At 46.0% G+C, this 72,089-nt stretch overlaps 1 pseudogene; it reads right to left on the bottom strand.

The window, feature by feature from the left end:
• Positions 1 to 7,513: 7,513 nt before the first annotated feature.
• LOC138293958 (activity-dependent neuroprotector homeobox protein pseudogene) lies at positions 7,514 to 33,159 on the bottom strand (annotated as a pseudogene).
• Positions 33,160 to 72,089: the final 38,930 nt, after the last annotated feature.

A 72,089-nucleotide genomic window follows, 5' to 3' on the forward strand; every position in this document is an offset into this window, starting at 1 on the left:
GTGGAGAAGGGATCAAAAACTAATTGATTTCAACTTAATTAGTGCCCGTCCTCTGCTCCCGACATGATCGAGGTGGTATTTTATCCTAACTTCCAGTGCCCTGGAAACAGAAGGCTTGTGACTGATAAAAACATGCCCAGCAGGACAAACAAAATTGCAAAGTTTATTTTTTTAAGCTAACTTTTTATTTTGTTAAGTTGTCTTTTCTCAGTTTCAACTCATATTTTATTTTTGTTTTTGCTTGTTGGCACTGTTGTCAAAACATGACAATTGGTTTGAAATATGTATTACAGATGCTTGTAATACATATGTCACCCCTAAGGTAGGCCTTAGATAGCCCCAATGCCAGAGTGCAGTTCATTTAAAAAGCTGGACATGTGTTCTTACGTTTTACTTGTCCTTCTAGTGAAAAACTCTCACAGTTGTTTTTCACTACTGCAAGGCTTATCTCTCCCATAGGATAACATTGGAGTTGCCTTATTCCATTTCTAACTGACTAATTTCCAAATTAGAAGAGATAACTGGTTCATGCTTCGTATCTCTGGAACTCTAATTTAAAATCCTAACTTATGGTGAAGTTGAATTGCAAATCTGAAAATGAATCTTTTAGATGGTTTGCATTTTCTTTCCTTAGCCATTTGGTGCCTGCTGCTTTTCTCTTGTAACATGATTGGGTGTAGTTAGCAGTTGGGTTTTGTGTTTTCCTCCTAGACAGCCACACACAAGGGGAGCTTAAATGTGACTGGATGGGCCCTCACTGGTAGGATGGGATGGAGGAGTTGGACCCAGCCTCACTTACACCCAAATAGGCTGTGTCCTATCTCCATACGAAGGGCCTAACAACCTTGCATTGTCATTTCACCCATTATGGAGTCAGGTCAGGGGAAGTAGGGAACTCCTTACACTTCAAAGCCATTGTCTTGAAGCATCTGCCACCTTCCATAACCAGGGCACCAGGGAGTGAAAGATGGACCTCAAACATCACCACTTTAGTATACTTCTGGACCTGTGAATATTCTGTCAGGAAAAAGGTTTACTGTGCTGCTATATGAACTACCACTCTGCTGGACTGCTACTCGTAAGGAGCTGCTGCTTTGTTCTGCTGATCTGCTCCCCTCTTGCCAGGGGAGAAAGAACATAGACATGCAACCCATCTTGAATCCAGGATCCGATAGTGACTCAAAGGGCTAGTCTGCCGGCATCTTAATCTGAGCATCAGGTAGATAACAGACTCCCAAACAGCTCCCGAACCCTCAGTGAGTTTTTAACCCCCAAGATGTGCCGCTCGGGTCCTGGATCCTTGATGTGGCTCTTGAGATCTTAAATTCAAGTTTTTTGGCTCTTCGAGACTGCAAATGGGCCTATTCAAACCAGAACAGCGCAGCTCACACAAGCCCGTCTCTTTGCCCAGCAAGCATCAATTGCTGGAGGAGAAATGCTAAGTGAAGTTCCAGCCTGCCCGTCTGCAACACCCAGCTTGCTCCTCGCACCACACTGACCATCGCCAGTGTTGTTCTCTTGCTCCCAGACACTTATTTTCAATGTGAACAGGACTCTTGGCACAAATCTCGAAATAGTACACCTTCAGTGGGGCTAATCTGGGACTGTATTCAACCAACACTCCATGGAGGTCGGCTTGAACCTTTGACTTATACCCGTTTCAGTGTGACAACATAGCCGGGGTTGGTGCTTTATGCTTTTAAGGTGCTATATTGCAGTTTATTCTTTAAAAATTCATAACTCCAGTTCTACTGATTGGATTTTTGTTGTCTTTGCCTTGTTTTATTTCTGACATTTTGCTTTATTTGTCTAACTATTTTATTGTTTAAAGTGTTGCACAAATACTTTATAAATTGCCTCTAAGCTAAGCCTGACCGCTCTGTGCCAAGCTACCAGGGGGTTCATCATAGGTTAATTTGGAGTTGCTTGTGCCTTACCATAGCTAGAATTGTGATTGCTGCTTGACCAGGGGTCACACCCCTGTCAACCAGTAACCTAATCTCTAACATCTAGGATGAAGGGAGCAGGTGTAATCTTTCATCTCAGAAAGGAAAGAAGTCTTCAAGCAGCAGATGGTCCTCTTGTATCAATAGGGCAGTTTTCTGGCGGCAGGGCAGTCCTTCTTCTATAATGTCCCCAGGTCCAGGAGTTTACTGATGAGTGGCTCAGTCGGTCCTATATTTATATCTGGTGCCAGCCTTTGTGTGAGGAACTCTCTGTCCTACAACCATATCTGGTTCTAGAAATTTCTTCCCCTTCCCCTATCAAGGTTCCAAAATTTCTATGGTGGCAACACACAGGGCAAGCCTGGTAGCACATTTCTATGTGTGTGCAGGAGGCACAGCCTCTTTGAAATTAAAGCTGGGTTACAGCTCCTCCTAGTCATTATACCAGGAAGCTCCATCCAGTCCACATCTAAGCCCCCTTTTCTGCTACAGTCTGTAAACAATACGCAAACCCCAACAGCAGAGCCATTAACTGTCATGCGACTCAGGCACTGGCAAAAGGCACAAATGGTTAGGACAAGAAAATGCCAATTTTCTAAAAGTGGCATTTTTCAGAAGTGTGACTTAAAATACGACTACGCTATTAAAGAGATTTTAATTTACAATGTAACATATTTACACCTGCTCCTAATCCAAAGTTAGCACTTATTAAATGTAATAAGGTAACACAGTGTTAGTCATTGGGAAAGATAGACCTTACAACAGTGAAAATTAATGTATATTTATTTTACTACTAGGACATGTAAAACTTACTCCCACATGTCCTACTTTTTATTTGCAATGAACTCTGCTCTCTGAGCCTTAAGGGCTTATCTAAGGGGTGAATTCTAAGTATTAAAAGAGAAGGTTTAGTCCTAGCAAAGGGTTTATTTTGCTAGGTCAAAATGGCAGCTTGAAACTGCCCTACAAGCTGCAATGGCAGACCTGAAACATGTGTTAAAGTGCTCTTTTATGGGGTGACACAATGAGTGCTAGGGACGTAAATGTAAATTAAATGTACCAATCAGGTGTAGGCCAATTCTACAATATTTTAAGGAGAGAGCACTTTAGCACTGGTTAACAGTGGTAAATTGTGGAGAGTCAAAAGCCAGCAAAAAAGAAGACAGTAGAATGGGATGATTGAAGGCAAAAGGTTAGGGGTGAACTACGCCAAGGATGCCAGACCATCAAATAACCCCCCTCCAGCTGAAATTGAGGAGAACTACCCTACCTCCTGGGAGTTCTCATCACTGAGGTGGAAAAAACTGAAAAGACGATCAGTCTTGGTGTTGTCTATTACAGGATGGTGTTCCACCATAAAGTCCACTCTTCCTTGTAGGGAGATGGACCATCTAAACAGTTTGAGATTAACAGCCCTCATCTTCATTAGCCATCTAAGGGGTGTGTAGTCTGTCTGAACATGGAAATGAGCACCAAACAGGTAATGGTCTCAAATTCATTAGTGCCCAGACCGCTGTAAAAGCTTTCCTTTCTATTGCACTCTACCTTTGTTCTTTGGGAAGTACCCTACTGCTAATGAAGATTATAGTTTGATCCAGGCCCTCTTCATTTAGCTGTGAGAGCACAGTCCTTATGCAATCCTCTGAGGTGTCTGTCTGCACAATGAATTCCCTGGAGAAGTCAGGGGCCTTGAGCACAGGTGCTGTGCACATGGCCATCTTCAGGGTGTCAAAAGCGTTCTGGCACGCCATCGTCCAGATCACCTGTCAGGGCTGTTTTTTGGGGGTCAGACCTTTGACAAATCTCTTGTAGTACCTGGTGAGGCCCAGGAAAGCCCTTACCTAGGTCTGGGTTTTGGGGGGTTCCCAAACCAGAATGGTTTTGATTGTGGCCTTGAGGGGCTGCACCTTCCCTCCTCCCACTTGATGTCCCAAGTAGACCACTGAACTAGGCCATATTTGGCATTTACTGGCCTTGATAGTCAGGCCTGCTCTCTGCTGTGGCACAAGTGTCCCTCCCAGCTAGAACTGAAGACCGCAATGTCAGCTAGGTAGCGGACACTGAAGTCCTCCAATCCACTTAGGGCCGGGTTGATCAACCTCTGGGAGGAGTCAGGGGCGTTCTTCAGCTTGGAACCGGAAGAGGCCTTCTGGAGTACAGAACACAGACCTCTCCCTGGCCACTCAGTTAGGGCAATCTGCGAGTACCCAGATATAAGTCAAACGTGCTGAGAAACTAAGTAGCTCCCAACAATCTATGAGCACATCAGCTCGAGGGATGGGATGTGCATCAGTCTTGGTGACTGCATTGAGCCCCTGGTAATCCATACAGAACCTATGTTCATGGGCAGTACATGGAGGGGCTGCCTTTGGGGACCAACACAACTGTGCTGGACCAAGGACTGTTTGAGGGCTCAAAGGCCCCTAGTTCCAGCATTGTGGAGACTTCCTCCCTTATGCTGGCTCTTACTTATTTTGTCATATAGCCTGAAGATTTTACTCTTTACAGGCATACTGCCCCCAGTATCCATAACAAGGGTCCACATGTAGCGAATCTTGGGGTAAAGGAGAAAAGTGAGGCAAACTGCCCCAACAATTTGCAGCAATACCACTTTGGCTGTAGGGTCAGGGCAGGGAAATAGGTGACAGCCTCCACTGACTCATCCATCTCTTCGGAAGAAAGGAGGCCAGGGAAAGGTTCACTTCCCTCCTCCACTCCATCATTTGTGACCAGGTCATGGTTACTCAGACCTCTCAAAGTGGGGCCTGAGGTGATTGGCATGCAAAACCCTTAATGGTTCCTCAGGTCTTGATGTCCACCAAGGTAGATCTCACTCTCGTGTATGTTCAACTCATAAGGCCAAACTAGTGCTCTTGTAGGGTCCTAGTCTCCACAAACTCCATCAACCACACTTGTTGGTGAGGCTGAAACTTGAGTGGCCTTCTGGGTGTACCACCCTTTCATGACTTCCACACTGGCTTCTAGATTCTCCTTGGGCTTCCTTCAGAAATACTTCATTTGGGTACGGAGTGCCAGCTTGTAGCTGACCACATCCGGGGTGGCCTTTCTGGGAGCTTGCACCAGGTCCTTCTTCACCAGGCTACGAGGCCCTCACACATAATGCCTGCACAGAAGTTCAAAGGGACTGAATCCAACCCACTTTTGTGGTACCTCCCTGTATGCAAACATCCTGCATGGCAAGAGGACATCAAACGTCTGGCTAAAGGGTTCCAATAGGCCTATCATCATGCCCTTTAGGGTCTTGCTGAACTTCTCGACTAGACTGTTAGTTTGGGGATGGTAGCATGTGGAAAACATATAGGTTACCCCAAAATCCTTCCACATGATTTAATGTATGCAGACATTAAATCAATGCCCTGGTCAGATACTACTTCCTTGAGCAATCCCACTCAAGTAAATATCCCCATCAGTGTCCTGGCCACTGCAGGGGTAGCCACTGTCCTCAGAGTTATAGCCTTCATGTACTGGGTGGCATAGTCTACCAAGACTAGGATGAACCTGTTGTCTAGGGCTGCCTGTGGGTTCAGAGGTCCAATAATGTCAATGCCCACCGTTTTGAATGGAGAGCCTTGCACTTGCCTCCTGACCTAAATTTGGCCTGGTAGATTGGGCATGCCATGCAAAACGCATCTGAGGTCATCTACATCCGGGTCCAAAAGGAGTTGTTTGCAAGCCTTTCAAAGGTCTTCTCCTGTCCTAGGTGACCTGCCATTAGAAGATTATGAGCTTACTCCAGTAGGAAAGTTCCTGTAGCACTGAGGGACCACCAATACATAGGCTACACCGGTCTTAAAGACATTAGGCCTGCTATACAGGAGACCATTCCCCCCCCTTTTGGGACTCCCTTCCTTCTGCCAATGGGTCAGATCTGGTAGGTTTTCCAGGGTGGCAATGTCCTTCCCTTTAGGTTCAGGGTGTTGCCCTCAGGCTCAGCCTTCTACCAGACTGTGGGAGTTTGAGGAGCTGGTTTTCCATGCACCTTGCACTTTCTCTTTTTGGCAGGCACCTGGGGCATTCCAGATGGTGTGCTCTAGGTCATTGACAAGCAGACAATCCCAAGGCATGGATGTACACACAGCCACCCGTAAGGACCTTGAGACCCCTCCACTCAAAGGGAACCACAGCCACTACATAGTGACTCTGATTTGATTGTCTAGGGCCAGTAACACATCCCTCCCATCACTATGGGTATGCTCCCAGAGGCTAGCCGCCCAATCCTCCTCAGGGATCCTATATATCTGCAAAGCTACCTCATAATCTTCAAACCATTTGTCAATGTCGTCCCCCATAACAAAGGCAACAGACCTTTTGAAATGTGGACTCTCCTGTCTCCAGAGGGCAAAGTAGGTACTCTGCCACCAACATTGTTGAATTCTGCCCGCCTAGCTCTTATTTCCAGCCCCCTGAAGCTCCCCTTGTGAGGTGTTTTCCTCTCCTCCAACGCCATGGCAAATTTATTTTCCTCCAAGAAAGGCCTGTTTATTTTTTTCTGTCTCCATTCTCAGTTTCTTTTACTATGACTCCATGACCAGTTACTTTTCTTACATTTTTTAACTGGGCCATCTGCAGCCTAAACACCCTTCACCGTTCAGCTTTCTTGTCTGCCAGCTCCTCTGTGGACAGTCCTTGAGAAGACAAATTGCTCTCTGCGTTGGCAGGTAGCTCCAGGTCAGAAAACAAGTCATCCCCCTTAGCTGACTGCACATTTCAGAACCCACCCTCATCTGGGCCCTGCTTTGGCCACTCCACATTATTCTCTCCATCCTGGTCATCTGTTGTGACTGGTGACTGGTGCGTCTCAGCCATGCCCTCAGGGCCTTTTTTGGAGCTCCACCTTCCTGATACTCCTTTTGATGGGAAGCCCCCTTGCCTTACAAAATTCCTTGAGCTCAGCAACAATGGACCCCTTCAGATCCACACCGAGGATGCAAGGACTAACACCACTCAACATATCTAAAATCTCATTGAATTTGGGAAATGGATGTGAATCCACCCAAATCTCACAATTAACACTTCTGAGGTCAACACAGACTCTCAGTTCCCAAGAACATCTGCAAGACACTAGGAGCAACAGCCGAAGTGAGTACTTTGTAGGCTCAATAATACCTAGTTTGCATAACATCTTCAAATGTTCCTCTAGATCGTTTCTTATGCTCAGAGGCACCCTCTTTTTATTTTTTGTTTAATTGGGCTAGCACCACCTTGATTTTGATTTTGTGTTTAAAACTGAAATCTGCCTCAGAAGATCAGCAAACACAATGTCAAACCTAATAAGAACACCTTCAAAAGCCCCACAATCTTGTACAACTAGTACTTTAGTTCCAGGCTTTAACACCATACCAAGCAATCCCTGATGACACCATCCAAGGATATTCAAGCCCTTAACTGTTACATTTACCTTCCCTGTAATCTGCTTACCTCTGAATATAATAACATCTCCAAAGAACCCCAGTTACCCAATTATCTTTCTTTCATAAGATACTGGAGCTCTTTTCAGTGGTTCAAGTTTTCCTCACATCATGTCTCCTGAAACTATTATTTGGTTATCATGGTGATTCTCTCTCCTGAATCAGCAACAAATGCAACATCTTATCACAAACTCCAGTGTCCACATATGGATCCACATACTCTTTCACCACAGCATGCTCTTGAACCAACAGCACACCATCCTGAAGTTCACTTTCAATTAGGTCAACAGACATTGTTGAGTAAGGTCTATCATCTATGACATTAACTAATTCAACAGATTTCTTCTTGCTCAGACACCTTTTTGCATAGTGTCCCACTGTTACCTAACTGCATGTGATATTATGCACTGGACATGCTTTGCCCACTTTACATTGGACAAGCTATCAACATCTAAACTAAACATCACTGGTATCTTTGCAGTTTTTCTCTTCCTTGATCTGCACTGCGCCAACCACTTCAACACTTCTTTCCTCATCAAGATCTTTTACTGAAGTATGAGAAGTCTGGCTTACCCTCTATCCTTGAAACTCAGAGTACAGGTCAGGTCTAAATCTCAACATACCTATGGTCCTGTGAGGAGGCTGGTAAACAAGAACCCAATGGAATCATATACTTACCTATTGGCCCCTCGGCAGCCTGTGTAGGGTCCACTCGGTCTTTCCTAGACAGAAGGGAAAACAAGGAACAATGTTAGGGAAAACCAAAAGACAAATGCTGAGACAAGGAAAAAATTCAAAAATAGAAACTGACTCAGATTTTTTCCACTGTAAGAAGAACATAGAAAAGCCAGATGGAATTCTATGTCAGGACCAGAAGTGTGGATTATGCATTTCTTTCCCCACTGTATTAATCGCAGCAGGCTTCAAACAATGTATAAGTAAAAAAGAAAAACAACAAGACTGAATATCCCATGAATGATAAGGGGATGACTGTCCATGACAACAAGCATATAACAGCCCGATGTATATTATTGTGTGATGTCCCTTCCTGTTCCACTTTCTTCACTGCTCATCAGTTAAGTCACTGCCTTGTCAATTACTCTTATTTAACGTTCTAATAATCTGTGTTGCGATTTTATTGATTACATTGCTGCCACGCTCATATTGTTGTTGAACTGAGTATTGTTTCTGTAATGTGTATTTACTGCTGAGCAGTAGGCTTAGAGCTCAGCGCTGTCCACAGTTCCGCATGGGTCCAGTAGAAGGCTCTGTTCCACAACAACTGAGGATCTGTCAGGCAGGTAGAGGCCTGTCAGAACAGCTTGATAGCACTCTCACCACCTCGTACTTGCGCTGGGAAAGCCTTGCTGAGGTTCTCCCCTCTCGGATTCCCTAAGGATTCTCCTGCTAACCGTCACTCCAAGACACCGCAACGTAGTCTGTTTCCCCTGATTTTCTTAAGGCTGGATGGCTGGTTACACCACCTGTTGATGCTTGGCATATTTGGCTGTGCAGTATTACATTTGGGCATATATCTATTTAAAGTTGTGTTCTCACCCTCACACTGAATTGAATCCTCTAGGGACCATGCATATTCCTCCTTTCAGGAGGCTGAAGAAGAATGGCCACCCCAGTGCCTTCCTGCAGGGGTGGACAAAGTGCTGTCCCAGGTGATCTCTAGAGAACTAGCCCCTCTCCAGGACAAGGTGGATAAATTGGCCTAGCGCATTCCAAGGGTTTTTAGCAATCCTACTTCCTTAAGCACAGGACCACGCAGACTTACTTCTGGGAGAAAGAAGGCCTCTAAGTGTGATTTGGGGCACCTGGAAGGTTTCAAAGAACTATGGGAGACCTTCTGTAAGAGTGTACACACGTTGAAACATGCACCCTCCTGGGAGAAAGACGAACTCAGAGAAAACAGTGACCTAGTTGCACCACATTCAGACTCTGACACCAGGGCTCCCTATAAAGGGGAGGGTGAATCTGAGGGGGGCATCTCCTTCATTAAGGACAGAGACTCCGGCAGACCATGGCACCTAGGGATCCACAGCCTCTGACTCCCTGGATGGGGATTCGGGGCATTCCGACATGTTCAAACCAGATGGTATATACCAGGACCTTAAAGCAGCTGAGTGATTGGCAAACAAGATGTGTCCGAATTTGGAGAAGGAGGTTATGGCATGCGTCAGAGTGGAGTGCCCTACACCGTAGATAAGCAGCAAGGTAGTGACTACGGCAGTGATTGACACAAAAATGTGTACTTTGTTTAGCAAATACATGAGGGACCCTAAGAAGGGCACCAAACGTTCCTGGAGAGCATGCCAGGACAAACTTCTGGACCTTGTGAGACCTCTCACAAAGAATATTGAAATGGCAGAACAATCCAAACACTTGGGAGTTCTTACATCCACAGAAATAGTAGCAGGCTAAGCACAGATGGCCATCTGCCTACTTGGAAACGCAAACTGCGCGTTGGCCGACGAGAGTAGGAGATTTCACCTTATGAAGATCAACTTCAATCTGGGGGAACTCGCAACTTCAGAAGCAGGGGCCTTAGCTCAAGGAAATCTACTCTGCTAACCCTTTGTCAAGGAGTTGGGAAAATTCTGCCCTTGTCAAGGCACAATCTTCTATTAAGAAGATCTTCCCCAGGAAGATTTTTGCAGGGGCCTGTCAGGGCAGGGGCCACTCCTTCAGCCGATTGTACCAACAAGGCCCCCCTAAAGGCCAGTTCAAGAGACATAGCGACTGGAACAATGGTTGACAAGGACCCTTCTTCCCAGACAGTGGCCCATGCCGGGGAAAGAGAAAACGAACTGGCATAGGAGGTGCAAATGTGCCAGGAGGACATATGGTCAGCAATATTCTTTCTTCCCTTCTAAATCTAGGGTGAGACACCTGTTGTATGCTCTCAATTGGGAGAAGATTACTGTGAACCAATAGGGACTTCAACAGACCGGGGCCACCATATAGAGTTCTACAGATCTCCCTTTCAGGTGGTACGCCAAGTATCTCCGGTCTTTTCGACTGAAGAAACAAATCGGATATTTTCAGAAGTAGCAGAATTACTGTCAAAAGGAGCAATTTGTATGTCAGTGCTACACACATATGGGTTCTTGAACAACTTATTTCTTGTAGAAAAGACAAAGGCTCACACCAGTCATCAATTTGAAGAAGTTCAATGAGTGGCTGGTGTATCTCCACTTCAAGATGGAGCGCATCCATCTTCTATGGGATACGATTCTGACAGGGGACTGAATGGTCAGATTAGACATCAAGGCTGGCTACGTCTCGGTGCCCATTTATCCACCTCATTGTAGATTTTTCCAATTCGCCTGGCAGAATTAGTTCTACGCGTTTCAAGCACTCCCTTTGGATCTCTCAACGGCTCTGTGGTGCTTCACCAAACTACTACAACCCATGGTGGAAATCCTTCACACGAAGGGAGTAAGGATAATCATCTATCTAGATGACCTGCTTCTAATGGATCAATCTTGATCAGAACTCATTCTCAATCTGAACATGACTATTGCGCTCCTCCAAGTGCTATGCTTTGTAGTCAAAAATTGGAAATCCGAACTGATTGGGGCCCAACAGATGACCTTCTTGGGATTTGTCCACGACTCAGTCGAAGCATCCCTGACCCTCCGACCTCGAAGGTGTCCAAAATAAGAAGGAACTCAGAAATATCCTGAGACAGAACAGAATCTTTCTTTGACAAATGGACAGGACATGGGACTCCTGTTGTCATCAATCCAGGTCATCTTCCTGGGGCCACTGCACTACCGAGTCCTTCAGAGGCTGAAGGTGAGTAACCTTGGGAGAGGACTTACTTACTCAGAAGTGATCTCTCTTTCAGCCAAAGCAAAGATGGAACTCCAGTGGTGGATCGACCACATAGAAGCCTGGAATGGCAGAGCGATCTTCGGAACAACGCCATACATGATCATAGAGTCGGATGCCAACTGGCAAGTCTGGGTAATCTGATGTGGAGAGGTATCCTTGGGGGGGCAGATAGTCAGTGGAGGAGCTGAAACTCCATATCAAGTGTTTGGAACTCCTGGCATTATCCTTCGGAATCAAGTTCCTCACCAAGGACAAGATAGCCTGTTGTATACTGTTGCAGATAGACAATGACTCAGCAGTACTGTATGTAAACCGGCTTGGTGTCACAGGCTTGATGATCCTGTTGGATCTTGCAAAGGATTTTTGGTGTTACTGCCTGCAGAAACAGATTTTGTAAACCTGGGAGTACCTACTGGGCATACGGAAAACAGTAGCGTTCACGGACAGTAGCGACTGGCAGCTGGATCACAAGATCTTTCTGACCCTCTTAGACAGAAGGGGCCCGTGTTATCTGGACCTCTTCTCATCCAGACTGATTTGCCTATTGTCACAATATAACTTTCCACAGTTCATGATGATTCCCACAGCTGTGGCTCAGCTAAGACGACAGATAGCATTGCTGGTTTTAGTGATGCTGATTTGGACGTGCCAGGCATGGTTTCTTACTCTGATGGAACTATCTTCGGACCTTCCAGTAGAACTGCTCTTCTTCCCTTGGATCCTCCGAGACCCTCGAGGATTCCTGCACCCAATGTTTCTGCAAGGTCACCTCACACTCATGGCATGTAGGATTTCTGGTGACACTGGAAGGACAACCACCTTTCAAAGGAGGCTATGAAATGTATTCAGCAGGCATGAGCCACAGGTACCACCAAGAGACAGAGCTTGGCTTGGAGAGAATGGCAACATTGGTCTTTGGGGAGACATTTGGATCCTTTGGGGGTGGAAGTTACTCATGTCTTAAACTTCTTGGCAGAACTGGTGGGCATATCGCGCAGTGAACTCCCTCAGGTCTGCCGTCTCAGCCGGACATGACACCATAGACAATGTGCTGGTTTAAGAGAACCTTTGGTTCTGTAAACAAATTAAAGGGATTAGGCTCAGTAAACTGCCAGAGCCAAGATACTCCTGCCTATGGGATGTCAGCATGGTTCTGTGACTTATTGCCAGTTGGCAGGATAACCAATATCTTTCCAGGGAGGAGCTTTCGGCAAAAGTAGCCACCTTGTGCCTCATTTCATGTAAAAGAGTGTCAGGTGTGAGAGCCCTAGATATCTCAGTTAAGGTATTGCCTCCTGATGGGGCTACATTTACGATCTCCAGTAGAACAAAGACAAATAGCAGGTTAGTATCTTATCCTGCTTTTACTGAAAATTCTAAGCTGTGTGTAGTGTAATGCATTGAAGCATACGAGGCTAAATCAAGTGATATCAGACCAGCAGGTGATAGACAATTGCTGATTGCTCTAAAGAAACCTTTTAAGGTGGTATTCTTACCTTCCATTGCCAGGTGGGTAGGCTGGTGTTGATGTTCAAAGGTTTGGAGCTCACTCCACAAGAGGTGCCATGGTGTCTAAAGCCATTCAGGTAGACGGAAGGCTGGAAGACATTATGAACACTGCTGACTGGTCATCAAGGTCGACATTTAAAAAGTTCTCTTTCAAACCGATCTCGGATGCCGCCGCCCTGGTAGTAAGTAAACTTTAAACATGCATAATCCGCATCTCCGGTCCTGACATACAATAAAAAATGTCCCAACTAACAAGAAGGATGGTTTCATTTCTATTAAGGACACAGAGGCAAGGATGATCTCACCTAGAGGCATCAGAGAGTGATCTCCTGCCCTCCACATGTTACTTTGTAAACAAAAAAGTATTTCTTTTAGAAATGTTTCTATGCTTAAGAGACCATTCTCCTGTTTATCTGGAGATTCATGTGCATCTCAGACTGTTCTACTGTTTATCTTTAGGTTCATGTGCAATAGAAATCAATATACTGTTACTCCTGTGTTGATGTGTTTTCCTCACATGGCAGAATATCTATGATTACGAATAATGAAAAGGGTCTAGTAGGTTTATGTAAGTTGTTTGTAACAAGAATTGGATAATGGGAGCTACCTTTCTATCTCTCAGGTAACAACCAAAAATGTTAACAGGGCAGACATTTAAGGTTAACTTCTTCCAGTGAAGAAAAGGAACATGAAGGGACATCGCACACTAATATACATCGTGCTGTTACAAGATTGGACAAAGGATGTTATGGAAACTCATCCATCTATGGTTCCAAGTATATGTAGTCTTGTTGTTTTTCTTTTTTACTTATACGTTCTTTGAAAGCTGCTCTGAATAATAAAGCAGAGAAAGAAATGCATAATCCTCACCTCTGTGTCCCTAAAAGAATTGAAACTTTCCTTCTTGTTAGCTAGGAAATTTTCATTACGGCATGTAAGTAGAGATAGGAAAGAATTTCAATCAATCAATCAAGGATTTGTAGATCTCGGCTAATCACCCATAGGGTCTCAAGGTGCTGTATGTGAGCATGATGCTCAGTCGAAGAGCCAGGTCTTCAGGTCTTTCCTGAACTGCTTCAGTGATGCGGCCTGCCTGAGCTTGAGAGGTAGGGCGTTCCATGTCTGGGCTGCTAGGTAGGATTAGGATCTCCCTCCTGCTGTACTTTTCCGGATCTTGGGGACAGTTGCAAGGGCAAACTGAGAGGAACGGAGACGTCTACTGAGTACGTAGAAGGTGAGGCGGTGGTTGAGGTATGCTGGTCTTATGTTATGCAGTGCCTTGAAGGTGAGGATCAGGAGTTTGTATGTGATGCGCTTGTTGACTGGGAGCCAGTGTAGATCTCTGAGGTGGGAGGAGATGCGGCTGTGTCGGGGGATGTCCAGGATGAGTCTGGCGGCTGCATTCTGGACTCTTTGTAGTCTTGATTGAAGTTTCTTGGTGATGATGGCACAGAGTGTGTTGCCGTAGTCCAGTTTGTTAGGGATGACTGTGTAGGTGGCTGTCTTCCTTGTGTCGGGGAGAATCCATTTGAAAATCTTCCATATGAGTCGGAGAGTGTGGGAGCATGACGAAGCGACGGTGTTGACTTTGCAGGTCATCGATAGAGAGGAATCCAGGATGAAATGAGGAGATTCTGACAGTCCTGTGCTCGGAAAAGTTTTTTGGCTTTATGGCTGTTGGAGAGTCACATATTTGAGGTAGTTTTATTAATCTCAGAAAAATGAATGCCTAAAGCAGCGGTACCTCACACCTGACTAACTTCCCTGCGTCCAGTGTGCCTTTGAGAGGCACTGACCTGCTCCTAGGTACAGGTGACATTTCAAAAAATTGCTCATGAAATATTCATATGTAAAATTGTGTGTATTGCATGAAATGTGCTTGGGTAGTATCTTGAATGAAAACTTAATGCAAGGGTATACCTCAGCACATTTCCCTTGTTCCAGCTGCACAGGAAGTGATATCACCACACTCCCTATCATCCATCTGCACAGTAAGTGACAGCACTGGATTTCTCATCATCCATCTGCACAGAAAGTGACATTTCATGTGTTTGGCCAAAACCATCTCCAAAAGACGAAACCAAGCAAGAATGCTTAATTTCTTATCATCCATCTGCACAGAAAGTGATGTCACTGCACTTCACATCCTCCATTTGCACAGGAAGTGACATCACTGGATTCCCCATTACCCATTAGCACAGGAAGTGATGTCACTGGTATACTGCCCATTGCTCTCTGTGCAAGCCTATCTGTGCCAGGACTGTGCCTGGCACCAGGAACCCTGATCGCTCACTTACCTACCACTACCCTGCCAAGCTCCTCCTTTCTCTTAACCTCAGGCCACCACTGCTGCCACACCACACAACTTGGAAGGAGCATTCACATGCACCTCCTGCAAATTAGACATAACTGCACAAGGCAAAGTGTCACTGCATCTTGTTTTCACACCCTGAAGATATTGAGGAAGATCTTCAAATGGCTCCCAAGCAACACTAGAAATACTGTCACTCATGCCCTACTCACCAGTAAGTTGGACTACGGGAACACCCTAAACGCTGGGTTCACCAACTCACCAGAAGACTACAAACCATCCAGAACTCGGCAGGCAGTGTCATCCTCAAACTTCCACACAGAACTCACCTCACGTCAGGGAGCTCCACAGGCTCCCGATATACAAACGCACTAATTTAAAACTCCTCACACACTCACATCCAAAGCACCCACCTACCTGAACAGTCTCACCTCATTCCACCAACCACACCAAACACTTACGCTCCACAGGACTCATTCTCACACATATCCTATGTATACACAGAACCAGATCAGGAGGTCGGGCATTCACATACAACCCTCCTAAAGTGTGGAATGACCTCCTACTCCACATTAGAGCATCCTCCTCTCTTCTTGAATTCCGCAAGAGCAGAGGATCTGGCTTTTCAATGCTAGGATACACGTACGGGTGACAGTGCCCTTTACAAATACACATAACATAACTTACAAAAGTCATTATACCCACTAGAGACAAGTAGGAAACATCTCTTGGCTGCAGCAGACATCAGTTTTACACTTCCCACAATACATTTTCTACTCAAAACAGTCTCTCGAATGTGAACAATTTGCAAAATGGCAAAATTGCTATGAGGGCAAAACTTTCACAAAGTCTATACAATGTGAAATGTGAGAATTTTGTGAGAAGTTGCTCAAGTATTAACATTTTTGCCCATTTCTACTTGCGATGCAATTGAAAGTGAGCTCCTTCCTCTAATGAGTTTTACTAAGAGTTGCTCAATATTCCAATGAGCCTCTGTTTTGTAAATTTACCCCACATTACCCTTGGTTTCCACACTAGGGAAAACCTTGCGTGATCAATTTTCAGTAAAGTCCAGACCAACTTGTTTGAGAAAACCTGACTTACTGTGGAATCTATAATACTGCACCAGTTATCTTTTTCTGTGGCTTGTGTAGAAGGGGTTATCTCAACCGAGGACAACTTCTGCCATCTGGAAAAATAAAACTTTTTTGTTATGCACTCTCAGGAGTCCAAACATTTGGACACAGTGGGTAGCTACCCCCCTTCCAAAAGTGAAAGTTTGGGCAATCTGGGGTCTCAAGTAATGTGGGTCAATCAGGATGGGTGAAACTAGTGTACCCAACTCCATTCAGATCATTACATACTGTTTTAAGCCCTTGCCTTTCATGTGATAACAATCTATTCGTTGAGTTGTAGTCTTGGAGAACTAGAACTTTATCCTCTACCTTGTAGATGCCAAAGGAACATCTCCAAAACTATCAACTAATTAGACTAAAACATATGAAAAAATTATGTGTGGATGAAAATTTCCAAACTGGGGACAGTGTTTGTAATGACCTGAAGTGAGGTGGTGATCCTAGGTGAAACAGTTTGCACACGACGTGGCTTAGCAATGGCGGAATTCTACTGTGAGCTGTGGGTACCTCCTAAATTTTGAACGTTCCACTTTTGGTGGAATAATTCTGCCGAAACAGTGCACTAAGGCCCATATTTATACTTTTTGACGCACATCAGCACTAGCGCAGATTTGCGTCCAAAAGTTTACTGCCTGTTAACGCCATTCCAACGTGCCAGCCGGGCACCTTATTTATGGAATGATGTTAGCCGGCGCTGCGGCTGGTTAGCGTCAAAATAAATTACTCTAACCGGGCAGCGGAGGCAGAGGGAAGAATGGGGGTTGTGCGTCAAAGAAAAATATTGACTCAACCTGACTAGCGTCATTTTTTGACTCACAACCCCCATGGAAATGACTCCTGTCTTAGCAAAGACAGGAGTCATGCCCCCCTGCCCAATGGCCATGCCCAGGGGACTTCTGTCCCCTGGGCATGGCCATTGGGCACAATGGCATGTAGGGGGGCCCAAGTTAGGCTCCTCATGCCACTTTAAAAAATAAAAACAAAATACTTACCTCTACTTACCGTAGATGGGTCCCCCCATCCATGGGTGTCCTCCAGAGGTGGGCAAGGGTGTCAGGGGGTGTCCCTGGGGGCAGGGAAGGGCACCTGTGGACTGCTTCAATAGTCAGAGACCATGGAAATGAGCCCACAGGTCCCTTAATGCCTGCCCTGACCCAGGCGTTAAAAAATTACTCTAAACTGGTTTAGAGTCATTTTCCAAGGCCCTCCCCCTCCTGTGCATCATTTTTGCACGGGAGTATAAATAAGGCGCAAAGGCCTTAGAGTCATTTTTGCCCTGGAACGCCTACCTTGCATCTCATTAACGCAAGGTAGGTTTACACAGTAGAAAAATGACTCAAACTCTATAAATTTGGCGCTAGACGGGTCTAGCGCCAAAGTATAAATATGGAGTGAAGTTTGCACCGGATTTGCGTAAAAAAAAATGACGCAAATCCGGCGCACACAGAGTATAAATATGCCCCTAAATGTATTATTTTAACAAATAACAGTTCGAATGTTGGAGTCATTTCAACTACTAGCAAGAAACGAACACTGCCAGATATACTGAGCTTTCAGAGAGTCATTGAACTGCTGCTGCCCTGCCTGAAAGCAGCATAGATCCGACTGATAAATTAGCTGTCTGCAATGGCTAAAAGGCACTAATACATCTGAAAATCTCAATAAACACAACCATAATCTGAACTAATTGGGCTCAGCCAAATGGGTCTTACTAATTGCATTATTGCATTTAAAAGATAGCATTACATTGTGAAGGGGTTTACAAGAACATTAATGTTTTGTACAGATAATTACAGAATAGTTAATTATGTGAATACTTTTATTGGCACATTAACTGTGAACTGTGGGTGTAACTAACCAGCAGGGGTCATATCCCTGTATTGCATGTGTGGCTTTTGACTACCGAGTCTAGGATAGGCAAGTCTGTATAAAATTTCTATACCAAGCGTAAAAATTCGATTTTAAAATCGTGGTTTAAAGCCTGTTCTAATAGAAGAATAATGCAACTGGGGTGAAAATGGCACTATCAAATCGCAGAGCAGCCTTCTAGCAATGGATACAAATGTCCATTTTAAATATACATTTTTTTGTTTTTTTCTTTCTAACGAGGATCAAACACAACATTTAAACACAGTCTTTGTAAATATTATCGGATCAGATGATCAGGATTATTTCAAAACACATTAAAAGCATTGTATGGTTTTTCACTGATTGTGCCGCCTTATGAAAAATCTTTGATATCATATCACAGTACATTCAATAATGCAACAGCATGACACTTTACTCTTCATGAACAGCCTAACGCAACCTGACACATTGGCTGGATGGAAAAAAATACAAATACTCATAGGGCATGATTTAGAACTTACAATTGTATTTTGTAAGTTTGCGCCGCTTTTGCGTCAAAAAGCTACGAAAATCCGGCTCTAAAAAAGTATAAATATGGGCCTTAGTGATCAAGGAAAAGATTCCCATATCTGAAAGAAACGGTAAGTCTGTAGGAGAATCTACCAGTAAAATGTATTAATGTCATTGTGCTGGTACCGATTCCACTGGGGAAGCTCCAATTACCCCATTAATACATGCACCTGCTCTCTATTTAGACAAAGATATGAGAGGGAATAATAAATCAAATACTGTCAAAACTTCAGCCAAAATGTATGCCTTTTTGGTCTCCCTTGGAACTAAAAAATGTTTTGTTTTATATTGCCTTTATTGCCTTTAGTGTAGTGTGAAAATGGAGCCCCAATTCACACCCCACCACAACATGTCTAGTAGTATGTCTACTACTGAGTGTTTGTTTTTAACTTAAAACATTTAATAACGAAATAGTGGGTGCTTGTGCTGAAGAGTACATTTATCTGCCTCCCCGTTGCAAACATGCAAATTAGGAGAGCATAGAAGCATGCCTCAAAATGCACCCACCCAAAATGTAAAATTACAGTCACATTCTTTATGATTCAGGGCCTCATTTAGAACTTGGTGGATGGGATACTCCATCATAAAAGTGACTGATATCCCGTCCACCACATTACAATCCCATTTATCCTGTGGGGATAGTTATACGGAGACCCTAATATTCGTCACGTTTGTGACGGAGTATTTCTTTCGCCAAGTTCAAAGTCAGGCCCTCTATGCATAACGTGTAGGCATACTCCTGTGCATATATTCTTCATAAAATTCCAAATCAGGAGAAAAGGTAAATAGTCAACTTGTCTACATCACTCAAACAAGTTACCAATCACAATTGAAAGCAAATAAAGCACATGAATAAATCGCACACCCAGTGCTCTGCTCTTTGCCATACTGGAGACATACTAGCAACCTCGTATCTTGCATGACTATTCAACTCAAAATATGCCCTCAAACTCAAGGTACATGCAAGTAAATAACATTTTCACTAAATTTCCAAAGAAAGTCGCAATTTTGTTCAGCCCTATTTATAACATTGAGGTTTGGCTAGATACTGCAATACGATATGTGACTAGATAGAAGGGGTCAAAACCCCTATATTTCCTGCATGTCCTTTGAATATCGAGCCAAAGATAGGCAAGTACGTATTGGATTTTTATACCAGACTCTACATACAGACATACATTTTTTCAAGATACATAGATCTGGAGGTAAGAATAGTAAATCTTTATTTCTCTCTGTGCACTTACCTTTCAATATTTTGTCCCGCAATATTCTGCAAAAGATTTCTTATATTCAGTATTCAAAAGTACAATCATTTTGTTGTTTCTTTACAATCTAGTTATGAAACATCTCTAGTATACAGATGTCTCTGCATAGCTAAGTTGTATGTAACTTTATGTCTATGCTGTACTTCAGTGTGTTGAGCACCCTGGAAGCCATGCAGATTAAGTTTTAGATAAATCAAATGAGCATTAATAAATGAATGGCATTCTATTGTCCATCTCATCAGTCACGTGGGTGTTCCTTCTCTTTTTACCTGACCACCACCTCTCACTGCTTTCAAATTCTTAATCCTCAATCATTGCACTCTCAGCTGATTGTGCACCAAACTTGGAAATATTGTCCATGTCAACTGTTATGATCCAGAACAGCTAACAAGCTATGGCATGGGGAGCAACAAGGCTTCCTGAAAGAGATCTGAAGCTGAAAGTTCAACGCAGAGTGAAAAGCAGCCATTTTTTGCTTGAAGCACTCAGCCATGCACAATTTTTGATAGTCAGGAAAAAAAGCAAAGGGAGCCACATGTTGCGGTCTTCTCAGAGATATAAAAATCGGACCCTGAGGGAATATGGGCTTGTCTATAAAGAAGAGTTTCCAGGCATTGGAAACCATTTTTATAGAGGTGAGACTGAAAACTATAATCAGCGTACCAAAAATCTTACTCAGCTTTAGCAGGACATTTTGTCAAACACGAAAGGATGAGGTTGACTTTACTTGTTGCAGAAAACCACGGGTGGGTGGTGCAAGAAACACAACACCACTTTAACAGCAGATCAAGGGGTCTTTTCTATTTGGGATGGAGCCCAAAAGAGGATGGCCAGTGTGAAACACTGAAATATAAGTAACACAAAAAGCACAGGGAGTATTTAAAGACCAGCAGGTAAAGACTCCCATGGAGTGTACCTGGGTCTGGCACCTAGACTCTAAATCGATCCTGAAAGACAATGTTTCTGACAGTAAAAGAAAGAACTCTTTCTAGGGGACGAGAAACCTCACCCACCCTGAGGTGGCATGCTTCATAATTTAGTTCCTCCACACCCCACAACAACTTGTTGTGACGTTGGTATGCATCTCTTAGAGTAGGATGCTGAACCTTCTCTATGACAGTCTAATATGTGGGTGAGCTGCACAGAATGCAAAAAGTGGAGAAGTGCTAAAAGTAGAAATATTCCTGGTCAGACTCACCAGCTTTATTCTGTCTGCTAGGGACATGATTAAACACAGCAAGATAAAGTAGGGAGGAAGCTCATCCCTGACCTGAATGTATGAATTGGTCAGCATGTTTCTGCCCTACACATTATCCTTAAAGAGGTATAGTGGCCATTCTTCAGGACCTTAACAAGTAACTCTGCTAAAAATGCTATAAATGTAATAGTAAAATGTAAATTCATAAAGATACTGATACAAATGGTGGTCACCAAAGAGAAAAGGAGAGCCACCTCTAAAGGTGTGTGTGAAAAATAATAGCATATAGTCAGAACATTGCACATTGTTTAGTGTTAATATCTCACACCCATATATGCCCTCACAAATTTATACATACGGGCATTGGAACCCTTAACCACAGTTAAAGTTATGCTTCCTGTGTGTACATCAACATTCCAGAACAACAAATCCGTGTTAAGCAGAGCAATGCTTAAAGCATGTTCCATACAATTTAATTTCCCTAGTCTATTTGAGATGGCGGTTCTGCAAAGTAAAGATGATCAATCAATCAGAAGAACTCATAAAGAGTTCATAAATAAGCAGTATCCTTTCAGACCAAAATAGGTTTAATGCAAAGAGCCTTAGAATGAATGTAAGTTTTAAATATAAAGCAGTTCAACGTGAATCTGAGAAGAGTCCCAGAGATCATCTGGGAGAAGTCACATAGTTTCAGAATGGATTGTCAGTGGAATGTCAGTAAGATCAATGCTGAATGAACCTAAGCTTCTCACACTAATCTAGGAGCATAATACAATTTTATAATTTGTAACTTCTTTGCTTGTCTCTGCCATTGGTTCATCCAATCAGAGTTTGATGTCTTCATGAGAACAAGATAGCTACCATTGACTAATCTGTCTAAACAAAGCAGCTATGAAACATTTGTTTTATCATGTACTAAAGTAGCAACTAAACTATCTACTGGATGATGTTTCCTACTATTATAAGAAAGAAGAGGGGGAAAAGTTCATGGTTAATGTAATGCAGTTTTTGCAGATCACATTTTCTTTCCCATACTCTTTTTTCTATTCAGCCTATTCATAAAGATGTAGATTTTATGATTTCAAATTGAGCACTGTATTAATTCTATGAAAAATTAAGCAAAATATGTGCCCGATGGTGCATTCGTTAAAAGCCCACAGCTTTGTGCTTTTTCAACTGCTAAAATAGCACAGAAAGGAAAAATAAATGCATTACTCTCTAATTTTTAAGCCTACATGTTATTTCTATACATTTAATTCTGCACCTAGAATTTTGTTAAGTGAATAACGCTCTTCCAAGTTCTTACCCGCAATTGACAGGTGTACTGCCTCCACTCTAAGTTACTAAGGGAAATGATTCAGGGCTGCACCTGTAGGAAACACACAAAAAACATGCCTTGCATTATTAATCAAATTTAGACTTGTAAAAATATAGCCATGAGTATTAGAAATAAAATGCTCCATTGAGGTTAAGTTCTTATGGTATCTTATTTAACAAATGTAAATAGGCTACCTAAACCCTGCTTGTGTTGATATTAATATCATACTAGATATATGGAGGCAGAAAGTGTGTATACATATATTTCATGTCCCTTTCCTTGCTATGCAGAATATCTCTTTGTCAACCAACACTAATGGCAATATTAATCTTTCACAGTGTGGACACATGTCACCCATCCTATACAAAACAGATACTTGCTGAATGTCAGAGAATCAGAATGAGTGCAGTTACCCAACAGCAGTATCATCATAACCCCAATAATGTTGTGAAAAAAGGAGGAGGGAGATGGCCACTTGATTTATCAGAGGGTCCAGTTATAAAGTCAGAGTCACTGCTACGGCCAGATCAAACTGTGCATATGGTGGGTGTGCGAAAGTGACTCTCTTGACATGGTTAGCCCCCCACTTTCTGCCTGGTATTTGATGTGGTTTTAAAGTTGTCAGTGCTTAGGACACCTACTAACCAGGTTTCCTAGGCCAGGTCTCTTCCACAAAACAGTTGTGATGCATTGGCACAATTGGCATCACCTTTAGCTCCTACTATAAGTCCCTAGTAAATGGTACTTAGGTACCCAGGGCATGGGGTACTAACGGTAGGCCCCTGAGGGCAGCAGCACCGCTTGTGCCATCCTCAGGGACCATGCTTCCAAGTGCACCTAGCACTGCCATTGCAGGCTGAGTGTCCTGGTGCAATCCTAAAATGCAAAACTGACATGGCACACAGCCTGTGTGACCTGTCCACTACACACTGCATGCAATATAGGTAAGCCACCCCTCTGGCAGGCCTTCTAGCCTTAAGCCAGGGTGCACTATAATGCAGGTGAGGGCATAGATGAATGAGCAATACTGTGTCCTTGCCAAACCTGGGGCATAGTAAGTGTAGGAAAGTACCCTGTTTTTTGGCATGTTAACCAGGACCCCAGTGCTTATGTTCTCTGTTCTAAATGTTGTCACTGCATACAGGTAACCCAGTATTTCATCCCAAATTAGTATACTGGTCACCCCTTATAAGGTGTTGGGGTTCCAGGGGAACCCTATGGGCTGCAGTATTACTTTTGCCACCTCTAGGGAGGCATGCAAAGCCTTCTACAAGACTGCAATTGCAGTCTGTGTGAAATGCTGCATGCACCCTTTCACTGCCATTTTCACTGCACCAGGTCACTTATACGTCACCTATGTTTCGGGCCTTCCAACCCTGAAGGCTAGGTGCAAAGTACCTGTGTGTGAGGGCACCCCTCCACTAGCAGAGGTGCCCCCACGTGGTCCAGAACCATTTTCTCGGACTTCGTGAGTGTGAGGACGTCATTTTACACGTGCACTGGACATAGGTCAATACCTATGTCCAGCTTCACAATGGTAACTCCAAATATGGCCATGTAAGGTGTCTCAAAATACACAAAGAGTATGGGGTATCATGTAGGGACAAAATATTGTTAGATTGCCCTATATCATCGGTGTATCCCAGACTTCGGGACTTCTTTGTGCGCTGAGAGGTAGTGATTGGGGTCCGTAACAAGGGACTAAGGGGGATTTTCTCCTTACGGACTAGGTGGTCTCACACCCTATAAAGTGTCACGCTTCATCATATGACCACCTACCCCCATCCTGCTCAGGAGAGGCAGTATGGGGTCTCAAATCTCTTTCCCAATCTCTCCTGTTGTGTTAAGATGTAAGGTGTCTAACATCTTGGAATCATACCCCAATGCTGATTCTATCATTGGTTGTGTAATTCCATGCACTCTGGGGGCTTCACAGTGGACCCTCAGTAATACCATCCCAGACTTCTGAGGTTTTCCAGGCAGCCGCAGCTGTTGCCACCTCATAGACAGGTTTCTGCCCTCCTGTTGCTCAAGCAGCTCGAGCCCAGGAAGGCAGAACAAGGCATTCCCTTTGGGAGAGGGGTGTTACACCCTCTCCTTTTAGAAATAGGTGTTACAGGCATGGGAGGGGTAGCCTTCCAGAGCCTCTAGAAATGCTTTGAAGGGCACAGATGGTGCCCTCCTTGCATAATCCAGTCTACACCAGTTCAGGGACCCCCAGTCCTTGCTCTGGCGACAAACTGGACAAAGGAAAGGGGAGTGACCACTCCCCTGTCCATCACTACCCCAGGGGTGGTGCTCAGCGCTCCTCTAGTGTGTCCCTAGTCTTTGCCATTGTGGATTCCGAGGTAGTGGGGCACTCTGGGAGCATCTCAGTGGCCAGTGCCAGCAGGTGACGTCAGAGCCCTTCCCTGATAGGTGCTTACCTGTGTAGATGACCAATCCCCCTTTCAGGACTATTTATGGTCTCTCCTCTGTGTGTTTCATCAGATTCAGATTGCAAGACTCCAGCAGGAATTCTCTGTACCCTTTACTTCACCTACTACCGAAGAAATTGCATCTGGACCCTCCAGAAACTCTACAAACTGCAACAAAGAAGCAAAGATGACTTCTGAAACTTTGTATCTTCAGCTCCTGGCAGCAACTGCAACTGTTTCCAGGTTGTGCATCCTCTGAGGACTGCCTGTCTTCAGCCTGCACCAGAAGAATAAAGGAATCACCCTTGAAGTGAAGGAGTTACTTCGCTGCTTCAGCAGGCACCCCTCTGCAGTGACGACCGGAGGCTTGGGTCCCCTCTCCTTACGAAGTGCATGGATCACGGGTGGTGGACTGAAGTGGTCCCGACGGTCCTGACGTCCAACTGTCCAACTTTGGTGGAGGTACGAGCTTCTATTACACACAAAGAGAGTTCTGGGAGTGTATCAACCCCATACAATCTCCCTTGTACAAGAAACAATACCACAGCGTGTATGGGGAATGCTAAGAATGGGCTACTCTGGCCCGTTCCACAGGTAAGTAGGTCACCGACTTGGTGATCTCATTGTTGACATGGAATGTGGTAGTGATGGCCGAGTGTTCAGAGAAGGATGGTGGAGTTTCCCTTACGGACTAGGTGGTCTCATACACATTACAGTGTCATGCTTCATCATTTGACCATCTAACCCCACCCAGGTAAGATGATACCACCTGGGCAGACTTAACCTCATGGTTAAAAGAACTCTGAGGGAGTGCTGAAATGTATCTTTCTGGATAAAGTGGGGATCCAGTTGAAGGAAGGGGAATAAATACTAAAATTACTTCGCAAATCACCTGTTTAATTTAATCCTTTAATAATGGTGTTTGTTGGTAAGATTTAAAACAATTTGAGACAATCTTGAACATAATGGTTCAAGATGTCATCCAAAATTATATGGCCAACATGTTCCTGCCCTATCCTATAACCAAACTGGCCTGGGCATTCATCAGGGCCTAGGATCCCTCCTATATATAGGGGTGGCTGGCTTAGCTAAAAAGTGAGCACATCCATTGAAATGCACACTGGGCCCACCTGTTCGAGTTAACTGAGGAAGGTCTAATGAAGAGAAAAATATTGAATTAAATTGAAATACGAAAACGGGGTGCACAAGGTGCATGTGAAAACTCACTGCAAATCACTACACACTAGTGTGAAAAAACCATGCTGTGGGTCACACAAACAACCATGCAAAACTATATGAAATTCAGTACTCAGCTTAGGGTAAAGCCCTAAGAAATACACACAGGGCAGGGTCTCTTACCCTATGGTGAAAAGGAAATTGCCTGAGGTCTGGGAAAGGGGGGGAGCTGCCACTTGTAGGCACACTCTGTGGAGGAACGAAGTTCCGGATCAGGGAGGAATGTCAGAAGGGTAGCATTACGATAGTAATATATGTGACAGTACTGCACTCTATAAATAGTACACAGTTTGTCTAGAGCCTAGAAACGAGGTACAGCTAATAAATGTCACAATATCCACTAATCAATATGGAAGAGAACAGGGAGTGACCCAGGGTTACCAACAAGAATACAAACACAAGAAATGGCAGCCCGTTAGGCTACAGGGTCATATAACAAAACGACATATAAAACATGACAAACAATATAAATCTTATCTTGTGTGGTCCCCAAGCGTATTCCTGCTCTAGCTTCCAGGGGGTGTCTACAATATGGGTCCCAGTGGGGAGAGACAACTTATTACTCCAAAGGCGGTATCTCACTCTGCAACCTAGTAGATTCCCCGTCCCAGCCGCTTGCTCGTATGGGCTGGGACACGGGAACACTAGATAAGGCTTGTTGGTTCTGACGCACTGAGGACGTCAGGGCCTATGCTGCCTGTAACGTGTCTTGCACGTCAGTGAAGCGCGTCCAAATTACCTAATTGAAGCGCCCGGGCTCATGGCAAGAGTATTCCCCTAAGCCCGGGCTTCCTGTCCCCCAGCTCAGACGCGCGTTGCAAATGGGCTTCAAGAGGACAGTAATCCCATGAGTTCGACTGCTCAAAAAAGGGGGTGGGGGGAGAAGAAGGGTCAAAGGGGAAGGGGGAAAACAGGGGGGAAGAAAAAGACAGGGTGAGGGGGAGAGAGGGGGGAAGTAAGAGAGGGAAGGGGAAAAAGAAAAAGAAAAGAGAGAAAGAAAATCAGGACAAAGCTGGAAAAAAGAAGAGGGAGGGAGGAACTCAAATAAGAAATAAAAGGGAGGGAGAGGGGAAGAAGGGGGAGAAAGGGGTGAAGGGAAGGAAAGTAGGGTAGGAAATGTGGGGGGCGGACAAGAAAAAGGAGGGCAGAGGAAAGAGGGGAGCCAGATGGAAGGGGCATGAGGGACCAAAAAGATAATAGGTAAAAAATATAATGGAAACAAAGGAAAAAAGAAGCGAGCGAAGGAGCATTAATAGGAAAAGAGGGGGGAGAAAAGGGGTGAGGAAAGGGGATGGGGACAATTAATAACAGCAAATGGGACGACCCAGTGTCCGTATGTTTTTAGGGTGAGGACAAGTCTCATGGTATGGTCCTCTATACTTGCGTGTTTTGCATAGTCTGTAATGTCGGAACAATTCTGTCACAGTCAGAGGAATTGGCCTACTGGTAGGATCTCTCTCGGAGAACATGGGTGGAAGCTCTGGAACTGGAAGAGATTGTTCCGACCTGTAGGTTTGTAAAAAAACTTCAGTCACCAGGAAACCATTTTTCTCATATGTGAGGAGATCTAGATAGGGTAGCTCTGTGCCACCTATAGTTGTGGTAAATCTCAAGTAGGGGTTCAGAGCACTTAGCCATTCGACAAATGATAAGGCTTCTTTTCTTGTACCTGTCCAAATCAGGAGGACATCATCAATATACCGCTTCCATAGTCTAATGTGTTCTTGGAATTGGCTGTCTTTATGAAACACATATTGCCTTTCAAACGAGTCAATAAATAAACAGGCCAGGCTTGGGGCAAATGTACTGCCCATTGATGTCCTGTGTACTTGTAAGTAATGGGTGTGGTCAAATTCAAAGAAATTTCTAGTTAGTGCTAGGTGGGCTAGGTCTAGTATAATCTCTGGAGGGGTTATTGATTCCCATGTGGTGTTGTAAAGCAATTTACTAATTACCTCTAGGGTTGTCTCTTGGGGTATATTGGTGTACAGGGACTCTACATCCAAGGTTATCAGAAGCTCTGTGTCTCTATCAAACTGCATCCCTTTGAGTAGATTGAGGACATCTTTGGTGTCTTTAGGATAGGTGGGTATGCGTTTGACAAGGGGTTGCAAGAATGTGCCGCAAAATTGTGAAAGAGGCTCTAAAACAGACCCTATCCCAGAGACAACGGGTCTACCGGGAGGCATGTGCTTGTATTTGTGTATTTTAGGAAGGATGTTAAAATACGGTGTTTTTGGATTTGCTTGAGTCAAGAACGCTGCCTCGTGTTTGGTGATCCCACTCATTGTCCAATCCTTTTGACACCAAGAAGGCTATTTCTTCTTCGATTTCAGGGGTGGGGTCTTTGGTTAGTTTTTCGTAGTGTTGTCTGTTCCCAAGAAGGCAAAGACATTCATCTTTATACATGGTTGTTGGCATTATCACAATAGCACCACCCTTGTCTGCTGGTTTGATTACTATCGTGGTATCCGAAGTAAGACCTTGTAATGCAGTCAGTTCCTGGGTACTGATGTTATGAAATTTCTCAGTAGGTGTCAGTCTCAAGTTGTCAATCTTGTGTCTAACTGGTATTTCAAAAGCTAAACCTGCAGGTGTCATTTGACTACTTGAAGGGAGAAACTTGGACTTCGGTCGTAGGCCAGTGTTCCTTCTTTGATTTGACTATACAGGTTAAACTGGTAGCTCAGTTGTAGGGCCTAAACTACCAAGTGAATAAAGATGTTTTAAGAGACAACAGAATGTATGCTATGTGAAAAATTATGACAGAAAAAATGAACCTCTAATTCCTTTGAGCCAACAACATCTTTCACATTGTTACTGTGCTCTTCACAGCATCTCTCATGCAACTTCAGTCCAAGAACTGCATGTTTAAAATGAATGACTGGAACACAAATGTGGCCATATTTTCCACAAGCTAAGTGGTACAACACTGAGGCAGTAGCAATTTCTGGCTTGCTGAAAAATACATTTTAGAGCTATTTTTTTTGTGTAAACAGCTTATACTTGTTGACTACTCAGCCCAACCCCAGATAAACTGTTGAGCATTGGTTCATCGACACCATCAGTCATATTTTCAAATTGCTCTCCATCTTAGCTGTCAATTGTGCTGTTTTGCCATTCCATTTGCTGATTTGATGAGTTTTCTTCGTTTTTCTGTTGCATTAATAGAAGGAGGGGATTGCTTTTTAAAACAAAATTACTCTACCTTTTTTAATTAGCTTTTTTTCCATTTTAATGGCTCCTCCTCACTTTCAGACAGAGAAGCATTTGCTTCAGCAGTTGGTTTGTCATCATTGGCATTTTTGCTCATTGATGAATCATGTGTCCATGTTTCTCGCTTTACCCTAGTAGAGGTATCTTTAACGGCAGATACTTGCTGCGACCCTGGTCTGCTTGGAGAATGTGAAACTTCATCATCTGACGTACTAGGATCTTCTTGAGCACCATCACTATCAGAGCCATCAGATTTTTTGGGGGTTTGTTAGCAAACTCAGGGGGTACCGCCGACAAATGACCGCACCGCGGTCAAAAGACCGCGGCGGCCATTCAAACATTTCCGCTGGGCCGGCGGGCGCTCTCCAAAAGAGCGCCCGCCGGCCCAGCGGAAATGCCCCTGCAACGAGGACGCCGGCTCAGAATTGAGCCGGCGTAGTTGCAGGGGTGCGACGGGTGCAGTTGCACCCGTCGCGTATTTCAGTGTCTGCAAAGCAGACACTGAAATACTTTGTGGGGCCCTCTTACGGGGGCCCCTGCAGTGCCCATGCCATTGGCATGGGCACTGCAGGGGCCCCCAGGGGCCCCGCGGCACCCCCTACCGCCATCCTGTTCATGGCGGGTTTCCCGCCATGAACAGGATGGCGGTAGGGGGTGTCTGAATCCCCATGGCGGCGGAGCGCGCTCCGCCGCCATGGAGGATTCAATGGGGCAGCGGTAAACCGGCGGGAGACCGCAGGTTTACCCTTTCTGACCGCGGCTGAACCGCCGCGGTCAGAATGCCCTTGGGAGCACCGCCAGCCTGTTGGCGGTGCTCCCGTGGTCGGTGACCCTGGCGGTCACCGGCCACCAGGGTCAGAATGACCCCCTCAGTCTCTTCATAAATGGAGGCTTTGTCTTTTTGGTCAGCCTTTTCTGGCCAGTCCACAGAATGTTGTTCTGGTGTCTCCTTAGATAAGCTGTTAGAGTTTAAGAAGACTTCAGCTGGAGATGTAATTTGGTTATCAGTTGGTGAATCTATATTTTCATTGACAAACTTTTCATTAGGTAACCCCACTTTCTCACTTGGAGAAGATACCACGTTCTCCCTTGGAGACACTAAAAGGTTTTCTTTTCGAGACAACACCAAGTCCTCCTTTGAGGACATCTGACCCAGTTTAAAAGATGCAGTTTCCTCTTTAGAAGACTCCACCCCCTCGTTTGGACTCTTCTCAATACTACTATTATGATCATCAATGCTTTCATTAAGATCGTCATCAACATTTTCACAACTGGCTGAGGAGCGTTCATCTTTATTGTTATCCAAGTTCAATTTTTTATCAACCGTTTTGCTAACGTTTACCCTTGTACCATTTTCGTCATGATTTTCAAACATCGATTCAGCACGAAAGTCCATTTCATGTTTAACTTTGTTCAGTTCATTCATATTAAATCCAAGTAGCACCCCTGGTTTGTACTTTTCACAATCTCGAACAAATTTCTTTCTTTTATTGCTAAAATGGGAGGCAATATCATTTTTCCACATCCAGAAACTTGCAGCTAATTTCTCAATTTCCCGTCTACTGGGATAAGGCTGTTTATTAAAGTGATTGGTGAGAAATGTTTTTCTTGCTTCATAGGAATCATCTTCATGACCTTTGGGATCTATTGCATGAACAACTGGTTCCTCTGGCTTTTCATCAAAGATGACGGGTGTATCAGTCTCATCATCAACTTTCCGCCTTTTCATCAATGCCATTTCCACATAGTCAATTGGACGTTTCACAGGTGGTGTTGTTGGAGTTGAGTTTATCCTAGCATGAGGATTAGCTTTTTCTTGCCCATTTTGTGTCTTTCCAACACCTCTGCAATGAACAAGGTGCAAGGTTATTGTTGAGGCGGTCATGTTACTGGTGTAAACACCAAGGAAATGTATACACTTGTATGTACGTTTTTTCTCAACAGGATGAACTGTTTTGATTAATTGATGCCTCTCCCTTAAATGATGTGCAAGAGCATCAGATATGGGTCCCTTCAAGATTAAAAAACAAAGAGGACAAAGTGTTTTGCCCACATCTTTTTTATAAGGTACAGCTGCCTGGGGTGGACTTTTCACAGGTACATCCACCTTTTCTGGAACTTTGGGTAGCAGCTTCGAAAGGACAGTTTGGGTGTTCTGAGCATGATAAGCTACAGATTCAGCTGGAGCATCTCTCAGATTGTATGTGGTTACCAGTAAATGTATGTTTGTGTCACTACCCTGCTGCAATGTTAAGTTGAAAGTTAAAGTTGAATCAGTTTTTGAACCCATTTCCTCAGTTGGGTGAGCCGTTCTCATGTGAGCTGCCATCTTTTCAACATCATTGAATGTTGAGCGGCAATAAGGGCAAGAAAGACCATGGATTTAGTAAGGTATCGGTCGGCAAATACCGATTACAGTACAGACACTTGCTAGTGAAATTGTGTATTTTCATTATATAATTAGCTACTGCAGGCACTTTCTCAGCCTTGTGTTCCTTTTCAAAGTGTACACTGTATACATTTTCAGGAAACAACTCATTGCAGATAGTACAGATTTTCCACTTCTGCGTTGATGAGGGATTTGCTGCTGCTGCAGCTGCTCCTGCAGCTGCTGATGTAGGCTTCGAGCCAGACTGAAGTAGTGATCTTACTGCCTGATGTGAAGTCAATGACGCATGCTTCAAATGAGCTGGCAGGCCACCAGGTGAATTTGTAGATGGGAGGGAGTATCTAACTGCCCCTGGAGATCGCTGATCTCTTCCAAGAGTATAGGACTTACCATTGCCACCAGGCATTAACTGTTTCATTGTTTGAGATTGAGGAGTAATAGATCTTGGTATGTTTCCACCGATAGACAATCTCATCTGATGTCCACCATAGGTCTGCTGTACAGATTTGACAGCGTAGCTATTCTGTTGGAGTTGGACATTTGACATCATGTTAACTCCAGGTGAATTCAAAGAAGGCTTTGGTATGCTAAGTCGATTCACCATTTGTTGGGATGGAAGATTTCGAACATTTCCAGCAGACATTGGAGAAATTGGTGACATTTGGCCAATTCTTTGAGGCATTCCTAATTGCTTTTTATCCTGTGCTTTTGGGGCTATCATCATTAATGGTTTTGATCTTGGAACTACAACATTAGTATGCCCTATCATTGCAGTAACTTGATATCCTATTATTTCATGGTCTTCGATGACATGCTACACTAAAGCTTTGTAGGATTTCGGCATGAAAAGGCATCTCTTGCAGTGAATACTACTTTCTTCTCTGGGACTTGAATTTATAGAGACTGCTCCATTCAGAGACTTTTCGCCTGCCTTTGCAACATAAGGTACTGCAACATGTTGAAAATGTTCCCTGTATATGTGCTTTCTAACTACTTCATACAGAGAATCTCGGTAAGTGCACTTCTTACAGTAATAAACTGCTTGTTCTATGCTGTCAGCCTGCTTAGCTTTAAGAATATCCTGTTTATTTTTTTCTTTGAAACTACTGATGGCTAAACTTTGTGCAACGGCGTTTGGAGCATGAAATATTTTTATGTGCATTTCCAAAGTCTTTTTGGCCCCATTATGAGTACAGTATGGACAGTTGAACAGTATGTTATTTTCAAAGTCATCATTGTGAACGTTCCTGAAGTGACTTTTATATGCCGAAAAGAACTTTGTAGAAAAAGGACAAGCACTGCAGCAAAAAGGTTTCTTCCGATAGTCCTGATTTTTAGTAAGTGGGGGGTCCCACAATCCTACATCATCCCATGCAGTGTTCTTCACATAAAAGTCATATGGTTCAAATTATTTGAAATCCTCAATATGTTCCTTACAGTACTCCAAGCCAATGTCACTCAATATTTTTTTCACAGTTTTTCTGGCTTTCCTTAAACTGCCAAGGTTGTTGACTGGAAGCTGGAAAATAATTTAAACCTGTGGGTGCCGGTGCTCCTCGGCGTCTGCTGCAGGGCAGGGGCCAGTGCTCCTATGGCTGTGGTTGCAGTTTCCAAGGCTCCAAAAGGTTCCCAGGCACCGGCGGGGGCTCCGGCCAGCCACGTCCACCAGGCAGGAGGACGCACAATGGCCTCTACTGGTCTGGCTGCTGCTTGTCTCCACCGGAGCATTTTTAAAATTTGCACATCGTTACCACCAAGTTCAAGTTGGTGGTAAATAGCGATTCCTTAATGCCCAATTGGCATTAAGGGATTGCTTCTTACATGTGCTTTAGAAATCGCAAATAAGGATTCCTTATTTGCGATTTCTTATTTGGAGAGTCGCAATTTGGGACTCTCTAAACAGGGTTGCAATATTAAGGAATCGCTATTTTAGTGATTCCTTAAATTTGCTTTCAGAATGCCTTTGATACATTCTGAAATGGCTTTTTGCATTCGCAAACGGGCATTCGCACTGTTTGCGAATGCAAAAAGCTTTGATACATCTGGCCCTTGGTCTCTTACTTTCCTTTCTAAGAGACTTGGGTTAGGTAGAGTATGTTTTTGTTTTTATTTACACTACTCTAACGCTCACTACACTATTGCCCTCATTACAACCCTGGCAGTAAATGCTGCTGACCGCAGTGCCGATGGCCGAGTAGATATTGTGACTGCTGGGGTATAGCAATACGGGTATTAAGACCCACACAGAGAAATCCGCCACTATACAGACACTCACACAAGTCGGCCAGCCCAAAGATCAGTGATAAACTGGCGGTACCAAAACCCACTCCGTTACACCAGCAGAAATAAGCCCACAGCATCAGGACCCACAAATCACAGTGGCGGTCTTTTATCCGCGGTAAACCATTGGCGGTACACACCGCCGCATTCAAAATACACACACACTAACAAAACTACACCACATTGGACAATTCAAACTACACACACCTGACACACATACACACACCACACCCACACACCCAATCCAGTATAAAACACACATCCACAATACCCACAACCCCTTACAACGAAAAAAATATTGCCAACAGAGAGACAAGCCAAGAGCACCCACAGAATCAGAGCCACATAACGCCATCAACCATACACCTTCCAAGCGCCTCACAGCATACACCCCAACACATCACCCCACACACTCTCACACATACCACTCACACTACACCCACAGCACCACAAAGACACCCCAGGTTCTCTGAGGAGGAGCTAAGGGTCATGGTGGAGGAAATCATCTGGGTAGAGCCACAGCTATTCGGATAACAGGTGCAGCAGACGTCCATTGCTAGGAAGATGGAGCTATGGTGGAGAGTCATGGACAGGGTCAACGCTGTGGGACAGCACCCCAGAACAAGGGATGACATCAGGAAGAGGTGGAACGACCTACGGGGGAAGGTGCGTTCCGTGGTTGCAAGACACCAGGTAGCCATACAGGGGACTGGCGGTGGACCTCCACCCCCTCCCCCACAACTAACAACATGGGAGGAGCAAGTCTTGGCGATCATGCATCCTGAGGGCCTCGTAGGAGTAGCAGGAGGACTGGACTCTGGTAAGTCAAATCTTTACTACTTTATCCCCCCCTACTTGCATGCCATCACAAACTCCTACCCCTACCCTCACCCCCATCACTCCACCACCTCACATATACCCCACCATCACAACCCACCCATCCCAATACCAAGCCCTGCATGCAACACCAATGCATGGACCCCCATCACAGACCTGCATGGACACCCATCACCACAGCATGCACACTAGTGACAATCCCGTTGCCAACCAAATTACAACTCACACAAACCAAAGCTACCTTGCTAATAACAACCATAGAGGGAAACATACCTTTGTACAAGATGGCACACGCAGTTACAATAACACTGCATTTCATCCCCACAGGACCCCCATTCAACGTGTCTGGAGAGGAGGTGCCACCAACATCCAGTCCCCCACCAGAAGAGGCCCACAGTGATGACAGCAGCTCTGCACGCCTGGATCACAATGACCAAGGACCTCTGGACAGTCGGTTACCCTGCTGCAGTCTCAACCCTCCACAGAGCCTCCCCCCTCAGGAAACACCAGCACAGCACCCACCCAGCAGGCCCATCCCTCTGTCCCCAGGACACATCAATCAGCAGTGTGTCTACCACTACAGGGACCCCAGGTAACCCCATAAATCCAAGACAATCAGAGAGATGGGGTCAGTGGCAGTAGGCACACGGTTCAGGGGATAGAGGCATAGGACAACAGGGAAGCTGGGAGGACTGCTGTGTGACAGGGGGAGGACAGGCCCAGGAAACCCACTCTCCACGAGGCACTTGCAGGGATCCTGGGAGCATACCACCATTCCCAGGAGACCATGGGCCAGTTAATGTACAAGTTGCAGGAGAACCAGCGGCTGCAGGAGGGACAGTACCTGGAGATCAGGGAGGACCTCAAACACATCCACACCACCCTGGTCACCATTGCATGGGTGCTGGTAGACATGCCCAACACAATGAGGGAGGCAGTGGCACACCAACGGGCCCCTGACACTAGCCAAACCGAAGAAAAGCCCTCCACCTCCGCCAGCACTAGTAGACAGGAGGCTCCGCCACAGGACCAACAGGCCACCAGCACCCCTCCCCCTGCAGATGGAGAACCACCACGCAAACGGTCCCTGCGATCCAGGAAGAAGCCAGAGAACATTGCCAAGACCCCCACCAGGAAATAAGACTCTCCTGATTGTCACACTTCTGTCCCACTCTGTTACCCTGTCCACCTTGAACTGCTATTGCTCTCCTTCCTATGCCCCATTGGACAATGCACCTGTGATACCAATAGACTGGACTCTACCCTGGAATTTCCTCCATCAGCAACCCAGCCCATTGCAATACCCCCTCCACTTATTAGCACATAAATAAACACCCTTGGAACTAATACAAGTATGGAGTCTGTCAAATGATTCAAATATGTATTCATTTATCAAGCTGTCAACATGGCATTTCAACTGTACAGTCATGTATACATAGGTATGACCTGTAATGGGCAGCAGTAAACACACCAGGAGCCAGAGTGAGGCACAGAGATCTGAAAATAGAGATGCCAAAGGGTACAGTAAGTGGCCATAGAATATGGAAAATCAGGCTGCCATGTACAATGTCCAACACAAAACTGCAATGGAAAGTGAAGTTACAGTGTCTTAACTGTGTGTCACTGGAAGTACTGTTGAATAAGTGAACTTCTGTTGTCCACATATTCTTCCTCTGCCTCCTCTTCCTCACTGTCCACAGTCTCCACAACTGCCACAAGACCTCCCCCAGGCTCATTTTCCTGCAGAAAAGGTACCTGGCATCTCAAGGCCAGGTTGTGCAACATGCAACATGCAACGATGATCTGGCACACCTTCTTGGGTGAGTAGTACAGGGATCCACCTGTCAGATGGAGGCACCGGAATCTGGCCTTCAGGAGGCCAAAGGTTCTTTCAATTATTCTCCTTGTTCCCCTGTGTGCCTCATTGTAATGTTCCTCTGCCCTTGTCTTGGCATTCCTCACTGGAGTCAGTAGCCATGAGAGGTTGGGGTAACCAGAGTCACCTGCAAATATTTGAGGGATACATGTTAGCCACACACTCACCCTTAGGGCCAACCCCACACCCATATACCTACATCAACTGGGTGGGGACCATGGGCTTACCTATTAGCCCTACCCGGTGCCTCTGGAGTCGAAACATCACATATGGAATGCTGCTATTCCTCAAGATAAAGGCATCATGCACAGAGCCAGGATACTTGGCAATCACATGGGAGATGTACTGGTCCGCCAAACACACCATCTGCACATTCAGAGAGTGATAGCTTATAAATTTTTCTATTCCCGAACACTTGTACGTTTCTCCGGGGGAAGGGGGACAAATGCAATATGTGTACCATCAATGGCACCAATGATGTTGGGGACATGTCCCAGGGCATAGATGTCAGCTTTCACTGTGGCCAAATCCTCCATCTGAGGGAATACAATGTAGCTGTGCATGTGTTTCAGCAGGGCAGACAACACTCTGGTCAACACGTTTGAGAACCTTGGCTGTGACATGCCTGATGCCATGGTGTCAGAGTCACCAGATCCTCGGGGTCTGTGCACGTTCCCAACACGTCCACCACTAAACAGCTCCAAGACTCTGATAGATAAATCACAGAGACTGAGAGAGTTCAAGAGGGGAAGAGGGGATTAGGAAGGGAACAGCTGGGAAGGAGACCTGTAGTAAGAAAAAGGTTAGAACACACAATATGAAAATTATATCTGCTGAAATCAATACTAGACTATGATTCTAAGCTTAGTCACTCTGAAAATATGAACAATCTAAGAGTAAAGTTTAGAATTACTAAGTTTTACGTTGGCCGGATACCTGTAGGGGAATCAAGATGAATTAAATGAAAACGTTCTTATTCAAGTACTTTCCTTTACATGAGAATCAGAAAAACATTCTGACTAAATTTTAAACCAGTCATATAAATCCTGTTTTGAGAATGTATACTAGGACCATACAATATTGCATCTAGAAACTCTGGCCTTCTGTGTACTCTTAAAATGTTTCAACACAAATTACGCATATATATATATATTAAACACCATAAAAGGATTGTGCACCATGAATAACACAATATGGATTCAGGAAACAAATCACATAACTTGTCAACTCGAATATTACATAATAAATATCTTAGAATAGTGGCATACAATAAACAAAATGAAATAAACTTGAGGAGAGAATCGTACGTCTTGCCGATTCGAGTGTTACCATGTAAAATACCAAGAAATGGTAGCACACAATGAATATCAAAGTCAAATCATCATTAATCGAATTGCACGTCTTGCCGATTCATAAAACACGATGTAAATGTCAGGAAATAACAGCTCACAATAAATAACAAGATCAAAGTACAATGAAATGAATCGCGCTTCTTTTGCCGATTCTTAAGCCACCATGTAAATGTCAAGAAATGGTAGCGCGCAATGAACAACAAAGTTAAATCCTCATGAAAAGAGTTGCGTGTCTTACCAATTCGTAAAACATCATCTAAATGTCAAGAAATAGTAGCGCGCAATGGACAACAATGTTTAAACACCATAAAACGAATTGCGCGTCTTGCCGATTCTTAAGCCACCATGCCAATGTCAAGAAATAGTAGCACGCAATGAATAACAAAGTCAAACCTTTATGAAACAAATCGCGCGTCTTGCCTATTTGTAAACTACCATATAAATGTCAAGAAATTGCAGCGCGCAAGTAATCTGTTACTCATTTAAGAATTAAATCAAGAATATGAAAATTCTCAATAACGGTGTCGGGACAGTCCAACCACCATCTTACCGCCTGGAACAATGATCACCAATGAAGGATGAAGGGCAGAAGACTGGAAGATCCAAATAGGCCGCCGGGACAGGAGCTCAGGAAGAAGCTGCTGCTCTGCACCGGGACCTCTGAATAGTGAGCACTGGGAGTTGGGCTGGCTCTCTTTTATAGAGTCTTGGCCCAGCCCAGAACCATGCCCAGGCATGTTGCAGGGAAAGTCTCTGGAAGGCCCTGGAAAGGGGCCACACCCTAACACACTCTGAAAACCTGCAGCAATACATTGCAAAGGAACAGTATTTGTAAGCATATTAAAAATAAGTTTTCAGGATTGAACTCTGCAATGTAAAAGGTTAAACCACAACATATCAGCACAATGCATAAATTACTTTGTTTTGAGAGTGCTGGGTTTTTGCATTTTTGTCACCAACAGAGCACGTACTGCTTTGGTGTTGACACATGGCCACTGTCACTTGGAAGGAACCACTTGCCAGGAAATGGAGCACTGACAGGACCTGCACTAGAGGGGGGATACCTGTAGCCTGGGGGATAGCTGAAATCATGCCTGGCTCTGATTGGGCACACAGTTCTTGGATTGTGGCCCATCATGTCTGTAGGTCAGGATAATGTGTCTGTCCTCCATTGTAGCCAGGTCCACCAGGGGTCTGTACATGGGGGTATGTCTTCATCTCATATTCATCCTCAGCGGTTGAAGTCAAGGGAGAAAAACGTGAGCAGAGGGTCATATTCACACATATGTTAAAATTAAAATGCATTTCTTCCTTTACAGAAACAGTATGTGACATCGACAGTCAGTAGATGTGCCATTGTCTGCTGTGATGCAGTTAGGTGCCATGGCCTGTAAACCCCCTGAAATGGCGGCTGCTTGACCTCTGAGGAGAGACAAGTGGAAATGAGGTAATTCCGCTGGTGTTGTGCGCCGTAGCAGTCGGCGGTCGATGACCGCAGTGCAACTTTGCATTGGTTAACATTGGGCCCTATGGGTTCCAGGAGCCAATGGCGATGTATGTCGGCGGTGACGGTATGCACCGCCACGGACGTGACCGCCATTTTCTATCTGTTCACTCACTTGCTACCTGACCTTTAACAGGAGAGGACCTACACTGCAAGTGCTGCTGTGACCTGTGTCTTGAAGCGACAATGGCTCAAGTGTATGGGGAAAGGGCCCCTGCCTTCACTTCGGAGGAGTTGGAGAAACTGGTGGATGGGGTCCTACCCCAGTACACTTTACTCTATGGTCCTCCACACAAACAGGTAAGTACACTGTGAGCATGATGCATGGGCCATGAATGTATGGAGTGCTGTGTGTGTAAGCCCAAGGTAGATTGGACTGGGGGGTCCTGGGCAGAGTTATGCATGTATGGTGGTCAATGTATGTGCGTAAGGGGATGGGAGGGATATGGTGAGCCATGAGTTTGACAGTCCGGACAGTATGAATAATACCTTTTCTGCTGTATCTTTTTCCGCAGGTCAGCGCCGATAAGAAAAAGGGTATTTGGCGTGCCATCGCCAAGGAGGTGCAGACCCTGGAGGTCTTTGACAGACAGAGCACCCACTGCGCAAACGGTGGGAGGACCTGCACCACTGGGCAAGGAAAATGGCGGAGGCCCAGCTGGGGCTGGCCTCCCGAGGAGGAAGGGGTGCCCGTCGTACCCTGACCCCCCTGATGTTCTGCATCCTGGCAGTGGCCTATCCGGAGTTGGATGGGCGCTTGAAGGCATCACAGCAGCCTCAAGGGGGTGAGTACAGATTCAGAATCATGACTTTGCGCGCTTTAAGGTTTTACCTGGGTGGGGGATATGGGCTGTGGGTTCCCATAGGCCAGGGCGAACATGGCAGGGAGTTTGTCCCTTGTTGGGCAGGCTCTGAAGCACTCCTACCCCAATAGTGTTAGTGGATATCTACTACTGGGCAGAGTCCTGTGGGTTTCAGGTGTGCAGCTAATGACGTTAATGACGTTAGGCAATGTACCCCATGGCCTGGTGACTAGCTTTGTTACTGGTAGTGCATGGCCTAGTGCATAGGGCTGATCCCTGTGTGTTGTGTACGCCAACGGTAGTGTTGTTTCTGGCACTGACCAAGTGTATCCTCTGTCTCTCCCCCCCCTTTTTGTGTTTATCACCCTGTCCTTGGGTGCATTTGCATCATCTGGCGGAGGAGCAGAGGCACCGGCGACAGAGGGAGCTGCATCCCACATGGGCCTGGAGGCTGAATCCACTGACGGTGAGGGCAACAGTGGGACAGAGGGCGAGGGGAGCACCACAACAGAGACAGGAGGGGACACTACAGACAGCGACTCCTCCGAATGAAGCTCCCAGGCGGTGGCGGACACCTCTGTGCCCACCCCAAAAAACAGGTACAGCCGCCACCCCGTACCAGCACTGCCCTCCCAGCAACCCCTAAGTGTGTTTCTCGTGCACACTCACCCAGGAGGGTGGGCATCTCCTTCACCCCAGGCACCTCAGGTCCTGCCCCAGTCAGCCCTGCTGCCCTCAGTGACGAGGATATTGACCTCCTGAGATCCCATACTGAATGCCATCCAGGGCGTCAAAAGGCATTTGCAACAAACAAATGCATACCCGGAGGGCATTCACTCTGGCATGGCGACCCAACAGAGAGCATTTCAGGCTCTGGCCTCTGCACTGATGGCAGCCATTGTCCATGTCTCCAGCCTCCCCCCTCCAAGTTCCTCTACCCAGTCCCAATCCCCTCAACCCCAACCTATCCCAAGCACACCTTCAGACCAGCATTCAGCCAAATCAACACACAGAAGTGGCTCAGGCGAACACAAGCACCACACTTCATCTCACAGGCATTCACACAAGCACCATCCCCAGTCAGACACACCAACATCCACTGCCTCCACTGTGTCCCCCTCCTCCTCCTCGTCCACCTCCCTCCCAGTAGCGTCTCCACTCACAACTGCATGCACTACATCCTCATCCACTGTCTCCATCACCAGCACGCCTATCACCACACGCCCCTCACTGGTAGTCACCACATCCATGCACACGTCCCCTGTGTCCTCTCCCACTGTGTCTGTGACCCCTCCTCCCAAAGTACACAAATGCAAGCACACATCCATCCAACAGCCATCCACCTCACAATAACATCCAGCTCATGCACCTGCACCCAAACACAGCAGACTGACACCTCCTACAACCACTCCCTCTTCCTCCACTCCCAAACCTTCACCCTCTTCCTGCCCCAATGTCCCTAAGAATCTTTTCCTAGCCAACATTCACCTCTTCCCTACCCCTCTTCCCCTCCCCGTCCTTCACCTCGGGCCAGGCCGGCCAGAACCCAGCCCAGCACCTCAGCCACCAAGTCCACGTCCGCTGTGGTTTCTGCAGCTGTGAGAGGCTCTAAGGGGGCACCCTTCAGCCCAGCCAGTGTGCCACGAACACCTGCCAAGGCCAAGAAGGATCCGCCACATGGCAAGGGAAAGAAGGGGACAGCATCCAGCAAGGAGAAGGAGCCACAACCACCCAGCAAGGCCACATCAAAGACTCCAGCTGGCAGACCCAAGGACGCCCCACCATCTGCCAAGGGCAGGAAGGGGCACAGAACACCAGCCAGCACCTCCACCTGCACCACCGCAAGCACCACCCCAAGCACCGCCACCTGCACCGCCGCAAGTAGTCCCACTGCCAGCAGCAGCAGCCACAGTGGGCAGCCATCCGAAGTTGCAGGGGAAGGGCTGGAGCCTCCCCCCACCAGTGGCAGCACCCCCACCAGCACCTGTACTACCACCACTGTGCAGCCGTAGCCGCTGGCAGATGGACTGTCATCCTGCCTCCCTGGAGTGTCATGCATCCTGCCCACTGCAAATCTCGTGGGTCTGACACACAGGTGAGGGAGTGTGACCTGGCACTCCCCAAGTGCTGCATCACTGGGCACACAGCCCCCTCCAGAAACAGTGGAAGAAGGCATCCACTCACCCTATCCTTGGCAGGGTGAAGCAAACTGGGCACACAGACCCCTCCAGAACCAGTGGAAGAAGGCATCCACTCACCCTATCCTTGGCAGGACGAAGCACACTGGGCACACAGTCCCCTCCAGAAGCAGTGGAAGAAGGCATCCACTCACCCTATCCTTGGCAGGATGAAGCACACTGGGCACAAGGCCACCTCCAGAACCAGTGGAAGAAGGCATCCACTTGAGAGACTGTGGCTTTGCACTCCCCAGGAGCAAGAAGTGGGCAAACCACCCACTAGAGAGACTGTGGCTTTGCACTCCCCAGGACCAAGCAGTGGGCATGGAGCCCTCTCCAGGAGTAGTGGCGTAGTACCATCTTCCAGCTGAGGTGCCCCCCCTTCCCTGTGCCCCTGAGGTGCCTGTGTGTTTTCAACCTGATGCCACTGCAGTGTTCTCTCCGTATTGAGGCAGGAGTCAAGTGTGGGCTTGGCCTATGTGTTTTGGGCCAGTGGGCCACGGACTATTTTTGTGTGGACATTGTCCCTCATTTTGTATATACTGTATATATTGTACATACTGTTTATTTATTATGAACATATTTCTCTAAATTTCTAATATTACACTCATTTGACTCCATTCCTTTTGTCCTTGCGTTATTCCAGAGGGTTACAGGGTGTATATGTAATGTTGTAGCATGTGTTTGTGTGTATGGTGTTGGGGGTGTTGTGTGTTGCGTGTGTGTGTCACTCTCGTTTTCTCCAGCCCCCTCCCTTGTGTGCTAGGTGCAGTACTCACTGTGGTCGCCGTAGCCGGCATTGGTGCTCCTGGTATATTCACCAGCATGGGGAAGACCTGCAGCTCAGGCTCCATGGCATCCTGGTTCTTCCTTGAGTGTTGAGAGGTGAGTCATTTCCCTTCAGAGTAGTGTTTCTGCCGTGCTTTTGATGGCGTTGGTACCGCCCCAGAAAAGCTGGAGGATGGGCGGGTTGTAATGAAGTGGGCGGTACATTGTCTTCCGCCTGGCTGTAGGCGGCTACTGCCGCAGTGTTTGTTGCTACCGCCGTGGCGGTCAGAATGTTAAAGTGGCTGGCTGTGTAGGCGGTTTCCACCGTGGTCATGATTCCTTTATTTTTACCGCCGGCCTGTTGGCGGTATTACCGCCGCTTTAACACCGACCGCCAGGGTTGTAATGAGGGCCTATGTCTACCGTTGGGCCTAGCTCTGAGGTCATGAGTACTCCCTATGAGGGTATGACCTTCAAACAACTCAAGCAGCTTTGCTCAAATAGGAGCTTAGATGTAGGGAAGAACCCTAAGAAGAATTTTCTTTTGAGCCTCCTTCTTCAGGATGACCAGGAACAGACTGGTAACCTGGAGGAGAGGGGGGAGATTCTACACCCTTAGAGTCAGGGAATCATCCTGAAGAATCGGGGAGAGGGGTCTTCAATAGATCATCCCCCCAGCAAACCGTGTAGTGTAGCTGGCAGTGGGAGGGGTAGTCACTCTGGGAGGGCTCCCTTCACACCTAGAGGTTAGGTTACTAGGGTTAGGAAGGCTAGGGAAAGATCTACCTCTGCCTACTCTCATATCATCTCAGTTTCTGAGGGATCCCATGGTTCAACTCCAGGTGATGACTCCATAGATAGGGAGCTCAGGAAACTGAGACTGGATGAGGCCAGGCCGAAACTGCAGCAGCAACAGCTAGCTCTAGATAGGGAAGCCTTGGCTGTGGAGAGAGAGAGACAGGCAGGGGTTAGGGTTAGTTCCCCATGGTAGCAGCAGCAGCAGTTTCAGGAATTATGGTATTAGGAAGAATACCTTTGATTCTAGAAATCTGCATAACATTGTTCCCCCTTACAAGGAGGGGGATGACATCTATAAGTGGGTTGCTTCACTTAAGAGGGCCTGTAAAGTTCAGAGGGTCCCTCAAGGGCAGTGGGCTGCTATTCTGTGGTTGTCCTTTTCTGGCAAGGGGAGGGATAGACTTCTCACTGTCAGGGAAGAAGACTCAGAAAGCTATAGCCTCCCGAGGAGGAAGGGGTGCCCGTCGTACCCTGACCCCCCTGATGTTCTGCATCCTGGCAGTGGCCTATCCGGAGTTGGATGGGCGCTTGAAGGCATCACAGCAGCCACAAGGGGGTGAGTACAGATTCAGAATCATGACTTTGCGCGCTTTAAGGTTTTACCTGGGTGGGGGATATGGGCTGTGGGTTCCCATAGGCCAGGGCGAACATGGCAGGGAGTTTGTCCCTTGTTGGGCAGGCTCTGAAGCACTCCTACCCCAATAGTGTTAATGGATATCTACTACTGGGCAGAGTCCTGTGGGTTTCAGGTGTGCAGCTAATGACGTTAATGACGTTAGGCAATGTACCCCATGGCCTGGTGACTAGCTTTGTTACTGGTAGTGCATGGCCTAGTGCATAGGGCTGATCCCTGTGTGTTGTGTACGCCAACGGTAGTGTTGTTTCTGGCACTGACCAAGTGTATCCTCTGTCTCTCCCCCCCCTTTTTGTGTTTATCACCCTGTCCTTGGGTGCATTTGCATCATCTGGCGGAGGAGCAGAGGCACCGGCGACAGAGGGAGCTGCATCCCACATGGGCCTGGAGGCTGAATCCACTGACGGTGAGGGCAACAGTGGGACAGAGGGCGAGGGGAGCACCACAACAGAGACAGGAGGGGACACTACAGACAGCGACTCCTCCGAATGAAGCTCCCAGGCGGTGGCGGACACCTCTGTGCCCACCCCAAAAAACAGGTACAGCCGCCACCCCGTACCAGCACTGCCCTCCCAGCAACCCCTAAGTGTGTTTCTCGTGCACACTCACCCAGGAGGGTGGGCATCTCCTTCACCCCAGGCACCTCAGGTCCTGCCCCAGTCAGCCCTGCTGCCCTCAGTGACGAGGATATTGACCTCCTGAGATCCCATACTGAATGCCATCCAGGGCGTCAAAAGGCATTTGCAACAAACAAATGCATACCCGGAGGGCATTCACTCTGGCATGGCGACCCAACAGAGAGCATTTCAGGCTCTGGCCTCTGCACTGATGGCAGCCATTGTCCATGTCTCCAGCCTCCCCCCTCCAAGTTCCTCTACCCAGTCCCAATCCCCTCAACCCCAACCTATCCCAAGCACACCTTCAGGCCAGCATTCAGCCAAATCAACACACAGAAGTGGCTCAGGCGAACACAAGCACCACACTTCATCTCACAGGCATTTACACAAGCACCATCCCCAGTCAGACACACCAACATCCACTGCCTCCACTGTGTCCCCCTCCTCCTCCTCGTCCACCTCCCTCCCAGTAGCGTCTCCACTCACAACTGCATGCACTACATCCTCATCCACTGTCTCCATCACCAGCACGCCTATCACCACACGCCCCTCACTGGTAGTCACCACATCCATGCACACGTCCCCTGTGTCCTCTCCCACTGTGTCTGTGACCCCTCCTCCCAAAGTACACAAATGCAAGCACACATCCATCCAACAGCCATCCACCTCACAATAACATCCAGCTCATGCACCTGCACCCAAACACAGCAGACTGACACCTCCTACAACCACTCCCTCTTCCTCCACTCCCAAACCTTCACCCTCTTCCTGCCCCAATGTCCCTAAGAATCTTTTCCTAGCCAACATTCACCTCTTCCCTACCCCTCTTCCCCTCCCCGTCCTTCACCTCGGGCCAGGCCGGCCAGAACCCAGCCCAGCACCTCAGCCACCAAGTCCACGTCCGCTGTGGTTTCAGCAGCTGTGAGAGGCTCTAAGGGGGCACCCTTCAGCCCAGCCAGTGTGCCACGAACACCTGCCAAGGCCAAGAAGGATCCGCCACATGGCAAGGGAAAGAAGGGGACAGCATCCAGCAAGGAGAAGGAGCCACAACCACCCAGCAAGGCCACATCAAAGACTCCAGCTGGCAGACCCAAGGACGCCCCACCATCTGCCAAGGGCAGGAAGGGGCACAGAACACCAGCCAGCACCTCCACCTGCACCACCGCAAGCACCACCCCAAGCACCGCCACCTGCACCGCCGCAAGTAGTCCCACTGCCAGCAGCAGCAGCCACAGTGGGCAGCCATCCGAAGTTGCAGGGGAAGGGCTGGAGCCTCCCCCCACCAGTGGCAGCACCCCCACCAGCACCTGTACTACCACCACTGTGCAGCCGTAGCCGCTGGCAGATGGACTGTCATCCTGCCTCCCTGGAGTGTCATGCATCCTGCCCACTGCAAATCTCGTGGGTCTGACACACAGGTGAGGGAGTGTGACCTGGCACTCCCCAAGTGCTGCATCACTGGGCACACAGCCCCCTCCAGAAACAGTGGAAGAAGGCATCCACTCACCCTATCCTTGGCAGGGTGAAGCAAACTGGGCACACAGACCCCTCCAGAACCAGTGGAAGAAGGCATCCACTCACCCTATCCTTGGCAGGATGAAGCACACTGGGCACACAGTCCCCTCCAGAAGCAGTGGAAGAAGGCATCCACTCACCCTATCCTTGGCAGGATGAAGCACACTGGGCACAAGGCCACCTCCAGAACCAGTGGAAGAAGGCATCCACTTGAGAGACTGTGGCTTTGCACTCCCCAGGAGCAAGAAGTGGGCAAACCACCCACTAGAGAGACTGTGGCTTTGCACTCCCCAGGACCAAGCAGTGGGCATGGAGCCCTCTCCAGGAGTAGTGGCGTAGTACCATCTTCCAGCTGAGGTGCCCCCCCTTCCCTGTGCCCCTGAGGTGCCTGTGTGTTTTCAACCTGATGCCACTGCAGTGTTCTCTCCGTATTGAGGCAGGAGTCAAGTGTGGGCTTGGCCTATGTGTTTTGGGCCAGTGGGCCACGGACTATTTTTGTGTGGACATTGTCCCTCATTTTGTATATACTGTATATATTGTACATACTGTTTATTTATTATGAACATATTTCTCTAAATTTCTAATATTACACTCATTTGACTCCATTCCTTTTGTCCTTGCGTTATTCCAGAGGGTTACAGGGTGTATATGTAATGTTGTAGCATGTGTTTGTGTGTATGGTGTTGGGGGTGTTGTGTGTTGCGTGTGTGTGTCACTCTCGTTTTCTCCAGCCCCCTCCCTTGTGTGCTAGGTGCAGTACTCACTGTGGTCGCCGTAGCCGGCATTGGTGCTCCTGGTATATTCACCAGCATGGGGAAGACCTGCAGCTCAGGCTCCATGGCATCCTGGTTCTTCCTTGAGTGTTGAGAGGTGAGTCATTTCCCTTCAGAGTAGTGTTTCTGCCGTGCTTTTGATGGCGTTGGTACCGCCCCAGAAAAGCTGGAGGATGGGCGGGTTGTAATGAAGTGGGCGGTACATTGTCTTCCGCCTGGCTGTAGGCGGCTACTGCCGCAGTGTTTGTTGCTACCGCCGTGGCGGTCAGAATGTTAAAGTGGCTGGCTGTGTAGGCGGTTTCCACCGTGGTCATGATTCCTTTATTTTTACCGCCGGCCTGTTGGCGGTATTACCGCCGCTTTAACACCGACCGCCAGGGTTGTAATGAGGGCCTATGTCTACCGTTGGGCCTAGCTCTGAGGTCATGAGTACTCCCTATGAGGGTATGACCTTCAAACAACTCAAGCAGCTTTGCTCAAATAGGAGCTTAGATGTAGGGAAGAACCCTAAGAAGAATTTTCTTTTGAGCCTCCTTCTTCAGGATGACCAGGAACAGACTGGTAACCTGGAGGAGAGGGGGGAGATTCTACACCCTTAGAGTCAGGGAATCATCCTGAAGAATCGGGGGGAGGGGTCTTCAATAGATCATCCCCCCAGCAAACCGTGTAGTGTAGCTGGCAGTGGGAGGGGTAGTCACTCTGGGAGGGCTCCCTTCACACCTAGAGGTTAGGTTACTAGGGTTAGGAAGGCTAGGGAAAGATCTACCTCTGCCTACTCTCATATCATCTCAGTTTCTGAGGGATCCCATGGTTCAACTCCAGGTGATGACTCCATAGATAGGGAGCTCAGGAAACTGAGACTGGATGAGGCCAGGCCGAAACTGCAGCAGCAACAGCTAGCTCTAGATAGGGAAGCCTTGGCTGTGGAGAGAGAGAGACAGGCAGGGGTTAGGGTTAGTTCCCCATGGTAGCAGCAGCAGCAGTTTCAGGAATTATGGTATTAGGAAGAATACCTTTGATTCTAGAAATCTGCATAACATTGTTCCCCCTTACAAGGAGGGGGATGACATCTATAAGTGGGTTGCTTCACTTAAGAGGGCCTGTAAAGTTCAGAGGGTCCCTCAAGGGCAGTGGGCTGCTATTCTGTGGTTGTCCTTTTCTGGCAAGGGGAGGGATAGACTTCTCACTGTCAGGGAAGAAGACTCAGAAAGCTATAGCATTCTGAAGACAGCACTCTTGGATGGATTTGGCTTAACCACTGAACAATATAGAATCAAGTCAGAGAGACCAGAAAGAGTCTTCACAAGATTGGGTAGACTTTGTGGACTTTTCTGTGAAGGCTTTAGAAGGTTGCTTACATGGCAGCAAAGTGGCTGACTATGAGGGCCTTTATAATCTAATTCTGAAAGAGCATATTCGCAATAACTGTGTGTCTGATTTGTTACACCAATACTTAGTAGACTCAGATCTGACCTCTCCCCATGAATTGGGAAAGAAGGCAGACAAATGGGTTAGGACAAGGGTGAGCAGAAAAGCTCATACAGGGAGTGACAAGGATAAGAAGAGGGATGGTAAGTCTAATGACAAAGCTGTGGACAAAGATAAAAAGCAAGAGTCTTCATCAGGCCCACAAAAATCCTCTGGGGTGGGTCTTAATCCTCTTCCAACCAACAGAATAAAAAGCCTTGGTATTACATGTGTAACAACAAATGCCATTGGGCAAGTGACAGCACTTGTCTCAAGAAAAACACCAATGCTCCCACTGCAAATAACCAGTCCAACAGAGTAGCAGGGCTTACTCTGTGTAATGTAGTGGGGGTTGGTTTAGCTAGGGAAACCACTGAAGCTGTTTTAGTCTCAGATGGTGGCATTGGCCTTGCCACCCTTGACATGGATAAGTACAAGCAACAACCCCTAATCAATGGTGTTCATGTTGAGGCCTACAGGGACACAGGTGCCAGTATCACCATGGTGATGGAAAAACTGGTAGCCCCTGAGCAACACCTACTTGGTAATCAGTACCAAGTGACTGACGCCCAGAATAACACTGTTAGCCATCCCATGGCTATTGTGAATCTCAACTGGGGTGGTGAGGGGAGGGAATTACTGGTCCAAAGAGAGTTGTGATTTCCACTGATCTACCTCTAGATTGTCTACGGGTCAATGATTTGGAGACTTCAGCTTGGGCTGAAGTGGTATTAGAGGCTCATGCAGCACTGCTGGACATTCCTGGGCATATCTTTGCTTTAACCAGGGCTCAGGCCAAGACGCAAAGAGGACAGGGAACCTTGGATCCTTGAACAATGGACCAAGTGCTCCCAAAAACGAGGGGTAAAAAGGGTAAACCCTTATCCACTATCCCTCCCTCCACTGAGGATTCCCCTTTTGATGAGTAGGAGTCTACTTCCTGTGCAGAACCTACACCAGAGGAGCTTCAGGCTGACGCAGCTGAGCTTTTGGGTGTGGGGGGGCCTGCCAGGGAGGAGCTGAGTGTGGCACAGCATACCAGTCCCACACTTGAGGGTTTGAGACAGCAAGCTGTCAAACAGGAAGCAAGGGGTGTCAGTGACTCTCACAGAGTGTACTGGGAAAATAATTTCCTATATACAGAGGCAAGGGACTTAAATCCTGCTGCTATCAGGAGACTGTTAATTCCCTTGCAGTATAGGGAGTTTCTTCTGGCACTAGCACATGACATTCCCCTTGCTAGACATTTGGGGCATACAAGACCTGGGACAGACTGGTCCCTTACTTTCACTGGCCTCATATGTCAGAAGACACAAAAGAGTTGTGTTGCTCTTGTGTCACTTGCCAAGCAAGTGATAAGACTGGTGGCACCCAAAAGGCCCCCTTGATCCCACTGCCAGTGTTTGGGGTGCCCTTTGAAAAGGTAGGGGTAGACATAGTTGGCCCCCTTGCCCCTCCTACTGCTTCTGACAATAGGTTTATCTTGGTGGTGGTGGATCATGCCACTACATATCCAGAAGCAATTCCTCTGAGGACCACTACAGCTCCTGCAGTGGAAAAAGGCCCTCCTGGGAATTTTTTCCAGGGTGGGCTTTCCAAAAGTTCACCACACCTTACCATCCCCAGACAAATGGGTTGGTTGAGAAATTTAACAAAACTCTCAAAGGTATGATTATGGGACTATCTGAAAAGCTCAGAAGGAGATGGGATGTCCTATTGCCATGCCTCCTTTTTGCTTACAGGGAGGTACCCCAGAAGGGAGTGGGCTACAGCCCATTTGAACTCCTTTTTTGGTCACCCTGTTAGGGGTCCATTAGCTCTTTTCAAAGAGGGGTGGGAGCAACCCTTGAAGCCCCCTAACAAGATATAGTGGGTTACGTACTTGGCCTAAGATCTAGAATGGCCGAGTACATGAAAAAGGCCACTAAAAACCTTCAGGCAAGCCAAGAGTTGCAAAAACAATGGCATGACCAGAAGGCTGTCCTGACTGAGTACCACCCAGGACAAAAGGTGTGGGTACTGGAGCCTGTGACATCGAGAGCACTCCCGGACAAATGGAGTGGCCCACATCTGATAGTGGAAAAGAAGGGCGAGGTCACTTATTTAGTGGACCTAGGCACTCCCAGAAGGCTTCTTAGAGTACTTCATGTGAACCACCTGAAACCGTACTATGATACGGCTGACTTAACCCTACTCATGTCCACTGATGAAGGGCAGGAAGATGAGAGTGACCCTCTCTCTGATTTCTTCTCCAACACTGCAGCTGATGGCTCAGTGGAAGGAGTTGTTCTTGCAGATTGCCTTTCTGAAGAGCAGAAGGAGGACTGCAAGAAACTCCTGGGCCAATTCTTTAAACTTTTCTCTCTGACACCTGGTCAGACTACTTGGCGTGAGCACACCATAGATACTGGAGACAGTTTACCTGCCAAAGGTTAGATTTATAGACAGCCTGACCATGTCAGGGACTGCATTAAGTTGAAGTACTGAAGATGTTGGACTTATGAGTGATTGAGCACTCAGATAGCCCCTGGGCCAGCCCAGTGGTGCTAGTACCCAAGCCTCATTCTCAGAATGGTAAAAAGGACATGAGGTTTTGTGTAGATTATGGAGGGCTCAATACAGTCACAAAGACTGATGCTCACCCTATACCCAGGGCAGATGAGCTGATAGATACACTGGCATCTGCAAGTATCTCTCCAATTTTGACTTGACTGCAGGGTACTGGCAGATCTAGCTATCATAAGAGGATACACCTAAAACTGCTTTCTCTACCATTGGAGGACATTATCAGTTCACTGTTATGCCCTTTGGTTTGAATAATGCACCTACCACTTTTCAGAGACTGGTGAACACAGTCCTCCAAGGTCTGGAAGCTTTCAGTGCAGCATATCCCGATGATATTGCTGTATTCATCTCCTCTTGGGATGACTACCTGGTCCACCTCTGGAAAGTTTTGGAGTCCCTGCAAAAGGCAGGCCTCACCATCAAGGCTTCAAACTGCCAGATAGGGCAGGGGAAGGTGGTTTATCTGGGACACCTAATAGGTGGGGAACAGATTGAACCACTGCAGGGGAAGATCCAGACTATTTTAGACTGGTCTCCCTCTATACACAGACCCAGGTCAGAGTCTTTCTTGGTCTCACTGGGTATTACAGGAGATTTATTAAGAATCATGGCTCCATTGTTGCTCCCCTTAATTACCTCACATCCAAGAAGATGCCTAAAAAGGTATTGTGGGCAGCTAGCTGTTAGAAAGCTTTTGAGGAGCTTAAGCAGCCTATGTGTACGGCACCTGTCATAAAAAGCCCAAACTATTCAAAGAGGTTTGTTGTCCAGACAGATGCTTCAGAGGTAGGAGTTGGGGCTGTGCTATCACAACTCAATTCAGAGGGTCAGGATCAACCTGTTTCTTCTATTAGTAGAAGGTTGACCCCTAGAGAAAACTATTGGTCAGCCATAGAGAGGGAGGCCTTTGCTGCAGTCTGGGCCCTGAACAAGCTGAGACCATACCTCTCTGGTACTCACTTCATAGTTCAGAGAGACCACAAACCTCTCTTATGGTTAAAACAAAACAAAGGTGAAAATCCTAAATTGTTGAGGTGGTCCATTTCCCTACAGGGGGTGGACATTACAGTGGAAATAGACCTGAGAGTAACCACTCCAATGCAGATGGACTCTCCAGATATTTCCACTTAGACAATGAAGACTCATCTGAGCAAGGTTAGCTTTATTGTCCCTCGTTTTGGGGAAGGGGTTGTGTAGGAAAGTACCCTCTTTTTGGCATGTTACCCCCAATTCCTGCCTGATGTCAGTGTGTTTGACTGTGTCACTGGGATCCTGCTAACAAGGACCCCAGTGCTCATGCTCTCTCTCCTCTACATTTTGTCACTGCATACTGGTAACCCAGTATTTCATCCCAAATTGGCATACTGGTCACCCCTCATAAGTCCCTAGTATATAGTACTTAGATACCAGGGGCATTGGGATTCCAGGGGATACCTGTGGGCTGCAGAATTACTTTTGCCTCCTATAGTAGGTGAACATTTTAAATGCATGTGTTGGACACGTACGAATTGTCAGTACGTGTCAGTACGAATTGCATAGCTACATGATGACCACTCTGAACCCTGGGTTGTTTGATATCAAACAACTCAGAGCAATAAATCCAAACTGGTACCAGTATTGGATTTATTGCAAAATGTACCCAGGGGCCACCTTAGATGTGACTCCTGCAAAAGCTAACTAACCTGGGAAGGTTGCTGGCTGGTCACAACCAGCCTGCCACCACAAGCCAAGATTCTGGAACCCTGGAATGAGTACAGAAAACAAAGCCCTTCCTGGGCATAGGTGTTACATCGCCTCCCCCAGGAATGTGCACTGCCCTGCCAGCAAGCTTCAAAGGGCTTGTTGCCTTTGAAACTCAACCCCATCCCTGCTGCCAGCAGCAGATGGCTGCTCCCATTGCAAACCCCCACTTTTGGCAGAAGCAATGGTGAGAAAATGCAGAAAGGACAGGAGGAGTGCCCCCCCAGCTTGCACCACCCCTAAGGTGCTGCATGCAAGATGACCTCTCCATTTAATTTTCCTCCATCTTGTATGTTAGGAAAATAGCCTATCAGGGACAGGGAAGTGACCTCTGCCCATAGGAAGTGATCACCTAGTGGGTGTAGCTACCCTAAGGTAGATGACCCATTGATCACTACTCCAGAGTGAAAGCATCTTTCCCTGCAACAAAGAAGCAAAAGACCAATGAAGTCCAGTTCACTGACCGGCCATTGACTAAGGAACCAGACACAGCAGCTAGATCAAATTCCAGCCAACAGACCCTGAGGACAAACCCTGTAAGACTTTCAAACTTGGTGGCACTGTGACCTCCAGTGTCTGAACCGTGCATTAGCCGAGGGTAGTGGACATTCAATGTCAGGCACCAAGAAGAAAAGTCCACTCCAGATTATCAAATGACCAGGAGCAAGCCCCAATTGAGAGACTTCAGGACATGTAAGAACCAGCACCCACAGTGGCCCTGCTGACCAGCAATCCAGCCTCAAAGTGACCTGTCTCCTGTTTCCAAAGGCACCTTTGTGCATAGCTACTGGTTCACCTATCTGCTCTGCACCCAGCCTGAGTGGGCCCTACACCGGAGAACCAGCTGTGCTCTAAGGGTCCTCCACCCCTTGTGACCTCTACAGACCAAAAGGACCCATCGGACTTACCTTGAAGTCCACCTGTGCATTGCTTTTCCAAGTGGTCCGCCGCAGTGGTCCTGCACCAGCTTCAAGGACTTTTCAGCAGCTGCTTCCGCCAAAACCGGGAGCCGCCCAACTTACCTGGGTGGTTCACAGGACATCTTGATGACCTTGACCTACAAATGAAAGGAGACATTGGTAAACGCATTGGCTGATTTTATATGCATTTTTAAAGCTTTCTCCCATTGCTTCCTATGGTGCGTACTTACGCACAAAAATACTATTTTTGTTAAACTGTGAAAAATCTTAACTCAGAAAGTACTTACCTGATTTTGATGATCTTGGTCTTAAAAATGTTATAAAAATCTGAAGTATTGAGGTATTCTTTTGAGTGTGTATCCACATTTATTGCTACTGTAGTGCTATAACAAATGCTTTGCACGTCTCCAAGATTGGCCTAACTGCTCGACCAAGCTACCATAACAATTACAGCATTAGGTGGTCTTGTTTTTAAGCTCTGTAAACCAAGTTCTGGTTGCTTGGACTCTCTGCACAGTGCACATATTTCTGCACACTATATACAGAGCCAGCCTCCTACTGTGGGACTCAAGACGGAAAAGGTATGGGAAATGCCCCACCCAATCGCCCACCAGCTTGCAGCTCCTGCATAGCAGGTCCTTGCCGGGTATGAGTGCAAGTAAAACCCACACTAAAGCCTATTTACTGGCACCCATAATGACGTGAGGATGGGTAATGTGTGTTCATATACTCCACACAAATACTGAAACAGTTCTAAGAGGTGTCAAACTACTGTGCATATAAAGGTTAGCACTGACAGCTTACAAAACTGAGCATACCATTATAGCAATTTAAGGGTTAAAATGTTATAAACAGCAACAAGGAATCTCCACAAAAATCTCTTATATTTTAAAAGAGGATTTATATCACTGCGCCATATAAGGGGGGATTTCAACACTAGGAAACTATGGCCAGTATTTAAGACAAGGTGGTGTGTGTTGTGATGTGTGGAGTGATGTAGGGGTGTGTGGTGTTTTGTGCGTGGATGTGTATGTGTGATGGTGTTGTGTGCCTCTGTATGGTGGTGTTGTCTTTGCTGTGCTGTCCCTCTGGCCTTCATCAATATTTTAGGGAGTAAGGGTTTGTGGGTGATGTGGGCGGGTGTTTTATAGTGGTATGGGTATGTGGGAGTGGTGTGTGTATGTGTCTCAGGTGTGTGTATTTCGATTTGTCCAATGTGGTTGTGTTTTGTAAATGTGTGTGTATTTTGAGCGCGGCGGTGTATACCGCCAATGGTTTACCGCGGTTGAAAGACTGCCGCGTGGATTTGTGGGTCGTTATAGTGTGGGCGTGTTTCTGTTGGCGTGACGGTGGAGGGTTTGTTATCACCAGTTTATCACTGGCCTTTGAGGTGGCAGACTTGTGTGGGTGTCTGGATTTTAGCGGATTCTGAGCTGTGGGTCGTAATAGCTGTGGCGGTGTTCCGCGGCCACGGCGGTGTGTTGGCAGTCTTCTGTACGGCGGTAAGCAGCATTTACCGCCAATGTTGTAATGAGGGCCTATGTTATAAAGTGCACATGATGTCACTGGCATTCTATACCTTGTATTACATTTTAATCTCAATAGCACAATTGTCAACTTTGAAGCATTCAGTACAAAATATATAAGCACAAATACTACAATTCTATCAAATTCACGTTTGAACGATACTCTTATAAAATACATTAGTGATTCATCACAGCAAGAGTACGATATGTGATATGCAGACAGAAAAACATTGATAGACCAAGAGACACCTGATGCAGTAGCACTACAAACGCTATCAGAATGTAAGTGCCGCTTTATAAATGTCCAGTTAGTGATAGATGATATGTACCACATGCAACATGTTTTGTATGTGTCCGATTTGTGTTTGGGTACAGCAAGGGGCACAACAGTAGGCTGCAGAAGATCCTAGTAAACTCAATTTTCAGACCTCAAAAAGAGTCGCTCCTTGAAACAGTCGCTCCTTGAAACAGAGCATGTGGACTCATGCTCTATTTAATACTGGAATGTCTCTATACACTGTGCATTGGAACCCAGCTCTGTGTCTCAGGTTTGAGGCTCATTGGTGGAATTATGGGGGAGGGCACAACAAAGTAATTATGGGAGCTCTTTATTGTCCTGATGTGAAAGGTGCCAGTGTGCGCTGAATGACAGTAGGACTGTGGGAGAGATTAATGTAAGGTACCACATACGTTTGTGATTGAGTTGAATGTGCCTACCCTGATCCCTCATAATCAACAGGATAGGCATATACGGTATGGAAGCATCTTCTGAACCTTGCTGGCAAGTAGAGGACACAGATATTGGTTATACCGGTAAACTTAACTAACCATTGAGTACTAACCAGATAGGAATGCAAAGAGAGCTGCACACATTGTTGGTCACTAGACGTCTCTCACATAATCCACCCCACCAGTCCAAAATAGGCACATGCTTTGAGTGCCAACATCCTATAATGACAAAAAGATGATTTTAACATAGTCCATCTACGTAAATCTCCTTACCTGACTTCCCACAATGGCAATCAAACGAAGGAAGACTGTAATGCTGTTTATGAGGTGGCTCTCTGATTCAACAATAACTCTTTATCTAAACCTGTTTCCTCCTTGTTTCCATAAGATCTAAAAGCAGATGACCTCCGGCCTCAGCCAGCATAGGTAATTGCTTGACAGCATGAAGGACAACCCTTGACAAAGTCAATTGGTCTGATGCTGACTGCCAGAATGTTGGCTTTGGAAAAATGCATTGCTTTGTCATGCTTTTAGCAAAACGTTACTGTTGGGGTGGGAAAATATCCTAATAATCTAAAAAAAAAACATGGCTAAAAGAAACAATATTTGTTGATATAAGAAACACATATTGTGATAGTAGTCTCTGGCACTATAGCGAACTACTTTGGGGGATAGATCCTTGTAAAAGGGCAGAAGTGAACTGATCCATTAACCTGTACTCTGTAATAGGCTGAAGAAAAGTTTGAATGCTACAATAATAGACTTGGGGATGAAGAAGGTCATCTTCCATGCCCCGTAATTAAGTAATCTATACATACAATTTTAGTAAAATCAAAAGGTCTTGGTTGACACCACACCTTAGAAAACAATAAGCCAATGGATAGTGAACATCGCTACTTACACTGACCCATGAGATCACTGTGGCATATATATATATGACCTATCTTGACTGCAAACAGTCCTCTTTTCTTGAGCGAGAAGTCATAAAGAAGTATGAAACATAGGCAAAATGAGAAATACAATAGAAATAGCTAAAATAAAGGTAAATATTTCTTGAGAAAGGTCCAAAATTCTGCAAGCAGAAACAGGTGTTGGCATGGAGAGGGAGTGGAGATTCTGATGCTGAGTAAGAGAATCTTCTGATGTTGGGAAATTGACCAGGAAAACAATGCAGGAGATGATGTTGAAGGAGTAGACACTGTAAGTTCAGGAAAACAACAGTATGAATACAACTGTTGCAGTGGGATAATACTTGACTCAATGCCTTTAAAAATAAATAAATTTAGAGATTCCTTCATGATTACTAGGAAAATCTACATTTTATGGCAAGAATGGAGGCTCACATTATGCTGTTTTAAAGCATACTAATCACCACAGAAGAAGCCGAATGAACAAGTAGCTGATCTCAGAATATCCTCTAAACGGACGCCTGCCCGAAAGGCTTTAGAAGCCATGGCACCTCTGGAAGCATGGGCACTAAAAATGAAAGTGCCAGTCCCAGCCCGGGACAACACCCACCTAACCCAACGGGCAAGGGTAGAAGAGGAAAACAGTATTGAGGTTTTATTAAAGAAATGAGGAGCTGGGTAGCTGAGGATGTTCTGAGAAAGATGGTCTTTTGTTCATATGCTTTTAAGCAATTACCAACACACAATTGATGCTGATTTGGAAAGCAAGGGTAAAACACTGTTGTTAGATTTGTTTTTGTGTATTTTGTTATAATAAAAAGAACACCTGTAGGAGTGAGAAAATGTAGGAAAATATCCAAAGATTTTACATCAGAAATATGTTTCATAGAGATTAAACTTAACAGCATTGTTAAAGAGGCAGAAAGCATTTTAAGAGAAAGGGAAACATTGTTGAACCAAAAAACATAAACATTCATAAGGCTAAATTGACATCCCACAGTTGACTGTACTAATGAAGAGGAGGGTTAGAAAATCTTACTCCCTTTAAAAGATGACAAACAAGAGGGTTTTCTCTGACTTGTTTTCCGTTGATGTGGGGATGGTTTGCTGAAATTGCTGAACGATACAGATTGACAGTGTGATAGGTTTTGCCCTCAGTAGATAACAAAGCCAAGCACTATGTCTACTGAAAATTGATCAATAGATTTGTTCACACACCAGCCTGTTGGACCTAGCATCCTTGGCATGGTTTCCCCTGTCTTTTTTCCTTTGCTTCCTGTGTTACTGATTGTGCGCTGAACTCTATTTTTGTGGTTTTGATACTCGGGACACTTTACCACTGCTGACTTTTGCTAAAGTGCAAGTGCTCTCTGTGTAAACTGTATGTGTATTTGGCTTTTCCATGATTGGCATATTTGCTTTACTAGTAAGTCCCCAGTAAAGTGCACTAAAGGTGCCCGGGGCCTGTAAATCCAATGCTACTAGTGGGCCTGCAGCACTGATTGTGCTACCCACATGAGTAGCCCTGTAATCATGACTCAGACCTGCCACTGCAGTATCTGTGTGTGCATTTTTAAACTGCTAATTCGACTTGGCAAGTGTACCCACTTTTTTGTACATGTAAGGCAACCCTACGGTAGGCCCTAGGTAGCCTCATGGGGAGGGTGCAATGTATGTTAAAGGTAGGACATGCTGTGTTTTATATGTCCCGACAGTGAAATACTGGCAAATTAGGTTTTTTTTCACTTTTGCAAAGCCTATGCCACTCATAGTTTAACATGGGGAATGCCTTTTAAAGTCTTTTAAGTGCAGTTTGTCATTAGGAGCAGATAGAGATGCGGAGTTTGGGGTCTCTGAACTCACAATTTAATAATACATGGTAAAGTTGTTTTTTGGACTGTCAGTTTGAAAATGCCACTTTTAGAAAGTGTGCATTTTCTTGCGCAACCATTCTGTGCCTCTGCCTAAATGAGGAATCTACGTATGGTCAGAAGGCCAACAGTTGGGCCGTTTGTGAGTTCCCTACAGACAGTGAAACAAAATGAGCTGGGGTGTAGCCTGCACATCCTGATGAGTCTTCTGGGCTAGAGTGGGGAGGGAGGAGCTGACACTTACACCTGAAAGGGTTGTGCCTGTCCTCACACAATGCAGTCTCAAACCCCCTGGTGTGTAGATGGATCCAGGCCTAGGTAAGGCAGGATCTTGTGAACAACAGAGACCTTCCTTGGAAGTTTGCCTACTTTAAAGGCAGAACTGGGTATAAGAAGTGTACCCAAGCCCCAGATTTTTAGATTACTTCTGGATCAAGAGGAACCTCTGCCAAGGAGAAGAGTTGAAGAGCTGAAGGAGGAGTAGTGCCCCTTTGCCTGTGAGTGTGCTTTGTTGGGTTGGCCTGCAGTTGCTGCTTCTGCCTTTAAGAGGACAAAGACTGGACTTTGCTGTGTTTTTTTGCTTGTGAAGTGTGTCCACAGGCTTGGACTGGGCTTGTCCCCTGTTCTGAAGTCTCAGGGCCATCAAATACTTCCTCTGCCAGCACCTGGACTCTCTTGCTGAGGCTCCTATCCTGTCAAGTGGTGCCCTATCCAGCCCTTCGGACCCTGAAGGGAGAAGCAGGTGGAACCAAGACTGAAATCCATGCACAGGAGCCCTGCTGGAGAAAAATCAACACAGCACCTTCTTCGCAGCTGAAAAATAGACACATCACCTGCATCGCAGCTTTGAAATCGATGCAGCACCCGTGTACGGTTGCCAAAATCAACGCATCACCCACGCAGTGCAGCTCTTCCCCACCATGCGTTGGAATTTCACACGCATCGTCGCTGGGGGTCTAAACAACAGTGAACCTGCATGGACCTGAGGTTGCCCATCTGGAAATCGAAGCATCAGTCTTCTGCGGGAAAGAAAAGCGATGCATTGCTTACCCGACTCGAGAAGAAATGAGGTACGGCCTCACTTACGAGTAATGAATCAACGCATCACTGAATTTTCCACTCACGCCCATGTGGCTTTATTTTTTACTCAAACCACGTACTTTGTGTAAAAACAACACATCCATTGATTTCTATGGATTAAGACTCTTTTTTAACTTTAAAAATTCAGAACTTTGCTTGTGTATGTTGGATATTTATCATTTTGGTCTTGTTTGATTTAGATAAATATTGGCTATTTTTCACAACTGGTGTTGTGTTCCTTTTGTAGTGTTTTCACTCTATTACTGTGTGTGTTGGTACAAATACTTTACACACTGCCTTTGAGATAAACCTGACTGCTTGTGCCAAGCTACCAGGGGGGTGAGCAGGGGTTGTTTTAGGAGTATAATTCTCTTACCTTGACTAAAGTGAGGGTATCCTGCTTGGACAGAATGCAAACTAACTTCCAACCAGAGACCCCATTTTTAACACAGCCTGACAAAACAGAACAGACTCATTTGTAAGCCTTTGTAGTTCTTGTAGTCCAGGACTTGTTGATGTATTCTGCAGCTTCTGATTAAATGATAGGATGGGTTTGAGATGACCTGTTAACTTCCAAGCTGAAAGAGGGAGATTATTGTCTAGTACAAGGCTGTGCCTCCTTCCCTCTGGGTCTAGGAGGAGATTGAGAAAGGCAGGCAAGCAAGAGAACAGGGAAATCTTCTGTTAGTTCCATGAGAGGAGGATACCATATCTGTGATTGAAAAAAAGCAGCAACTATGATTAAGGGGGCCTTCTGTTGTCTGAGTTGGCCAAACATGCTGTTGATCATGAGGAAAGGAGAGAAGGCATGATTGACCCCTTGAGACCAGTCCTGAAGAAAAGCATTTGTTGCACGAGCTAAAGGATTTGGTCTCCAACTGTAAAGTAGTGGAAGCTGAGAGCTGAGTCTGGAGGCAAATAGATCTATGTGGAAAGGACCCCAATTGATCCAAAGTTTCCTGAAAACAGAGGGATGCATTTTCCATTCGCTCGTTCACTGGAATCATGTAGGTAATATGAATGGCAATCTGCGACTGAATTTACGGAGCCTGAAAGATATTCTGCTCAAACCAGAAATTTTTGGAGTGAGGCAAAATTCCCCAAAACATTTTGTCAGTTTTTCTAGAGGTTTGGGCCTGGTGCCCCTGAGATGGTTCATATATTGTAGTGCTGTGAAATTGTCCGTGCGCAGAAGAAAGGAACATTTTACCCTGTTTTTTGCAAGACTTTGGTTTGCAACGGAGCCTGTAAGCATCTCGAAACAGATCATGTGCAGTTATGACTACTGCAGAGATCATGTACCTTTAGTCAAGATCTGACCAGACTGGGCTCCCCAGTCTGTCAGGCTTGCATCAGATTCTAAGACAAGATCTTGGGCCGAAGTGAAAATGGTCCTGTTGTTCCACTCATTTAAATGGTCTATCCACCATAGAAGTCCTAGCTGAGATTTGTGATCTAAAGTGATTAAGTCAAAATAGGCTAATCCTTTGTGAAGATGACTGTTTTTTAACCTTTGGAGAGCTCAATAATGAAGAGGTCCCAGAAAGATGGCCTTGATCGATGAGGACAGACGACCTACAACCCTTGCCAGATGTCTGAGAGAAATGGAATACTTTTTGAGAGTATGGGCAATTTCATTTTTGATGGAATGTACTTTTGCAAGGGGTAAATGGACAGTCACACTCTCTGAATTGATCAAGAAACTCAGAAATTCCATCTGTCTGGAGGGATTTAGGATAGATTTTTCTTTGTTGATGGGAAAACACAGATCTTGAAACAGAGAACAAGTGATTTGTAGTTGAGACTGCAGGGACTGGAAGTTCTGGCCCATCAGAAGAATGTTGTCTAAATAAATAATTAACGAATACACTGAGATCTGAGATGGGCAATTACCAGCTTCATGACCTCTGTGAAGTACAAAGGCAAAGGAAGAAAATTCAATGCTTTTTCCCCTTCCATTGAAATTACAGACACTTCCTGAAATCTGTGTGAAGAGGAATGGTGAGATAGACATCCTTTAAATCTCACTGAACCATCCAGTCATTTTTCTATAAAGAGTGCCTCATTTAGAACTCTGCAGATGGGTTACTCCATCACTATGGTGATGGATCAGAGGTTACTCCATCACAACGGTGACGGATATCCTGTCCGCCGAAATCTAAATCTCATTATTTTCTATGGGATTTATATTTTGGTGGATGGGATATCTGCCGCTGTTGGGACAGAGTAGCCCATTCACTGAGTTCTAAATGAGGCCCTGAGTGTCTGAAATGGATAATAATTTGCATCCTGAAATGTAGATAAACAACAAATTGATTGAACTCTCATAGATTCATGACAGGTCTCGTATTCTTGTTTTTCTTTTGAACTAAGAACAAAGAGCTGAGGATGCCAGAAGGATGACAAAGAGTTTTTTGAATTGCTTGTTTGTATAAAAGATTTAAAACTTCTTTGGTGACTAAAGAAGTCATTTTTGTTGAAAATCTTAATGGGGCAGGAAGATGATTCTGAAAAAAAATTTTGTAAAATTCTAGAGAACAACCTTGGACTGCTTTTAGCGTCCAGGGATCTGTTTTCATTAATTGCCACTTGTTGAGGAAAAATCTTAAAAGATCACTTACAGTATGAAGGCCAAAAGGAAGACTTATCTGTGGAGTTTGCACCTCTGTGAGTCCTTGGTTTGAGACCACAGAATCCTCTGCCTCTTTGGAGACAGAATTGAGGTCGGTATTCCTGAGGGAGCTTCTGAAGATTTGGTTTCTGCAGGAATGCCTGGTAAAGTGGCTCCTGCCTCTGCCAGCCCTGGCAAAAACCTGTTGGGCAAAAACCTTTTTAATGTCGAAAGGACTATTGTGCTTTATCCAATGAAGCAAAAGTGGTGACATATTTGCTTAGCTCCTTGATGAAGGAATCATCAAACAACAAGCCCTGTGTTTGGATCCTAGGATCCATAGTAGCCAAATTTGCCAATTTTGGGTCTAGTTTTTTAAAAACATCCTTTTCATCTTTCATATGTGATAGAGGGAATTGGAGTTCCCCAGTACACAAAAAGCTCTTTGAGCCCACATGGACAGTTCCTCAGTGACAATGGACAAGTTCTGAACTCTGGCTGTTTCCACTAGGTCTACAATGCATGACAGGGGACCTACTGTGTTCAGCATTTTGTCCTGACAAATGGACTAGGCTTTATCCAGCCCTTTCCTTAGGTCTTTACCAAATGTAGAGAAAAAAGATAGCATATCGGGTCAATAGGAGGGGTCACAGTAATGTTGGAAGGAAGGGAGGGTCTAGGGTAGTCAGATTTAAGTTGAGCCCTAGTTTGTTTGTTTAGCAGCAGATGCAAACGACTGGAAATATATTCCCCAGCATGGTCAGAAGGAAGCTACTTTGTGGAATTAGGATGATGGATTGTTGTAGAGTCAAACATGGGATTGCCATCTTAATCAAAAATTGTATGTGAATCAAAAGGGTAAAGTGTAGCAGGGAGTATTCTTCTTTTCTTTTGTTTTGGACTCAGCCAAGATACCGAATCATCCAGTGTTTGATTGTCATCATCAGTATGAAGATAAAACAAGTCAGCATCAGTGTCCTGAATTTCTGAAAATACAATTTGTTAGGTTTTTGGCTGTGTTATTAGTTAAGGTTGACTTTACCACCTCCTTAGAAGTAGGTTTTAGAGGAACATTCCCCTCTGCCACTTGTGATTGATTCTCACTGAGCAAGAGTGCACATTTAGATTTTTTAATAGGCATCTCTTCCACCATGGAAGAAGAAGCGGCCTTTGTAAGAGAAGATGCCTTAGATGGCTTAGCTTTGTGCTTGCTGCATTTGCCTGCAGAATGGGCCAATTGTTTTGACATTATAGTTATAACAGTGTTTTCAATACGTTTTGTAATTTTTGTGAGAGTTTTAGAGACAGCCTGATTGACAGAGAATTGAATAAATCCATTCAGATTGATGTTGAAATCTTCCCCATCATCATCCTCCTCAAAAAATGCACACATATTGTTGAAATTAATGACATTATAAAGGAAAAACTCAACAAATGTGTAACCAGGCTTTCCAAGTAGAATAATCGCCAGACAACAGCCAAAACAGCAATGAAGGATTAATATGGGAAGATGGAGAATGGGAGGGCCTTCCCACCATCAAGAAGTCCTGGAGGGAACAAAGGGAGGAGGCTCACAGTGACCCCTGACAACTGTCAGGGATGAGAGCCTGACCTCAGGCCTCTCCAACTACTATGACTGTGGGTAGCGGGAGCGGTAACCCCATGTGACTGACACCCTTTGACCACTCTCCCTTCCACCAGGTCAGAGATGACAACCTGACCCTGGTCCTCCCCTCTGGGGCTCTGTACCCTCCCTGCAGGAGCGGCACCCTCAGAGTCCAAAATTGTCAGGGTGCTTGTAGAAGCAGTCCTGCACAATTCTCCCACCAGTACAGGGATGTAAACCTGCAACTGGTCCTCCAACCTGGGGTCTGTACCTTCAGGTTGGATCAGGGACAGGGGTGAGGCGTCCTTCCCCTGCCCTCCCTTCTGGGATCCTCCACCCCCCAGAAGACAACATGGTAGGGGCACTGTTAGCAGTAGCCCCTTCCTCCAGGTCAGGGGGGACACCCTGAACCTGGCCTTCCAATGCAGGGTCTGTACCCTTAGATTGCACTGGGGCCAGGGGTGAGGCTCTCTCTCCCCTGCCTGTACTCTCAGGGTTCTGCACCCCCCCTCAGGGAGAGTGCGCCTTGAAATCCCACCAGGGGAGGTGATTGAGCAAACCGCCCACCCCTTCAGGTCAGGTTTACCCCCTGCACCTGAAGCTCCAGGCCAGGGTCTGTACCCACAGACTGGACCACTGCCTGGCAACCCAGGACATCCTGGGGGCATACCTACCCCCCACCTGGTCAGAGTTTACCCTCTGAACCTGGTCATCCAACCCAGAGTCACCACCCTGCGGTTGAACCACTGCCTGGCGCACCAGGACTTCCTTGGGAGCACACTTACTCCCATCAGGTCAGAGTTTACCCCCTTAACCTGATCATTAAACCCAGAGTCACCACCCTGCAGTTGAACCATTACCTGGCACACCAGGACTTCCAGGGGGGCACACTTACCCCCCCTCAAGGGACACACCATCCCCAAGGGCCACACAAGAGTCTGGCTGGTGCAGGTCTCCTGACCTCTGCCCATCTGACAGAGTCTGGATTCCCCCCAACCCAGAAATGGTCTCACCAAAATCATTCCTGGGGGGCTCTGCTCTCAAAGCTGACCCCTGACCCTCCAGGTTCTCCACTGGGGTCCGCAACCCCCTCTCAACCCTCTGTCTGGACTTCTGCACCCCCTCACTAGGAGTGGTACTGCCAGACACCAGAACTGGTGGGACGCTGGCTACAGCCGCCCCCCGCAAGTTCTCCTGACACTGTGGGGTCTCCCTCAACAGATGGCCCTATGGTACAGGTTAAGCTCCCCTCCTGGTGTTCCCTCATGGAACCCTCCAGAACCTAGGACCGGATCTCCGGCACCTTGGGCCTCAACCCATCCCCATACCCTCTCCCCTGAGACTGGACATGGGGTCCCTCACCCATCCCACTACACTGGGACCTACCTGGGACATTAAAATCCTTCCCTACTTCACCTGGTTGGGAACTATCTAGATCACTCCTCTCAGGAGCACCCCCCAATGCCTCTTCAGACTGACTCTCTGGTACTCACCCAAAGGACTGCCTCCAGTGTAAGTTACCTGGGGTCAGATAACTCACACTCCATCGGGTGTTGGCGTAGCTATGGAAAATAAGGACTAGACATTTGCACTCCAGCAATTACATCACTCAGCCCTTCACATGAATTAACCAAAGTACCCTTCACCCAACCATCCAGTGACTCTGCTTTGAAAAAGCATCCCACATCACCCTCCTGAGACTGGTGAGACAGTGCCTGACTGTCCCTGACACTCAACCCACACTCTTTTGGGATGTCTTCACACTCCATAACCAGGACTTCTACCTGGGGGGGACCCCTCTCCTTGTCACTCTCACCTAGAGTCAGTAGAGTGTCTCTCCCACCAGTAGGAATATGACTCCCCATGCCAGTTCCCCAATCCACCTCAGGGACCCTGAGCATCACGTGAGCTACCTCATACCCCTGAACCTCTTGCCGTGAGTTAACTCCCTCCTTCAAGTAGGGCACCACATCTCTCGGCATGTGCACTTCTTCAGAAGCACTGGATAAAAAATTGTTGCTGTCTCCATTCCAGTTGGACTCAGCCCTCCTGACTTCCAGCTCTTTCAGTTTTAGCTCATAAGCCCAAATCATAGTTTCTATCTCTAAGTCCCTTTTCCACTCGTCTAACTCCCTTTGCATCCTCAACTTTTCTGCCTCCAACCTGCGAGCCCTTTCTGCATGTCTGTCCTGCACATCTTTAGGAGTCAGACCCTTAGAGGACCTACTGCTACCCCTCCTGGAAACCCTCCCCCAGGTGTAACAGGTACCTCTACTACACCACGGTGTAGACTCTTGCACTTTCCCATCCATATCTTCTGTGTGCCCCCCAGCTTCCTTGGCTGTCACCCAGGCCCTCAATGCCTTTTGCAGCTCCCCCTTCCTGGCAGAGCTCTTAACGGGACAGGCAAGATCGTCACAGAACTGTTTCAATTGAGCAACTGAGTACCTCTTCAGTTTCCCTAATTCAAACACAGCTCTAGCTGTTGCATCTCCAGATTGAGACTTGATGGCAACAAGTGCAAAGTTCCAACTGCAGAAAACAAGTTCCCAATGAAGTAAAAACAATCAGTCAAGGGATCAGCAAAATCATGGAAGTAGAACAAAAAGGAGTCCCAAAGAGAAAAATGAAAGGCCACCAAACAAGAAGTATGTGGTCACGTAGTGGTCTGAGATCAAAACAGTAGTGTACACTTAATCACTGTATGTCAAGTACAAATACAAGTCCAAATCCCAACCGCTGATCACCAATTTTAGAAATGGGGTCTTTGGTTGACAGTCAGGTTACCCCCTGTTCAAGCAAGGACCCTCACTCTAGTCAGGGTAAAAGAGAATCACCCTCAGCTAACCCCTGCTTATCCCCTTGGTAGCTTGGCAGAGCAGTTGGCTTAACTTCAGAGTGCTAAGTGTAAAGTATTTGTACCAACACACACAGTAACTTAATGAAAACACTACAAAATGACACAACACCAGTTTAGAAAAATAGGAAATATTTATCTAAACAAAACAAGACAAAAACTACAAAAATCCGACATACACAAGTCAAGTTATGAATTTTTTAAAGATTAAACTCAAAAATAGCACTTAGAAACACAAAATGCTTCGATGATGTGTTAACATGGCATTGTGATGGAGTCGTTCCCCACAAGCTGACACCAGAGGCGCCGGACACAGAGTCACGTAGGCCCCCAAGTACCGTACCTTTGGTGAAGAGAGAAAACAAGTTGATGCGCAAAGTTGGGGATCGCGGCATCGGTGCGAAGCGGTGAATCCACGTACTTTGAGCGGCGTCGGTCGGGACGTGGTGCGGCGACTTCCACGGAGTCGCAGACTTCAGTGGGGCTGCAGCGGCATCGGGCCTGCGAAGGTCGTCGCGTTCCAGCGAAGATCACAGAGTCAGTTGCAGGCGGCGTCACCGGATTCAGCAGCGGCATCGGTCCGAAGTCGTCCGAAGTTGATTTCCTTGGATTTCCACCAGCTTTCCTTTCAGGAGCTCTATACTGGATAGGGCACCACTTGTCAGAGGAGGAGTCTCTCCAGAGACTCCAGGTGCTGGCAGAGAGAAGTCTTTGCTGTCCCTGAGACTTCAAACAACAGGAGGCAAGCTCTAAATCAAGCCCTTGGAGATTTCTTCACAAGATGGAAGGCACACAAAGTCCATTCTTTGCCCTCTTACTCTGGCAGAAGCAGCAACTTCAGGATAGCTCCACAAAGCACAGTCACAGGCAAGGCAGCTCTTCTTCCTCAGCTCTTCAGCTCTTCTCCAGGCAGAGGTTCCTCTTGTTTCCAGAACTGTTCTAAAGTCTGTGGTTTTGGGTGCCCTTCTTATACCCAATTTCTCCTTTGAAGTAGGCCTACTTCAAAGTAAAGTCTCTTTTGAATGTGAAATTCTGCCTTTCCCAGGCCAGGCCCCAGACACTCACCAGGGGGTCGGAGACTGCATTGTGTGAGGACAGGCACAGCCTTTGCCGGTGTAAGTGACCACTCCTCCCATCCCTCCTAGCACAGATGGCTCATCAGGAAATGCAGACTACACCCCAGCTCCTTTTGTGTCACTGTCTAGTGTGAGGTGCAACTAGCCCAACTGTCAAACTGACACAGATAGGGAATCCGCAAACAGGCAGAGTCACAGAAGTGGTATGAGCAAGAAATTGCTCACTTTCTAAAATTGGCATTTTCAAACGCACAATCTTAAAGGCAACTTTACTAAAAGATGTATTTTTCAATTGTGAGCTCAGAGACCCCAAACTCCACATGCCCATCCGCTCCCAAAGTTAATCAGTTAATCAGATTTAAAGGTAGCCCCCATGTTAACCTATGAGAGGGACAGGCCTGCAACAGTGAAAAATGAATTTAGCAATATTTCACTGTCAGGACATATAAAACACATTACTATATGTCCTACCTTAACCATACACTGCACCCTGGCCTTGGGGCTACCTAGGGCCTACCTTAGGGGTGCCTTACATGTAAGAAAAGGGAAGGTCTGGGCCTGGCAATTGGGTACACTTGCCAAGTCGAATTTACAGTTAAAACTGCACACACAGACACTGCAGTGGCAGGTCTGAGACATGATCACAGGGCTACTTATGTGGGTGGCACAAACAGTGCTGCAGGCCCACTAGTAGCATTTGATTTACAGGCCCTGGCACCTCTAGTGCACTTTACTAGGGACTTACTAGTAAATCAAATATGCCAATCATGGCTAAAACAATCAACCATACAATTTACACAGAGAACATATGCACTTTAGCACTGGTTAGCAGTGGTAAAGTGCTCAGAGTTCAAAAGCCAACAGCAACAGGTCAGAAAAAAATAGGAGACAGGAGGCAAAAAGATTGGGGATGACCCTGCATAAGCAAAAAAGTCCAACAGTGAGAGTGGAGGAGTGCACATGCTGTGAAACCAAAAGGATAAGAAATAAAAGTACAATAGTATATATAAGTAAAACGTATACTATAATTATATCATATGTGCAGAAAATATTAAAGGCAAAGATGATTACTTATCTTGACTGTGAGTAGCAAGAAAGAAGAGTGTTCGCAGTCAAAATAGGTTATATATGTCCCAGGAGTGCTTAATTTGTAAATAAAAACATGCCGGTGCCCAAAGCCCTCCTCTTAAACATGCGGCTGCTGCAATTAAATGTGCAAACACTGAATACTGAGGCAGCATAATTCTGAAGCCATCTCGGGGCTCTTCAATCCATTTACAGCCACTCTCTGCACCTTCAGCTCATTCTTGCAGCTTTCTGATTTCTCCCATTGTGACTCTTTTTCGTTTTTCTCTTCCTCCGTCTTTCCCATATGTCTTTTGATCGCAGTAAATTCTTAAGTCCCGGCCCTCAAAAATAAGTTCCGGTGCCCCACGCTGGAAACAACAAGCACAAATTAAGCACTGTGTCCCAGTGATCTCATTGGTCAATGTCAGTAGAAATGTTTTCTTCCAATTGGTTATTGTTTGCTAAGCCTCGTGAAATTTGTAGTTTATGTATCCTTCTTGACTGCTGCTATTTAACTAAAGCAAATTGAAAGCATAATAAGAGCCTCGGGTCTTGCCATCAAATTCAAATTCACTAATTCAGATGGTGAACCAATCCATAACTCTCACCATGATATGCACGGCCACTATTCAAAATCCAAAATATTCAGTTATCATGCTATCTCCTGAAGGAATAAAAGTAGAGCTATATTTGCTTGTGACAGTGCTATTTTTTATTCATTTGTTTGTTTCGTTTCCTCTATCGTTTCTCACACATTGACCTCCTAGATGTCATCCGACAGCATTCTAGTTGTTTTTTTTTCCTTTGAAAAGAGAGAAGAACAGATTAAGTGAGGGATTGCAAATTTAAAAGGACAATCCCACATAAAACCTGAAAATCTCCTGAATTCCGAGTTTAATTCCTCAAATGCCATTACAAAGGATTTGGGAGAGATTAGTCTTGACGTGGTTACAGTGTTTTAACCTAATTGTGGCCTCTTGGTAACGAAAATCATTAGATTCCCCTAAAATTGCCTTATTGTGCATACAGAGCTCTCTCGAAACAACGTTAGTTTTACAATTTACACATCCCAAAATTACATCAATTATGCTACTAGAAGTAAATTATTACCGTGACACTAATTATCAAAAGTGCTGATTCAACAATTGAAAGCGTTTACCAGGAAACAAATGCCTAAAACTGATTTTTCTCGGTTTTCTTTTAAGCCCATTTTTTCATTCTCAATTCATTTAACGAACTTTAGGCTAATTTATGTCTGTTGCATGAATAGTAGTCAGAGTTTAATCTTTAGTAAATTCAAACTGCGGGGTATTTTATTTTTCTTCCCTGTTTTCCCCTACAGGAGAACGGCTAAAGCAGGAACTGTCCCAAAGGTACTTTGAAATTACATGTATTTTGCAGTGCCATGCGATGTGGAAGCAAAGTTCACTACGTGACTTTTAGAAACCGTATGGAAAATACATTGAGTTGGTAACTTGTATGCCATCTGCATGCGAGGGCAGGCCTCAGGTCAGGAACAACTTTCACGCAGAGGATCGTTTACATTTCATTTCAGTAATCATTTTAGTAATCATTCCTTTCATGAAAATGTAATTTTAGTAATCATTCCTTTCATGAAAATGTAACATATAAAATCATAATTTCGCCTGCTCGTACATATAGACACGTACCTAATTGGAATATGTTACAATACCGAACAAGCGTTGGCAGACGTCGGTCTTCTGTTTTTTCGGTTTGTCAATGCTTGTTTTATTTTTTCATGGTTTTTGCACAGCTTTATTGTTGAGAAAACTTCTAGGCCAATGGCAAAGCCAGTAGGTCTATTTTGTAACTGAAGGTGTCTTGATTTTTCTAGATATGCAGTTGTTCATCCACCATCCATGCACTGAATCATTCATTATATATACTCACAGTCAAACATTCATTTGTGAATCCATGATTTTATTCATCCACACTTTGATTTATACTTTCATTCACCCTCCTACAGTAGGGAAGTAGCCTCTTTCTAGCTTGGTTACCCCCACTTTTGGCCTGTCAGTGTGTTTGACTGTGTCTACTGGGATTCTGTTAATCAGGACCCCAGTAGTTATGCTCCCTCCCTTTAAAATGGTTGTTGGAGTCTGTTAACACAGTATTTTATCCACAATTGGCATACTGGTGCCCCCTTATGAGACCCTAATATATGGTACCTAGGTACCCAGGGCATTGGGTTTTCAGGGGATCCCTATGGGCTGCAGCATATAGGGAGCCCATGCAAAGGATTCAGTAGGACTGCCATTGCAGCCTCCGTTAAAAGGTGCATGCACCCTTTCACTGCCATTTACACTGCACCAGGTCACTTTTATGTCACCCCTATAGCAGGCCCTCCAGCCCTGAGGGCCGGGTGCAAAGTACCTGTGTGTGACGGCACCCCTGCACTAGCAGACATGCCCCCACGACCTGCAGGACCATTTTCCTGGACTTTGTGAGTGTGGGGACGCCATTTTACGTGTGTACT

This window comes from Pleurodeles waltl, chromosome 4_2 (assembly GCF_031143425.1).
Source record: "Pleurodeles waltl isolate 20211129_DDA chromosome 4_2, aPleWal1.hap1.20221129, whole genome shotgun sequence".
Lineage (NCBI taxonomy): Eukaryota > Metazoa > Chordata > Amphibia > Caudata > Salamandridae > Pleurodeles > Pleurodeles waltl.